General features: G+C 54.1%; 5 protein-coding genes across 11 annotated transcripts; 2 read left to right on the top strand and 3 right to left on the bottom strand.

Moving 5' to 3' along the window:
* Positions 1-688: 688 nt before the first annotated feature.
* Positions 689-1,814, top strand: LOC122171747 (dynein regulatory complex subunit 7-like; the record flags this gene model as incomplete). The annotated part of the gene is made up of 3 exons (XM_042839506.1): positions 689-883; positions 1,371-1,510; positions 1,663-1,814. Coding segments are annotated over 3 exons (426 nt in total), but the record flags the coding sequence as incomplete, so codon positions are not given.
* Positions 1,815-3,899: 2,085 nt separating this feature from the next.
* KATNB1 (katanin regulatory subunit B1) lies at positions 3,900-20,876 on the top strand. 2 transcript variants are annotated; one of them, XM_042839513.1, is made up of 19 exons: positions 3,900-3,981; positions 5,633-5,763; positions 7,339-7,456; positions 10,265-10,365; positions 10,936-10,977; positions 12,559-12,642; positions 13,048-13,163; positions 13,648-13,719; positions 13,945-14,095; positions 14,498-14,685; positions 14,811-14,944; positions 15,740-15,790; positions 15,965-16,041; positions 16,666-16,785; positions 17,367-17,516; positions 17,821-17,897; positions 18,297-18,371; positions 19,095-19,211; positions 19,804-20,876. In XM_042839513.1, exons 1-19 carry the CDS (start codon positions 3,942-3,944, stop codon positions 19,934-19,936), a joined length of 1,977 nt encoding a protein of 658 aa, XP_042695447.1. In that variant the 5' UTR covers positions 3,900-3,941; the 3' UTR covers positions 19,937-20,876. The 2 variants fall into 2 exon arrangements, with proteins under 2 accessions (XP_042695447.1, XP_042695448.1); XM_042839514.1 differs by lacking the exon at positions 12,559-12,642.
* Positions 20,877-21,212: 336 nt separating this feature from the next.
* Positions 21,213-33,182, bottom strand: KIFC3 (kinesin family member C3). Of its 6 annotated transcripts, none has more exons than XM_042839509.1 (19): positions 32,976-33,182; positions 29,269-29,395; positions 27,980-28,176; positions 26,696-26,821; positions 26,478-26,618; positions 26,162-26,401; positions 25,857-26,030; positions 25,617-25,764; positions 25,389-25,519; positions 25,202-25,313; positions 24,946-25,127; positions 24,751-24,855; positions 24,425-24,555; positions 23,888-24,011; positions 23,586-23,715; positions 23,286-23,515; positions 22,940-23,074; positions 22,754-22,853; positions 21,213-22,229 (listed from the first exon to the last, which is right to left on the bottom strand). In XM_042839509.1, the coding sequence occupies exons 1-19, from the start codon at positions 33,108-33,110 to the stop codon at positions 22,204-22,206; spliced, it is 2,694 nt and encodes an 897-aa protein (XP_042695443.1). In that variant the 5' UTR covers positions 33,111-33,182; the 3' UTR covers positions 21,213-22,203. The 6 variants fall into 6 exon arrangements, with proteins under 6 accessions (XP_042695443.1, XP_042695445.1, XP_042695442.1 ...); XM_042839511.1 differs by having other exon boundaries at positions 26,696-26,761; positions 32,976-33,181; XM_042839508.1 differs by lacking the exon at positions 32,976-33,182 and adding an exon at positions 22,409-22,439 and having other exon boundaries at positions 29,269-29,920.
* Positions 33,183-37,246: 4,064 nt separating this feature from the next.
* On the bottom strand, positions 37,247-50,715 carry CNGB1 (cyclic nucleotide gated channel subunit beta 1). Its single transcript, XM_042839516.1, has 32 exons — positions 50,629-50,715; positions 50,476-50,524; positions 50,286-50,367; positions 50,088-50,217; positions 49,878-49,920; positions 49,715-49,796; positions 49,085-49,166; positions 48,829-48,868; positions 48,605-48,743; positions 48,454-48,529; positions 48,202-48,238; positions 47,215-47,389; positions 46,832-46,939; positions 45,904-46,033; positions 45,746-45,794; positions 44,837-44,972; positions 43,961-44,026; positions 43,705-43,862; positions 43,116-43,292; positions 42,672-42,880; positions 42,125-42,175; positions 41,927-42,013; positions 41,551-41,615; positions 41,212-41,334; positions 40,367-40,508; positions 39,967-40,126; positions 39,552-39,649; positions 39,385-39,468; positions 39,196-39,314; positions 38,580-38,726; positions 38,273-38,468; positions 37,247-37,728 (listed from the first exon to the last, which is right to left on the bottom strand). Exons 1-32 carry the CDS (start codon positions 50,713-50,715, stop codon positions 37,492-37,494), a joined length of 3,564 nt encoding a protein of 1,187 aa, XP_042695450.1. The 3' UTR covers positions 37,247-37,491.
* Positions 50,716-52,570: 1,855 nt separating this feature from the next.
* Positions 52,571-57,048, bottom strand: ZNF319 (zinc finger protein 319). Its single transcript, XM_042839515.1, has one exon. It carries the CDS (start codon positions 55,473-55,475, stop codon positions 53,811-53,813), a length of 1,665 nt encoding a protein of 554 aa, XP_042695449.1. The 5' UTR covers positions 55,476-57,048; the 3' UTR covers positions 52,571-53,810.
* Positions 57,049-57,336: the final 288 nt, after the last annotated feature.

Genomic DNA, 57,336 nt, shown 5'->3' with positions numbered 1-57,336 from the left:
CAAAGCTGCATCTTTATTGCCCTTTCTCTTTTCATCAGGTGTAGGTGCACATCTTTGCACATTTCATCCCTCTATGAATCAGTTGGGTTTTTTGTTTTCATTATTTGCAAAGGCACTTTTGTTTCAGGGTCTCTCTCAGGGAATTATTACCTCATGAACATTGTGAGCAAATAAAAAAAAAAACCTTGAAGAATAATGACTTCCAGCTTTTTAAAACCTCTGCTATGTTTCTTGTGAATGATGTTTAGACTGAACTTTCCTGGTTGGAGAGGTTATAAGAGGTGATACTGGCTTTTATATGCCAGACATCTGGCGTGAAGCACAGAGGCAAAGGTCCAAGAATCAGCTATTTGCCAGCCTACAAATTAATAGCACTTAAAATATCCCATCCAAATACAAATGCCTTTTTTGGAGCCCTTCTTGCACATTTTATGTAAGATAAATCTCTGCAGTCAAGGAAATTAGGAAAGATATTAAAAAGGGTGATAAAAAATAAATGACAGAATGAAAAACACATTAGCACTGTGCATCTAATGAAAAGCTACAGATTTGGTCAAACTATAGCAAAAGGAAACATCATTTCCACCACTGGGTTGAGGGAGTTTAGGCCTTTGCTTTTATTTTGTCTTATTTCGGGTGTTTGGGAAACAAGCAGATGGACTGTGACTTTCTGTCCTTCCCCCTTCAGGTGAAGGCAAAGAAGGATGAGTTCCCAGGACAAAAGGAGCAGGATCTGGATTACCTGGCACCTTTTCTTATCCAAATTGGCAGCCCAGAGAAAATAACCAAAAAGCAGGCCCTCCGCCTCCGGGACGACTGCCTGAGTGATTTTAAGAATCGTCTGGTTTCTAAGGCCAACATCATCCAAGCTCATTTTGAAAAGGTATTCCCAGCCTTGCTCTGTGATGTGCATGTCACTGGAGTGGTTTTTTTGCACTGGCAGGGGGGCAACACACATCTCATCGTGACAGCAGGCAGGAAACAAAACTGCTTTACCTGTACGGGAGCCCTGGACACACCTGTGTCACTTTGTCATTAACATGTGAGATCAAAGAACAGAATAGCTCCAGAGTCAAATTTAGTCCTTGTTTCAAGCAGAGCTGATTTGGTTCTCCAGTGCTTCTTAACTATAGTGAAGCAACACGTTCTGGTCTTGCAGCCTCTCACTGGTCCGTGTGTTTTGATTCCCTTGTTTTCTTCTTCTTGTGAGACCTCATCTCAGACTCACTGCCTCTCATGAAAATAAAACAGCCCTTATTTGTGGTTTCCTTCATCTTGGCTCCCTGAACTCTGAGTTGCACTTCTGTGCATCTGCACTCCTCACTCTCCTTCCCATTAGCCTGACTTCTTGCCACTCTCTCTCTCAACAGGAGGTAGAAGAGCTGCAGAAGAAGAACCAGCAGTTTCAGGAAAATCAGAATCAGCTCAGCGAGAAGGAGGAGGCTGACTTCCTTGCTGGTTACTCTGAAACCATGTTCCGTATCCACATTCTGGCACTAAGACTCAACAGGTACTGGGAATGATTGCTAGAAAAATGTTCACGGGAACAAGGAGGTCTACCAGTCAGCGTTCCTAGTGACTGAGCAGTGAAGCTGTTCTGTGAGACATTCTACTCCATGTCCTGCTGCAGCTTCCCTCTGACAGTTCCCCTTCTTGTTCTAGGGAAAAGCAGACAGCACCACAGAAGTACCTTGCTCTTGAGGAGAAACTGTGCAAAGACCCTCGCCTAGCAGAGCACCTCGGTCATGCCTGATGGCTTCTTTTTCCTTCAGATCAGACACGGGAAATTAGTGCTGAAGTCTGTTAAAAGCAGCCTTAAAAACGGTGGAAAGGCTTTCCTACTTGCCTGTAAGAAATCTTGCATTCTCATCAGGTTCTGCTAAAAGTCTTTGTGCACCTGTGTCTGGAGCTCCAGGGGATTTTAATGAACCTGTACCATCTACTATTTTAGACAATCCACTGTCTTGCTAGTAATCATTCCCTGATACCAAAAAATAGAAGCCTGTTAGTGTGTTGCCACACAAGTCCCCGAACCTGCTAGGAATCAATTCCTGATGTCCTGGACGAGGCACGGCAGACACATCTGGTGGTTCTGCCCACAGCTCCCAATGATTGCTGTCTTCAAGGAACAATCTGTAATGATCATCTTCAACAAAGGCTACGCTGACCAGAGACAGAGGAAGGTAGAAATGTTTGGGTTTTGTTTTCCTGGTGATAGAATAAGGTGCATTACACATGAGATACAGCATGAGTCAGAGCAGATGAGACTTTCTTTATGCTCGCTGCCTATTTTAACTGATACTTTATTCAGCTTTTATAGAGAACCCCAATGACTGCCTTTTTTATTGCAACAGAATCATTTTCTCTTGCACTGTTCTCATTGTAGAAAGCCACCTAGCAGAAGAAACTCATTATGCTTAATCCAAATATCGCAGGTCATTAAAATCTACCACCTTGCCCTTGCACAAGGTGGCATCCAATTAGGTGTTGATGGAAGGATGATGCACTCCTTTTGTGTGCAGCGTCTGTGTCTCCCGGGGAGGTGGCTGACACCACAGCAATTCTCTGGGTGTGACTGAGCCTCCCAGCCCCTGGGTTTTGCAGCTCTGAGGGCTTTTGTGACAGCACCTGGCATCCTCAGGTGCCTGACAAGAGCAGCTCAGGGCTGCGTCCCTCCGTCAGTGCTTTGCTGGCGTGGTGACCTAACGCAGCTAGGTGACATAGAGAGAAAGCTCTTACCACAGAATCATAGAACTGCCTGGGTTGAAAAGGGCCACAATGCTCATTTGGTTCCAACCCCCTGCTGTGTGCAGGTCACCAACCAGCAGCCCAGGCTGCCCAGAGCCACATCCAGCCTGGCCTTGAATGCCTGCAGGGATGGGGCATCCACAGCCTCCTTGGGCAACCTGTTCCAGTGCCTCACCACCCCCTGTGTGAAAAACTTCCTCCTCCTCCGTGACAGATAAATACGTTACCTGGGTAAGAACACAGCATTGAAGTAATTAAAGGAATATAAGCAGTGAGCCAAAGCAATTCCTGAACCACAAAGAGTGAACTCCTGGAGAATGACGGACCCCAGAGAACCGAGGAGGAAAGAAATGCTGAGGGCTCAGGAAGCAGGAGAGGAGCAAGCCAGCCTGCGAGGATTAAATCAGCATTAACTCAATAACAGATGCCAGAACAAATTAACTTAGAAATCCTGTTACGGGCAGCCGCTGGGGACACAGCTGCCTGCCAAGAACCAGCCAATGCACACTGCAGAGAGCAGCACTGCACCACCCAGCTGCGGGTCCATTCCCACCTGACGGGAACCCGAGCGCAGCCACGTCACCCTTCTCAGCACCCACAAACCTACAAAAAAAATACAAATTAAAAATAAAAAAACCCACAACAACAACAAGAAAACCCCGCAGCGACCCTATCTCCGCCCCCTCTTTATTGGCTGGGCCGGAAAAGCTCCTCGAAGAAGCCGCGCTGCGAATGGTCAGCCGCTCTGTGGTTCCCATGGCAACCTGCCATCCCTCGTCTCCCATTGGTCGAGAGCCTGACAGAACCCCGGCAACCGCACGGCGCGGCTGTTCCGCGGGACAGAGCGGCACCGCGGATTGGCTTGGACGCCGGAGAGCAAGGGCGGCTCTGATTGGTGGAAGCCGGGCGGCGGCGGGGCGTGCCCGAGGTTGGCGGTGGGGGGCCGGTTGCCAGGGCCCGGTTGCCAGGCGCCGGGCAAGAAGGGGCAAAGGGGGGCGGGTCGGGGCATCCGAGCCTTGCGAGCGGACGGGTGCGGGTCCGTCGGCCTCCACGGGCCGCCCGCGGGGATCGGCGGCGAGGAGAAGCTCGAAGGGAGGCGGCGGAGCTGCGGATGGTGGCGGGGGAGCGGCCGTGCTAGGACGCGGCGGGGGTCGAGCCCCGAGCCGGGCGCGGAGCCTGGCGGCCGGCGGGAGATGGCAGCGGCCGTCGTCACCAAGACGGCCTGGAAGCTGCGTGAGTGGTGGAGGGACGCGGGGGGGAACCGGCTGTTGGGAGCGGGCCTGGGCCGGGAGGTGGCACTGCACCGAGGTGAGCCGCCCGTGCCCTGTGTGAGGGGCGGAAAAGCGGATTTCTGTGCCGTCCTGCTGAAATTGTAGCTGTGGGAACCGCCGGCAGCAGATCGACACGTCGCGGTGCTGGGCTCTGCCCTCCCTCGGCGTCCTCTTCAGAGTGCTGCTGGGGGGCTCGGTGGCGTTGTGACCCCGAGAAAAGGCCCTGGGGCTGAGGGGAGGGCCCACGTGTGGGCTGGGGTTGGGGCTTCAGCCGTGACACTGAAACATCCGCTCTACTGTGAAGAATGAAACCAGGAAGACGAAAAGCACGGGGTGCTGATGCATTCCTATTGGTAGCAGCAGCGCTCAGCATCTGTACTTAACTTTTTTACAAGTGAGTTGGTCTCTCAGTACTAATTGTACTGCTTGTTGCCTTTGATTCTTTGCACACGTACCTCCTTCAGCGTCGTCCAGAGGAAGATTGGTCTTTCATCACAGAGCACACGTACTTTCAGCTTGGCTCATCTCGTTTAAGTCCATTTACCTGTGTAATTTGAAAGGTGTTCCTCCAGCTGAAGTGAAAGTTGCGCAGTTTTGCTTTCAGAAAAACACTCAGAGCCTGAGATCAAAGCAGATGTAATTATTGCTGCAGCTGTCTGATGGCCCTTTGGATTAGTGATGTGCTTTGCACGGTCACATCGCCCTTCCCACCAGAGCAACCCCAGGCAGAGCTGAATTGATTACTGCCTGCCCCTTTTATAACAAATTTCATACCTATTAGGCCAGCAAATGCAGTAAACTCTCAAAGAAGAGAGGAGCCAGGGGAAGAAATTGGTAAATACATCTGCCAAAAGCTCCTGCCAAAAATTTGGGTGGATTTTAAAATCCATTATAAAAATTGATGTCTGTGCAAAAGCGCTCTTTTGGCTTTTTTTTTGCCGCATGCTTGCAAGGCTTTCTTTCCTAGAACTCTAGCATTTCCATCAGCCCTCCAGTCTTTCCATATCGGCCACGTTTGCTTCTTGGTGCCCCTTCAGATAAATGCCCATCCTTCCTCTGTCTGTGGCATTGCTGAGTTTCACTTTGGCACAGGGAGGCAGCTCCACCTCTCCCTCTGCTGAGTCTGGCATTTTGCTCTGTCAGGTAACAAACTGTGAGTCCCTCTGGGGTTGGATGCAGCTCTCCAGGTTAGAGTTCTTTTCTAGGAGTGTGTTTCTGCTGCTTATCATTGCAGCTTCTGAAGCAGCTCTGCTGACCCACCTCGGTGCGGAAGGAAAAGCTGCCTCAGTGAGCAGATTGCTGCAGTCTTTAAAAGCTGCTGCATTGCTGCTGGGGAGAGAAGATGCTTTTAGGAAGCCATGTGAGCACTGGAGTCGTGAAGCTTGGCCAGCAAACATCTTAAGTGCAGCAGACAGAGCCCAGAAGGACTGTTTGAAGCCAGATAATAGTGCGACTTCTTATCTGACTTGCAAGCTGCTGCAGCTCGTCTGGTGGAAACTGGAAATGCTTTCTGGAGCAAGATGATTTTTTTTTTTTTTTTAACCTTTTTAGAAGGGATGGGGTGGAAAATCTGTAATGCGGACCATCCTAACTGCTTGCTTCATCCTGTGCAGAAGAGATCGTGGCTCACAGCAGCAACGTGTCCTCATTAGTCCTGGGGAAGAAATCGGGCCGGCTGCTGGCGACCGGAGGAGATGACTGTCGGGTCAACGTGTGGTCAGTGAACAAGCCCAACTGTGTCATGGTGAGAGTGGGCCTGCTTCAGCTTCCTGGGGAGGGGAGCATTAATTCTGAGATAGGAAAGGTAGGGAATGAGGAAAGAGAGGGGTGTAGGCTGTGGGACTTGTGAATAGAATTTATCAATGCAAAGCCAGTTGGCCAGATGCTAGCAAAAGTTTGGGACAGAATTTGATTATCAGTGAGGCTGCTGTTCCAAGGATGATCAGGGATGGCTCTGTGCTCCAGCAGAACTTGTATTCTCTCAGATAATAAATACAGAGTCTTCTGTTACTGTGCTGCAGGTAATTACAGTTTTGCATGAGGACAGCTCATCTGGTAGTATGAGCTACAAGGGCCAAATTTGCATCTTGGAGTTTGCCCTCCTAGCAGGAAGCATTTCCACCTGTCCCACAGTCACTTATTGTCAGCAGAAAGTTAGAATACTGACTTGACCATAGGCTGGGAAAGCATAATCCTGGGCACAGCATGTTAGGAAGAGTAGGGTTACCACTACAGCACATTTAACAGCTGTCTGTGCTGTATCACTTTTCCTTCAAGTGGGTGTCGTGGAAAAGTATCTAGAGCAAGTGTCCCTCATCACTTTTTTAATTAACAACATAACGTTGCATTATGGAAGGATTTCTCTAGGCAAAGTAAGATAGTGTTGGAATTCAGGGTTGGGATTCACTTTGAGGAGAAGAGAAAGAAGAAACTTAGCAAGTAGCACTGCAGCTTGATTCCTGTTTGTCCCTTCCTGCACAGTGACAGTTGCAGCCCTGGAGTGCTGCAGACCTGCTTGAAATCCAGAGAAATCCCCATTAAAACAGGTGGCTTTCTGCTGCCATCCCCAGCTTCTGTACCTGAGTGGAGGCACAGAGCTAGCTTAACTGTTTCAAAAGACCTGTGTGAGGGTGAGGTAAAGCAGGGGATAATCATATTGCTTAATTGATGAGCAAAAAGCCTATAATAATAGTGTGTACACTGATATTAAATACTAGCCTTTTCAAAATTCTTAGATAATTGGTGAGCTTTCAGATGCTCAAGGATGAAAGAAAATGCATACATGCGAATTATAAGCTCCTGCTTCCAATTAATATTTCAATGATAGCACCATGTTATCATTGTGACATCCAGTGCTGGCAGCAACGTGTGGCTCCTTGCTTTTGGGAAGGTTTTGAATGGCCCTGCTTTTGTGCTTGCTTTGATTTTGTAACCTGTTTGTGAGACCTGTATGACCCACTTAGAATAAGCACAGTGCCATTGTGCTTGCCTAGCATAATTCCTTTAATATAAGCATGTGTCAGCCTCATCTGGGCATCTGCACTTAATGTTTAGCTGCACATGTTTCTGTTGATGCAGCCTTGAAAAAAAATCAGTGTTCCAGCAAGTGGGATAACATGGAAGATGGGTGCACAGTGCTAGCTGCAGAGATGGTCTTTGGGATGCTCTACCAGCTGCTGAGGAAAAAGGAGCAGTGGCACAACCAGCTGGTTCCAACTAAATAGCTTCCAGTTGAGCGTGAGCTGTGCCACTGGGGACTTAAACAGTGCCCAGATCTGTGTCAGTGACCACTGCTTGTCACCTGTGGTTTTTATTGCAGAGCTTGTCAGGCCACACAACACCCATTGAGAGCCTACAGATCAGTGCCAAGGAGGAACTTCTTGTTGCAGGGTCCCAGTCAGGGTCCATTCGAGTCTGGGACCTGGAAGCTGCCAAAAGTATGTTGCCATGAGTTTTCTCTCCTATTAATACATACATTTCTGCCATATCTTTATGCTCAGTGTTTATGCCAACTCACAATGTTCCTAATGTAAGAAGAAATGCCCAGTCTTGCTTTTGTTTTCAGTACTGTTAGAGGGCATTTGTGGAATTCCTGCTTGAAACAGCAGAGGTTTGTGTACATACTGAAGGAGAAATTTGTGCATTTATTGTGGAGATGGAGCTGAGGAAGTAGCTTCCAGGATTTTGACCTCATCTGAGATTGAAATCTGTGTTCCAGATAAGTTTTTCCTACACATCTGGAGTAACAGGGCATATATAAATGGTACTCGTAGCTTCAGCCTTAATGGAAGGATATACTTAACACTAAAATCAGAATGAAAATCTGTTAGGTTCTACACAAGTCCAGGCACCTCCTGCTTGCTGACCTCTTGCTCTCACTTTCAGGTGAGATCTTTCCTTTTTTCTTCAATGTATTTTTTGAGGAATTTTTTTCTTCAGTTTTTCTCCCTTTCTGCTCTTGCACAGCACAGAAGGAGACAAAGATCTAACTTCCATTAAATTGTAAAAGCTGTGAATCATCAGGCTCTGATCCTTTAGAGGACAGCTGCAACAAATTTGCTAAAGTGCTGTGAATCCCTTGAGTGGAATCCAGCAGAAATGCTGCATGGAATCACTCAGATTGGAAAAGACCTTAAAGATCATCAAGTCTAACTGCAACCTGACCATGCTACCCTAACTCTGACAACCCTCTGCTAAGTCACATCCCTGAGCACCACCTCCAGACAGTTTTTAAGCACACCCAGGGATGGTGACTCAACCACCTCCCTGTGGAGCCCATTCCAGTGCTTAACAACTCTTTCTGTAGAGAAGCTTTTCCTGATATCCAACCTAAACCAACCCTGGTGCAACTTGAAGCCATTTCCCCTCTTCCTGTCACCAGTGAGAAGAGATCAGCCCCTCTTTGCTGTAAGCACCTTTCAGCTATTAGAAGAGAACAAGAAGGTCTCCTCCCAGCCTCTTTTCCCCCAGACCAAACAGCCTCAGCTCCTTCAGCCTCTCCTCACAGGCCATATTCTCCAAGCCCTTCACCAGCCTTGTTGCCCTTCTTTACACCTGCTCCAGCACCTCTGTGCCCTTTCTGTACTGAGGTGCCCAAAACTGGACACAGAACTCAAAGTGAGGCCTCACCAATGCCAAGTACAGGGGCAGGGTGGCTTCCCTCATCCTTCTCACCACAGCATTCCTGATACAAGCCTGGATGCCTTTGTCTTCTTGGCCACCTGGGCACACTGCTGGCTCATATTCAACATCCATCACTACCTCAAGGTCCCTTTCTGTCAGGCAGCTTTCCAGGCACTGCTCCTGAAGCCTGTACGGTTGCCTGGGGTTGCTGTGACCAAAATGCAGGACCCGACACTTGGCCTTATTGAAACTCATACAGTTGACCTTGGCCCATCAGACCAATCTATCCAGATCCCCCCACAGTGCCTTTCTCCCCTCAAGCAGATTAATACTCCCTCCCAACTTGGTGTCATCTGCAAACTTTCTGAAGGTGCACTCAGTCCCCTCATCAAGATTATTCATAAAGATGTTAAATAGAAGCAGCCCCAGTACCAGGCCCTGGAAGACACCGCTCATGACTGGCTGCCAATTGGATTTAACTCTATTGACAGCAAATCTTTGGGCCCAGCCATCAGCCAGTGTTTCACCCAGCTCATCCAAACCATGGGCAGCCAGTTTTACCATGAGGATGTTGTAGTTTGATTCTTACTCATCATGAGTTGAAGAAACAAGGCAAACAGCTGTGTCACAGAAAACAAAGAGCACTTTTATCATTCAGTTAGAATCAGTTCATTTATAACTGAGTTTGACTCTACCAGTGCAGAGTAACTGATCTAGCTGGAGTTAGTAGTAGGCCTGTGGACCAGCATCTGTGCTAATGAGCATTCCAAATCTGGCTCAAGCTAATTGGTACCAGGGGAACCATGACGTTATCCCAGATGATTGGTGGTAGAGAGATATTGTCCCTGTCATTATATGAGCAATTTTTGCTTCTCAACATTGACTTCTGCTCTCAGAGATAGATGTACCTGTTCAACGGGTCCCTTCTGGTTTCCAGAATTACAAGAGCTTAACTTTGTTGATGGCTTGCTCAAATAGTGGGTCATTTTCTTCACCTCCTGCTTTCTGAGTGCCCATTCCCACTCTGTAAGCAGGAAGGAGCAGTTGAAGGAGCCTGATGCAAATACTGCAACATAAGAGGTGGAAGTCAGGCTTGTGCAGAGCACTCAAAAAGGGCCCATCTGATATCCACAGGGTGAATGGTGTCCCTTCCACTTCCTGGCTGGAACTAGCCCACCTACTGTTTTGCTCTTTACAATGAGTGGAAAGATAACACTGTCAGACAGCTGCCTCTAAGCATACCTTTTTAGTTTTATTTTCAGATTGGTCACAGCTGAATTCTATTCATGGTTTCCATACCTGAGGACAGGGATTTCATTAGGAGTGTTGAATATTCCCTGTTCATTGCAGAGGAGTTGAATTAAATGACCTTTAAAGATCCCCTGAAACTCAGCTGGTTTTAAGACTGTATGAACATGGGCCCCTATTGCTGTTTCTGTGCATTGTGAGGGTAGAGTTGGAGGCATTTTGGTAGAATAATACGTAGAGGTGAATAAACCATATGTAGCATTTGTTTAGCAGTGAGGACAGTCTTACTAAACTCCTGCATGTTGTTGAGGTGAGATGAGGTACTAAATACTTGCTTCTAATTCTTTCTCCCTGCTTTGCTTCTCCTTTCCCAGTTCTTCGTACACTACTTGGTCACAAAGCAAACATCTGCAGCCTTGACTTCCATCCTTATGGCAGTTTCGTGGCATCTGGCTCTCTGGATACAGACATTAAGGTAAAGCTTGCCTTCCTCTAGAGATTACTCTCTTTACTTGCAGCCCTTTTGTTATGAAGAGAACCAGAGCACGTGTTGTGCTGAGCTGCTGGTAGATGCTGTACATCTTCATTAGTGTTTGTGTGGGGGCAGGGCATTTGTGAGTGCTTGTGAAATTCATGCATGTGTCTTCACAGTGGTAACTCATGAGGGTGACTCCTCAGCTGTGGAATGTGGCTTGTTCCACAGGGCTCAGGGTAGGTGCCTGCTGTGAGCTGGAGTCAGCAAGCACAGAACAGATGTACTCATCACTGTGGAGTGCACCTGCTTAAGCAGGCTGGTATTTGTCTGCAGCAGCAGAGCTTCTGTAGTAGGAAATACCTTGCAGAAGTGATTCTCACTTGGGAAATTAGGCTAGGAAGTGTAGCTGGAGTGAGCAGGGCTTTAGCAGCCCCTCCAGCAATTTCTATCTATTCTACTATCAGCTGTCTGCTATCAATAGTAGATTGATAGTATGCTTTGGCAGGGCTCTTGCACCCCCAGCCATGTACCTTTCTAAGCATATTTTGTTTGCTTTTTTTCCCCCCATAGCTGTGGGACGTACGAAGAAAAGGCTGCATCTTCAAGTATAAGGTAAAACATTATCAGGAGAAAGATTTCTTCCTTCTCTAGGGCTTATGGGCAAATCTTGGAGGGATGATGTGCAATTAACTTTCTAGTTTCCTGATAAAAAACAAGGTCTGCATGTGATGTGGTCTAATAAAGCTCTGTAGACCTTTGAACTGTATGGGAACACAAAATGGGTATCATAGGAGTTAATGTACTTCAGTCTGGCTGGCTTCCATGAGTAAGAGTTTCTTCATGCTCTGACTGCTATCACCATGAAGTCCCCACTGCACTGATGTAACAGGGTTATAATGCAGAGTGGCAAAGTCCTTGGCTTCAGCAAATAAGAACAAGCCCAAAATGCAACAGATATAGAAATGAAGGAAAAGAGCTTCTTACCTTTGGAAGGCTTCAAGTATGCAGGGGGGTCTCCAACAAGAGATGCCCTCACCTCCACTGCCAACCCTTAAATGAGGTCTGGGAAGGGATGGATGCTGGTTCCACCCCTTCCAGTCACTCAGGTTCATTGCTTGCACCTGAGCTCCCCTGAGTTGGCCCTGCCTTCCCACCAGGTGCTCAATCACTGTTTCAGGGTTTGACTTGACATTTCCACTACAGCTGACATGATTCTATTCATGGAGCTTTCTTCTACCCAAAGAACGATATGTTAATTATATATTATTATATATACATCTCATCTAGAAGCCAGTGTATTAACATCTCATGTGTCTTAACAAAGAAATCTGTTTAGCTTAAATTTGACTCTCATTGGCCACAACAGCCCCATGCAGCGTTACAGGCTTGGGGCTGAGTGGCTGGATGACTGTGAAGAGGAAAGGGACCTGGGGGTGTTGGTTGATGCTCGGCTGAACATGAGCCCACAGTGTGCCCAGGTGCACTCAACAGCATCCTGGCCTGCATTAGAAGTAGTGTGGCCAGCAGGAGCAGGGAGGTGATCATCCCCCTTTACTCAGCACTGGTGAGGCCGAACCTCAAGTACTGTGTTCAGTTTTAGGCCCTTCACTACAAGAAAGACATTGAGGCCCTGGAATGTGTCCACAGAAGGGCAGCAAAACTGGTGAGGGGTCTGGAGCACAAGTCTGATGAGGAACGGCTGAGGGAGCTGGGATTGTTCAGTGTGGAGAAGAGGAGGCTCAAGGAGACCTCATTGCACTGCACAACTTCCTGAAGGGAGGCTGTGATGAGGAGGGGTTCGACCTCTTCTCCCAGAGACAACAAACAGGACCCAAGGAAATGGCCACAAGTTGCACCAGAGAAAATTTAGATTATGTATAAGGAAAAACTTTTTTTCTCAGAGAGCAATCAGGTGCTGGAATGGTCACCCAGGGAGGTGGTGGAGTCTCCATCCTGGCAGTGTTCAAGAGGCATCTGGATGAGGTGCTAAACTAAGCTATGGATTAGTAGCTTAGTGGTAGTAATGGTGAGAGAAGGACAACTGGATTACTATCTTGTAGGTCCTTTCTAACCTTGTGATTCTATGATTCTGTATCAAAAGACAAAAGCCAGAATTCCCTCCAAAGGAAGGAAAAAGAAAAAGAAAAAAAAAAAAAAACCACAGGAAAATTCTTTTTGTTTTTCTGGTGGCAGAGTCACACACAGGCAGTGAGATGCCTCCGATTTAGTCCTGATGGCAAGTGGTTAGCCTCTGCTGCCGATGATCACACTGTCAAGGTAATTCATTATGACATCTCCCTCATCTTATGTGAATACTGGACTTGCTGGTTGGTTGGCTGGCTGAACAAGGCATTACCAACAGTCCCTCATAGCCCCCTTTTGTTTGTTAGGCAGCTGGCTGGGCTCTGTGACTTTGCCAGGACAAGTGTTTATTGGGGATCGTGTCCAGTGGCCCGCAGCATCCCCACATGAGTTACGTGTGATGAAGTGCCCTTGTCCAGCAGATATGTTGGCACTATGCTCATGAAAATTCAGGTTTTTATGATGGTAGAATTGTGATCCCTAAACGTGGCAAGAGTCATCTTAGTAAAAGTTGCTAAATAAATGTACTTCTTCGTTAGTAATGTTGACTAAGTTGGATATACCATATCAATTTCTGGCCCTCTCCTTACTTTCTTCCAGCTGTGGGATCTGACTGCTGGAAAGGTAATGTTCGAGTTCACAGGACATTCTGGCCCAGTCAATGTTGTTGAATTCCATCCCAGTGAATACCTTTTGGCTTCTGGCAGCTCTGACAGGTAAAGACAGAGGAAAGAGAAGAAAGGGAATTGTTGATAACACTTCCCTTTCCTGATGCCCTTCCTTTTAGGAACACGGCAAGCAGGAACGTCACACAACTCAAACCATTGCAAGAGCGTGTCACCTAGCCAACAGCATGACATATTGTGATGTACAGAATATAGAGCTCTTACCTTCTCATCCAAAACTGCTCATGCTCCCTGCCATGCCAGAAAACAATGCAGTGGGCTCGAGTGGCTCACTAATCCTGTGTGTACAGCAGGCAGTCCTCTGCTTCTGCTCTAAAAGCCTATACATTTCTAGAGCCTGTAAGCATCTTGGGCTGGACTTACAGATCTTAGCTACACTGGTCCTCTGTGCAAGTTCATAATGCATGCACAACAGTGGAATTTGTTGTGGTTTTGGGTGGGTTACTGTAATACTTGATCCCAAGGCAGATTTCCAGACAGATGAGCAATGATTTTTATTCTGTCCTGTGCACAGGACCATTCGTTTCTGGGACTTGGAGAAGTTTCATGTTGTGAGCTGTATTGAAGAGGAGGCTACTCCTGTCAGGTATATTAAATTCCTACCACAGTAAAATTCCTACCAGGCAGAGACCAAAACTGGGGCTGGACTGGAGGTTTCATGAGAGGGAAAGCTGTGGAGAGAAATTTGAACCGGTTCACCGGATGCTTACTGAGAATAGTGCTGGAGGTGTTCAGAGAAGTCAGGATACAGCCCTGGGGAGTGCTTGGGATTGGAAAGCTGTGTCTAATTTCTCCATCTGCCTTCTCCCAGGTGTGTTCTTTTCAACCCAGATGGCTGCTGTTTGTATGGTGGCTACCAGGATTCTCTGCGTGTATACGGCTGGGAGCCGGAGCGCTGCTTTGATGTGGTCTTAGTGAACTGGGGAAAAGTGGCTGACCTAGCTATCTGCAACAACCAGCTGGTAAGACACCGTTTGTGAGGAGCTGGGGAGGGGGGGGTTGCAAAACATGAGATAAATCCTCCTGCTTGCAGGCCTCCTGACCTGTAAGGCTGTGTCAGACTGCAAGCGGCCATGCAGTGTGTCCAGTGCTTAGACAAAGCTTCTGGGCTTGTTTTTTTTTTTTCAGGAGCTTTGTGCTCCACTTCACCTTTGTTTTCTGGAGGAAAGAAGGGGGACTTAGCTTGACCACTACCAGATGAAACTGTATGTTTTGTCAGAGCGTTTTATGAAACACTGGCTGTTTGCAACTGAAGAAGCCAAAGTACTGACTTGGCACGTTCTCAAGCACTGTCACTCTGATCTCAGGAGGGCTGACGTGGTCCGTGCTGTTCAGTGAACTACCTTGATCTTTTGCCTCTGCAGATAGGAGTTTCCTGTGCACAGAGCACAGTCTCTTCCTTTGTTGTGGATCTCAGCAGAGTCACAAAATCAGGTTCAGTTCCTCATGGGCTGCTCAGGAACGATGAGCCTCTGGCTCAGCCCACCCCCACAGGGTCCTCCCTTCGTCGCAGCTATGACAGACCCTCAACTAGCTGCAGCAAGCCTCAGAGGTAAGGGAAATCTGCTTTGTTGTAACTTCAACATTGTAAGGAAACGTAGAAGGAGCTCAGTGCTTCTGTTCTGTCTCACAGGGGCCGTGTGGGACGTGCCCTAATAGCATCTCTTCCTTTCACAGCAGAGTGAAGCACAGTTCAGAGAGCGAGAGACGCAGTCCCAGCAGTGAAGAGGAGCGGGATGAGAAGGAATCCAAGGCTGAGATCCAGAACCCAGAGGATTACAAAGAGATCTTCCAGCCCAAGAATGCCATCTGTTAGTACTATGGCTTATTGTGCTTTTGAGTGATGTGGCTAGTTCAGAGCAGTAGGCACTAAACTGATTCAGCAGCAGTGAACTTGGGTGCACTGTAATAACGGCTGCATCTGTGACCTGAGGGAGTTTAGAAGGCTTCAGTGTTCTGTGCTTGGACTGTGAACCACAAAGCACATTGGCAAACTTCTGAAAGGTTACCCCTTTACTAGCATGCAGTGATGTCTGATTGAAATCTGTCCCAGAATCCAGAGCTCCATTGTAAGCATGGAGCCTTCCTGTCCTGGTTAGGTAGCATTGCTGTATTACAGGATCTTCTCTTTGCTTAGAATTCTGGTATGTGTAAAATCAGCAGCCCCTGTTAAAGAAGGAAAGGTAAAATGTTTTTTGAAAGCGATGGTTGTTGTTTAGGAGGCACAGAGCAATGCCTGTATCTCATTTTCTGTTAATGAAGAAAATGAGATACTCTTTATAAGGAAATCACTATTTCTATTTACTTTGGTAAATGAGTTTATTTGGAGGTGAATGTATTTTCCGATGTGATTTGCTGTGACAGTGCCTTGTGCTTCATCATTCTACAGCAGTGAGCCACACGAGTCAGTTTTGTCCCATCCATGAAGGCTAAAAGCCTTTGGCTAAATTCAACAATAGCGTCAAGGTCTGCAGAAGATAACTGCTTGCTGTATCTCTGATTGCCCTAATCAGTGGAGCTGCTGGAGATCTCCCAGCTCCAAGGCTGACCTATTACTAATCTGTAGCCTTGGATGACTCTGTCATTTATTTTCTCTTTCTCCGTAGCTCGAACTCCTCCTCGAACGAATGAGCCCTTTCCAGCCCCCCCAGAGGATGGTGAGTTTGAAAATAACAGCTTGGTGGGGATGAGGTTAATGGTTCTTTAAACGGGGAGAGTTGCACGTCTGCAGTGATCACTAATTGTAGACTAGCTTTGCAATGCCTGCACTCTAAGCTTGTCTTGTGAGGAACAGTCAATTTCTCCTTTCCCTCTTCTTTCTGTCTTGATAGAGCCTGTTACTGCAAAGGAAGCAGCAAAGCCTGACCAACCTGTGGAAGTCCAGACCCCGTTGCCAAAGCAAGAGCTTGTACGTACAGTATAATCTGCTAATGGCTGTTCACACCCCTGCTGTGAGAGATTGGTGAATTCTAGAAGCTGTGCTAATTTTAATCAGGCTCATTCCTCTTTTTAAAAATAGTAAAAGTGCAGCTTCATTCTTAGTCCATGCACGTGTCTCACCTGAGCAGCAGACTTGAAGGCTGGGCCTTCAGCAGATGATGGCTGTACTGCATTTGTTTCCTTCTCATATGATGATATTTCTTCCTTCAACTCAAGTAGGGGCACTCTGAAGTGAACTCAGGTGCTACATTTCTGCAGGCACTCAAGCTGAGGCTGTGATAGCCAGAATCTCAAGCAGCTCCTGGGAGCCAGACAGGATGTTCTGGCTTCTTTAGAATTCTCTCTGCCTTCAGGCTGGCCGCGGCCCATTGCCCTCATTTTTTAGCCAGTAACAATGACAGCATTCAGCACTTCTGCTGGAGTGTCTGCCTGTACTTTGCAAACCTCCATTGAAGCCTGATGTGTACTTGAGGGATATTTTATTGCCTTCTAACCCATACCAGCAAATGGGAAATTGTTTTGAGGGGAAAGAAGGCATGAGGCTACGGCCATGTTCCTGCTGCTAGAACTTCTGTCCCAATTTCTCCTGCAGCCTGAGCCAATTCAGAGGCCACCAATTGCTTCATCAACTCCTCTGCCCAGGGCAGAGCCATCAGTTATTCCTGCAGCCAGGAACGAGCCCATTGGCCTGAAAGCCTCTGACTTCCTACCAGTAAGTACCTTTGGTCAGACGTTTCTCTTGGTGTTGGTGGCATCAGAAAGTGGCTATTCTTGGAGGTGCAGAAGGGTTTTTAGTGCTTTCTGCAGCCTGCAGTCATTGGCACTGAACACAGCAGGCAAAGAACATGTCCCCTTCTGCTTTCCTCCTGCTCACATGGTGCTTCCCTTGCCAGCTTCTCTCCTGCCTCCCAGCTGCTTCAACTTGCAGTTCCTGTGGGGTTAGCACCTCAGGGCTGCTGGACCAGCTGGCCTTTTGTGTCAGTGATGGCAGGCTGATGCAAACACAGCAGTGTTGGTCCATGCTCCTGAGGAATGTGTTATTAAACCAGGGGACAGGGGATGGGACAAAGACACCGAATGAGTCTGCATACTAGACAGTGATTCATGTAGAAAATTGTTGTGTGCCATTACACATACAGCATTATTTCACGACAGTCATTACCTCTTATATCTCGGAGGCCTCTTGGCCCTCTGTACACCAAAACCAACTCTCATCAAGGACAGAGAAAGCTCTTCCCCTTTCTGTACCATCCTGTTCTGTTATTGCTCCTCTACTGGTGTCTGTATTTTCAGGCTCTGAAAAACCAAAGCCAGACTGAGCTCGTGGATGAAGAAATCATGTCCCAGATCAGGAAAGGCCACAAGACTGTGTGCATGGTGCTCACCAGCCGTCACAAGAATCTGGACACTGTGCGGGCTGTATGGAGCACCAGTGACTTCAAGGCAAGGAGTGGAGAAGCCTGAGGTTCATGAGGGGAGCAGCTGAGCAGCTCCATGGGCTGCTGTGGGACTGCCCCATGGAAAAGATGGGCTCTTACAGTGTCTGTGCCCAGGGGTGTGTTGCAAAGTGCTGCCATGGCCCAGCTGGGCTTGAAAGGTCACAATGAAACACAGACAGGGTTATCCTCTCTTACCTACAATCTCTTCATTTCTTTTGCTGTGCTTTTTGAAACGTGGCATGTGGTATTTATTACCCTAGTCTAGCCAATTCAGACTTTGCAATAGATTTCTTCTCCTTCTCTCTCAGAGCTCTGTGGACTCTGCTGTAGCAACCAACGACCTGTCTGTTGTTGTGGACCTCTTGAACATTGTCAACCAGACAGCGTGAGTGCTGGATTGCCGGGATACCAAAGAGCTTTCTGGCTGTGTCAGGAGTGCTGTGCTGCACCTGCCTCGTGTCCAGCTGGCCATGGCAGCATGAAATGTGTGTGCTCATGGTCTCATCTCCAGCTCTGCAGTGCCGCTGACTGCTGGAGTTGTGCAGAGCCTTTTCTGTTGGTAAATGATGGAAAATCAAAGTCTTACGGCTTCATGAAGTGATTCTGCAGGGAGAAAATTAAATGTCAGAACCTGCTGCTTTCTGTCACAAGGGGGAGTTAGTGAACTTGCTCAGTAAACTTGGGCTCAGCTACCTGGACATTTCTGCCAGAAAACTTCGTTTGTGTCAGCTCAACTTTGGAAAGCCTCACGCTCCGACCTTGCAACACATGCTTTTCTTTTCAGGTCTCTCTGGAAGTTGGATTTATGCACTGTCGTTCTGCCTCAGATAGAAAAACTTCTCCAAAGTAAATACGAAAGGTGAGGCCATGAGAACATGGCGTGTTCAGTGGGAGAAGTGTGGGTGCTGATAGGAGGGCTCCACGGGGCTTTTTGTGGCTGAAAGAAAACTGGAAATTCAGAGCAGATACACCATGGTGCTGGTACAACACCTGGAAGATAACAGTGGAGTGGCCAAGTGAGTGTTAGGAAATGATATGGGAAGAATGTGTGGGCAGGAAGTCCTCATTAGGAGCAGGATGTTTAGGTTTGGTGTGTGTTGGTGTAGGTGAAGGTAGCTGTGAGCCAGGAAGGGTCTGATAGATACAGACCCAGTGGGCTCTGTGCACTGATGAGAATGAAACTGTCAGCTTGGGACAAGGGAAATGAAATCCCACGGCAGTCTTTGTTGCACTTAGAAGACTGCTTTGAATTTCATCTTTAGGTGGGAAGGCAGAATGTTGCTTAAGATGGGGTTTTCTATCCTTTCCTGCTAGGAGAGAGGATCCTGCCAGGTACCCTCAGCAGGACATGTCTACTCTTGAGCAGGAAAGTCCCACTTAGCAGGGTGTATGCCTTGGGAAAAGGCTCACTTCTCAGTCTCAGCTCCAACTAAGACTGTATTGGCACTTGCTGTTCTCCTTATCTGATTGCAAGTGCTGGAGGGAAGGGGTTGAGTATGTTGTGTGTCCCCCCCCCCGAACTGGATGTGTGTGGGAAAGGAATGAAGTTCAGGTGGGGTCTGATTCTCTGTTTGCTTTTCAGTTATGTGCAAACGGGCTGCACCTCCTTGAAACTCATTCTGCAGAGATTCCTGCCGCTGATCACCGACATACTTGCTGCACCACCTTCTGTAGGAGTGGACATCACCAGAGAGGAGAGGTAAGCTCTTACCGCCTCCACTTGCTCCCTTTTAAACCAGCCTCTCTCTAGTTGAGCTTTGCTCCTTTTCCTCGAGGTTTTGATACTAGACCAGGCATGCCTTTCCCTTTGTCTGCAAATACCAACCTCTCCTGCTCAGAGGAAAAGGCCAAAGACTGCTTTTCTCTCTTTCTCTGTAATGAGTCATACCTAAACAAAGCTCGGGTATGTCAGAAGTAAAACCAGCCAGTGGCTGCACCCTTCACCTCACAAAGCGCAGGAGTTGTCAGCTAGGCCTTGGGCTTCCAGTTCATTCACAGGGTAACCCTGCTCTGAGAACCAGCTCTCCGGAAACAGCACCTCTTTCTTCCTCAGACTTCACTGCCAAAGGGCAAAATAGGCGTGAAAGAGCCCTTGTGAGGATGCCATTCTCCTGCTTCATCAGGATGCGGGCTGGAGACCTGCTGTTCCTGCAGAGTCATGCTCTCATTCCAGTCAGGCCATTTGCAGGGCTTGCATTTTCTCTCCTGCTTGAGATGAATCTCGAGCACTTAGGGAACAGGCACATCTCCCATGCAGCTAAGCATTCATGCTGCGTCTGCTGTTTTCACAGGCTCCATAAATGCAGGCTGTGCTATAAGCAGCTGAAGAACATCAGCAACATTGTAAAGAACAAGTCCGGGCTCAGCGGCCGCCATGGCAGCGCCTTCAGAGAACTGCATCTCCTCATGGCTGCGCTGGAGTGACTGCTGCCACCTCCGCAAGTGCAAACACAGGTGGCCAGGCTCCCCTCTGTGCTCAGGCTGGCAGGGTTGCACCTCTCTGCGTGTTCATCCTTCCCCACGGCACAGCAGGGAACACAGCTCTGCCTGGCCGGCCGCCTGTCCAGAAGCAGTGCCTGGAGGGGCAGGTGGAAGACTGGAGCGGGGCGATGCGAGGGGACCTGGCCGCACAAAGTCCCTGTTGTGGAGCAGCTTCATTTCAGCTCTTCACCTCACCATCAAGCGCTGTGTCTGTGTGCTGACCTTGCCCTGAGTGGAGGGCTCCATGCCTGCTGCCACTTCTCCTTCACCCACGTGTGCTGTTGCTTTTTTGCCACTTGGCTCTGGCGGCCAGAGCTGCACACTGAGGACTGCAGCTTCTTCCCCACTGAAGCCTGCTGTGGGGAGAAGGGCTCTGTCCCTGCAGAAAGGGAAATCCTCTCTGCAGGCAGGTGGGACCAGCCGCTTTAGCTTGCTGCAAAAAACATCAGCCAGGACACTGTGCCGCTGCATGTGGTGTGGTTACAAGGGCCAATAATACTGAGGGCAAGTTGTCCTCCAGCTTCTCTGCATCCCTGCAAGTAACCCTGCACCCCAGAAGATGGATTTGTGGTCCGCCTGGATCTGTTAACATACATGACTTTGTTGGGACTTGTCATATGCGTTTGCCTTTGGGGGTGGAGGAATGGAGGGACATGGACTGATGTCTTTCTGCATCCACTGGTAGGGACATTTTTTTCCCCAATAAATGTCTGTCAGAACTTTCTGCCCCTCTTTCTTCTTTCCCGTGGGCAGAGAGGCTCCTGCTGGTGCTTCCCCTGCTCCTCCAGCTCTGTCTCCTCATTTTGTACACTGGAGCCTGTTCTCTAGGAAACTGTAACTTATAACGAATTTTATTAAAGCATTTGTAACATTTTTTTCTAAAGTGGTGTTATATGCCTCAATCCCCTGCTCTCCTCAGCTTCTGTCTCACAGGGCAGCCGGCCACGTTCTCACCCTTCCTGCCACCAGGCTGCTGTGACTAAGTGGCTGCCATGAGTAAGAGTGACCACGCTCCCTGAGCGCCTTGCAGAAAGCTGTGGGAGGTTTTGCTGTGCCAGGCAGGTCCTGGCCCTGAGAGCAACTTAGGGCTTGTCCTTCTTCCTGACAGATCTCTGCTCCACACCTGAGTTCTGGCAGCTCTCAAGGCAGGGGGCTCCAGCCTGTTACGACCAGAGCAAGACACGGAGCCCTGGGGGAAGCAACAGCAGCACAGGAGGAGTGGCTTTAATGCTTTATTTAAAATAAGTTTTGTTATAAAACAGGATATATATATATATTATTAAAATACATAGAAACATCTAATCTTAACAAAAGACTAGATTATTTTTCCCTTTTTTTTTTTTTTTTTTTTCCTTCCTCCCTTTCTTTTTTCCTTTAATACGGTATGGCGTGGAAGGGCCAGGAGCTGGAAGGTGCAGTGCATACCTTGCGTGGTTGCAGCTGCCCCAGGAGCTGCACTGGGGCTCCCACTGCTCCTCCATGCCCCCGTCAGCTCCCACTACCACACATACTCCAACAGCACTGGGCTGGAGAGTTTTTTGTTTTCATTCCAAGACCATGTAAACAGCTTATAAATATTTCAAACACATTCGTCTTGACCACACTGTGATCTCTCTTGAGAAGACAACTGTTCACTTTACAATAGCTTCCTTCAAGACTGCAAAGCCCCTGCTGGTGCCAGGGGGGCAAGCCCTGCGGCTGCTCTCCCTTTGGGCAGGGTGCATGCAGCAGCACCGGGGCGCCTTCGTGCAATTGGGCAGGAGAATCCAACAGGGAAAGGAGCTGCTGGGGTTATTCTGGCTTCAAATCTGGGCTGTGCTGCTCCAAAAGAGGCTGGAGTGGGGGGCAAGGGGTGGAGCAGGACCTCGTGGCAGGGAGCTGGGTGCAGTCACGCCAAACCAAACCTCATCCTGCACTTCACCCAGGTGCTCGCTGCTCCATGCCAAGCTCCTGCAGCAGTGGTGTCCCCAGCACAGCGAGGCAGAGGTGCTCAGCCCCAATCCTTCCAGCCAGATACCCCAACTGCCCTAAAAACGAAGTTGAAGAGGTGGCGAAGCTCCTTGCTCTGGCTAAAGCCATCTGTCCAGCAAGAATTAGAAGTCACAGAGCTGCGTGTCTCACGGTGAGGGGTGCCATGGCAGGAGGGGATGCCACCACAGCTCTGAACATGGCCGGGGCCAAGGTGGGTGAGGGGCCAGGTCCTGCACGTGTCACACGGGGACCGGCCTCAGCTTCCCTGTGGGGACACAGACACGTGCATCAGGCTGAGCAGGGGGCACAGCCACCACAGCTTGAGCCCCCAAGCAATGCGACCCCAGCAGCACCCCTGCGAGCAGCACAGCCCTGCACACCTCCCTGCCTGGGGAGCAGGGCTGAAGCAGAGCCCATCACCGGCTCCCAGCTGCACACACTCACCTGGCAGCCACGGCTGCCCCTAAAATTCAGGCTGAAATCAAAGAGAAGAGAGGTTCAGCTGCGGGCGCTGACCCGCAGCATCACTCCCTGGCTGCTCCATGTGCAGCCCCAGCTGCTTTGCCCCACACGGCCCCACACTGCCCTGTGCTGGGACGGGGCACTTCAGGGGAAGCCCTAACTAGGCTCCTGACAGCCAATTAGCCGGTGGCTAATGAGCCGATTACAGCACAGCTCGCTCCACACGCAGCTTTGCTTGTGAGCAGTGGGCCGGGAGCTTCCTCTGGTGGAAGGCCACGGGTTGGGCATTTCGGGAGCACGGAGAGGGGCCCGCATGCCCTCACCCACCTGAAGTCTGCAGCTTCCTGCGGATGGAGGTGGTGCGGCCGCTGGGCAGCCCAGGGCTGGGAGACGCGTGGCCCCGGCTGGAGGATCCCGGCAAGTCACCCTGGGGAGAGATGGAGCACGGCCCCGGGTCAGCTCATGCCTCCGGGAATGGCACATAATGAAAGATGCTGGCTGAGCTGCAGGTACCTCCAGCTGCTCCTGGCTGGGCCAGGACACCAGCTCGGCCTTGCGGGACACAGGGCCCAGCTCCACGGAGCGGACACGCTCGGCAAACTTCAGGGAGCACAGCGTCTCACTGCTGTTCTTCTCAGCGGGGGAGACCTGTGGGTGGGAGCAGCAGCAGCACATCACCCAACTGTCACCCACACCCCCCCTTCCCCGCTGCTCAACGGGGTCAGAGAGCTGCTATTATTAACCCACCGCCCCCAGGATAGCCCCCGGCCGCACCAGGCACAGCCCTGTCACCAGCAGAGAGAAGCCACAGCAGGTGGCACAGAGCATAAAGGAGGGGGGGGGGACAGAGAACCCAGACCTGCACCATCATGAGGGTCTTGCTGTCCCCGCTGAGCGAGTCCTGCAGCAGGTAGGTCAGCTTGGAGTTGCGGAAGGGTACGTGGCCCTGGCGGGAGCGCAGCGCATAGATGACGTCCCCCAGCGCCGACAGCGACCTGTTGATGTACTGAGCCTCACGCAGCCGGCTGCCTTCCGCGCCCGAGCGCCCGACGCGCTCCGAACCCGCCAGGTCCACCAGGTTCAGCTTCCCTGGGGGCACAGATAAAGGTCAGCACCGCCAGCGTCGCCCTGCAGCCCCGCCGGGGGGCACGGCCCCCACCTGTGGTGCGCAGCCCCGTGCTGCGGTCCAAGCCGCGGACGGTGACGATGAGCAGCGCGTGGGAGCGGGAGCTGTGCTCGTTCAGGTTGGTGCACTCCGTCACGCGGTTGACGTGGCCGAACTCGAAGACCTGAGGGTGAGGAGGGGGTGAGGCTGCGATCCTCTCACCCGCCATCCATCCTGGCCCCGTGCTTTTATTTCTAACCCCCTGCAGCACACCCAGGCTCTGTTGCCTCCCATCCTGGGACGATGCCGCAGAGCCACCAACGCACCGCGGGATGACCGCCGGCTCTCTGCCTCACCTTATTGATGTCCTCCACGCTCTGCACGCTGAACTCAGTCAACCCAGGCACGTAGAGCTGCCCGCTGCCATCAGGGCACAGTTTGATCTCCAGCTTCTCCTGGGGTTCCTTCCCCAATAGGTCCCTGCGAGGGGGAACCCATCAGCATTCAGCTCCCATCTGGTCAGAGCCTGCTGCTTCCAGAGGTGCAGAACGATGCAGATGTGCATTCAGGGCCTGTGCCGGTCCCTGCAGTGCTGCAGAGCCCCTGCGGCTGCTGCCGTCACTCCCCCAGCCCCCAGCGTCCGGGCAGGGCAGGAAAATGTTTCTCATTCCCTTGGCTCCCAGAGTGCAGTTTCTAAATATAACGGCCGAGGCCGGGGAGCCGGGCCAAGGGGAAGGAGTTTGGAGCCCAGTGGAGGAAGCGGGGGGAGCCCAAATAAGCAGAAACGGCTCAAAGGGAGACGGGGCCCAGCTTGGCGCTTCCTTACACGGCCAACGCTGAGCTCTGAGGGCTCCACGTGATGCTGTGTCCTGGCTAAGGGCTCACATCCATACCTGAGTGCCTCGTTGTAGATCTCGGCTACGCTGACGCTGATGGCATAGTCCCAGTCGGCCGCCTTGCTCCGCACCTCAGAGAAGAGCAGCTGCAGGGCACGCTGGTTGATGCCCGGGTTTGTGGAGGTTCCCTGGTGAATGGGGAGAGAAATGATCCATTCTGCTATTTTTCTGATGCAGCTGAGCAGAAGCAAAGCTCAGGGATTGCAGCAACAGTCAGGATTAGTGCCCAGCCTGGGTTAGCGATGGCACTGAGACACAGGGCACAGAGGGGAACACAGCTGCAAGGCAAGGAAGAAGAGGGAGGCAAAGCCAGGCAAATTCACCTCCATTGTGTACGTCTTCCCTGCTCCAGTCTGTCCGTAGGCAAAAATGCAGACATTGTACCCATCGATGCAAGAAGTGACCAGGGCCTGAACCTCTTGAAACACCTGCAGGGGACCAGAGGGCATCAGGGGACGGTGCAGCCCTCCCCTGCCTGTCATACCACCCCGCTGCGAGCTGTGTGAGGCAGCACCCACCTCTTCCTGGGACGCCTGTGGAGGAAACACCTTGTCCAGCTCAAAGGACACCTGTTTCCCCTTGTGCAGGAGGTGCAGGACGGCGTCATCATCCGCATCGAACGTCACCGCGCTGACCGCCTCCGGACCCTCTCCATCCTCCTTAGTGATGGGGCGCACTCTCCCAAAGACACGGATGTTCCCTTGGTGGGGGAGCAGAGGCAGCATCAGCCCCGCTGCGGCACCCAGCTGTCCCGGCAGCCCGGCCCCGCCGCACCTTTCAGCCGCACCAGCTCATTGTGGCACTTCTTGCGGAGCTGCAGCTCCCGGCGGTATTTGCGCAGCAGCTCCCGGTTGGTGCTGTTCACTTCCTCGATGGCTTGCCCGATCTGGGTGAAGGACAGCGCTCAGCCACTTGCCCACACCGCGCAGGGAGAGGGGCTGTGTGCTGACCCCGGGCTCACCTCGGCCCTGGCGCTCCGCAGGGTCTCCTGGAGGAGCAGGGGAAAGTCCCGCACCTGCCGCTTCAGGCTATTGTAGTCGTGGGTGAGGGTGCGCAGCGCCGGCTGCAGCGTCAGCAGGTTGGTCCGCACGCCTGTGGGCAGCGCAGGGTGAGGATGAGTGGCTCCAGCACAGGGTGAGGACACGCAGCCCTGACCCTGTGAGCCCCACGAGCCCTGAGCCCTCCTCACCCGCCAGGTTCTCATGCACCGCCTTCATCTCCACTTGGGCGCGGGAAAACGCCTCTTCAATGGCACGGTTCTTCTCGTCCTCCATCACCTGCATTTCCTCCAGCATCTGCCCATGGGCCCGCTCCAGCTCCGACTCGTACATGGCAATCTGGGGGTGAGGCAGCACCAACAATGCATGCACATCCGTCCCAGGTGCTGCCTGGTTCACACTGCTGCACTGCTGCGCCTGCGGACCCGTACCTGTGCCCTGAGCTGAGCTGCTGTCTTCTGGGAGCTCTGCAGCTGCTGCTCCATCTCCTTCAGCACCTGCCTCTGCATCCCCACCTGCTCCTGCAGGTACTGGTTTCGGGACTGGCTCTCACACAGGGCCTGCTTCGCCTTGGCTGACTCCACCTCCACCGTCTTGATGATGTACTGCACAAAGCACCCACAGATGATGGTGTATTACAGACAGAGGTCACCCAGAGGGGGACGATTTACAGAGCAGCAGAGTGGCACCGCAGGACTGACGCAGGGCACTGTTATGCAGCCAGCAGGAGGCTCACCTTTATCTGCTGGGGCTGAGCCCTGAGGCTGGCGATGGTCTCCTGGCTGTCCCGCAGCCGCCGGCTCAGCCGCTCCTCCTCCTGCGCTCTCTCGGCCAGCGAATCTTTGAGCCGCAGCTCCACCTCGGCCAGGCGGTTCGTCTTCTGCTGCACCTCCAGCTCCAGCTCCGCCAGCTTGGCTCGGGCCTCCTCCGCCTCTCTCTGCAGCTGGCACAGCCGCTCCTGCAGCCCGGCGTTCTCCTGGCCCCAAAGCAGGCTCAGCCGAGGTTGTGGCACCCACAGCCCTTCCAGCAGCCACCGGTCCCCAGCAGCTCACCTGGAGGTGGGTGCAGTCCCGGCACGCCGCCTGCTGCCGCCGCAGCTCCCTCAGCTCCCCTTCACGTGCCTTCATCTCCTGCCGCAGCCGCTCGTTCTCAGCCACCAGCAGGTCCCGGTGCTTCTCCGCATCCGTGCCGCCCTGCAGAGGGTCAGCGTGTGATGGGAGCCCCACCAGCAGCCTCCCGAGCCCGCTCACCCCCACACCAGGGAGCTCACCATCTCCGAGCGCAGCCTGCCGATCTCCTGCGCCTGCTCCCGGAGATTTGCCTTCAGGTTCTCAATCTGCACACATGGGGAAGCTCCGCTGGAAGCGCAAAGCTGTGCCTCCCAACGCTCTGCTCCCTAGAAAGGGTTTCCCCTCCGAACGCTCTGCCTGGTGATAAGGCACTGCGCCAACCCCCAACCCAGGGAGCGTGAGGCTGTCGCCCCATGCAAACAACAGCAGCCTTTTCTGAACCTCCACAGATCATCATCTAGGAGCTGCTGATTTATAACAAACACGAACGCGCTCACATTGTGCTGTAATTAATTATGATAAGTTATAAGCCACTCCTTTGCAGCGACGGCGGCGCGGCAAGCTGCCCGAGCGCACCTCCTGCGTGTGCCGGCAGCAGAGGCTGCTCCCAGAGCCAGGACCTCAACTCAACCCTTCCTCCTCTGTCCCTCAGCCCTTTCTCAGCACAGCCCGTTGATGCTCCAGATGGGAGGAGGGGGACACAGAGCCACGGCTAAGCCACCACCCTCTTGCTCAGACAAACAGCACACCGCAGGGCTGCGCTCCCCACGTGCTTCCAGCCCCAGCCACGTCCCCGCACCTTTCAGAACCTCAAGGATAAACCTCACGGAAAAGCACACAGCCCCACATGCAGAGCTGAAAGGCCCCAGCCACATGTCCAGCAGAAGCTCAATGGAGAAAGGAGCTGCTTCCTCTGCTTCCCAGTGCGGTGCCCTGCTACGCCAGCACAGCCCCATGCCCTACCTCCTCAGGCAGCTCCGGCTGCAGCCTGCTCTCCAGGCCGTTCAGGGATTCCTTGGCAGTGGGCTGGGGGCTGAGGCACGGCCCGGCCATTGCTGAGCTCCCGGAGCCCAGGTTTACCCCGTGCCGTACAGCCCAGCACGCCAGCTGCCTGTCCTGCTTGTGTCATGCAGACTATGCCAACCAGATCCAGGACAATTACATCCACCTTTTTGACACCAGTGGAACAAGCCAAACCTGACTGTAATAGCTTCCACAACATCCACATGCAAATCCCTTTATTAGCAGCCTGGGTTTCAATCTCCCTGTAATGAGGAAGGTCCTCACATCCACAGCTGCGTCTGCACCGGCACGAGAAACATCAGGGGGTCAACACCGAGGCCAGCCCCCCCCCACAGCAGCACAGCAAGCACCGACACAGCCCTGATTGCTCCTCACTCGAGACGGCTCGAGCACCCCAAGCCCTCATGCTACAGATCACAACCCACATCTGGAAGCCCAGAGCGTGCCCAAAGCCCCCCTACCTGCCCTCGCAGCTGGACGGAGACGGCCATCTCCTCGCTCTCGCGGGCGGCCAGTTTCTCCTGCAGAGCCAGCAGCTCCTCCTGCAGCCGCAGCTTCTCCTCCTGCAGGTGAGCCATGGATGCCACCACCTTCTGGATGACAGGGAAGGGCCGCTGGGCCGGCAGACCGACACGCTTCCCGCTGCACAACCGACCCCCTGCGGCAAGAGAGAGCACAGCGGGGTCGGGATCAGCCAGCCCTAGGGGGACACAGGCACTCAGCGGGGACAGAAACCCGAGGGAGACAGCAACAGGAGCACAGCAGTGCCGGGGGTCCCTGTGGGAGGGCAGCGACACCAATGCCTGCCTGTGGTACAGACAGAGGGATGCCGGCATCCCACGGCACACCCCAGGGTGCCCTGTGTGGACGTGCCACCACCCAGCCCCGCTGCTGCCTCTGATTCACCCCCCCAGCACCTCATCCTTTTTTTCCCCGAATGAGCAGGTGCTGGTGGAAAAACAGCATGGGATGGTGTTATTAAAGGCTGCGTCACTGAACACGGCAGCGTAATGGAAGCCAAATTCAAATTACACGGGCGACCCAAATGGTGGCACTGCTTGTTGAGCGCGACTTTCTGACCTTCACGGCATGAGTTTAAACACAGCTTTCTGCAAACGAAGCCCTAAATTGCTCCGTGGTTCCAGCAGGAGACAAGCTGGCCTGACTCACTGCCATGCAGTGCCGGTGGAACCAGCAGCATGGATCCGGGCTGCTCCCTGCCTTGCCTGGAAAGAGCAGGTTGGAAGGCAAAAGGTGATGCTGGGAGCTGCTTAGCTGCCTGCAGGCAGGCTGATGCCGTGTGCCAGTTGTGTTTCACACACATGCTGCAAGGCTTCAGCTGTCCTGAGTACTGACAGCTGTGGGGACTTGTGCTTTCTTTGAGCAAAGAGGCAGCAAAGAGGGACAGCCAGGAATCTGTGCTCCTGGCACTACCTCCAGAAGGATTGCTGCTTTTTGTTCTCCTGCCCAAGGCTGCGTGCACAGCCTCACTCAGCACCCGCTCCCTCCCCATAGACAGGAAACCCAAACCTGAAGGCAGCAGACCCTCCTGCCTTCCCCCTGGTGAGCACTGCCTCCACCCAGCTGGGCTAAGCACGACTCAGGGAGGCACTGATGCTCCGGTTGGCGACACCACGTGCATCACCTGCATGGACACCAGGCCCCTTTTGGAGGATGTGAAGGTGTGTGCGCCCCTGGCTGCTCCCCAGCTCCCACCCCTCAGTCCTGGCCATGCCCACGCTCCCCTCACCGGCTTTCTCCAGGCTCATGGTGCAGGCTGCTTGCCCTGGCACTGCAGGCTCACGTGGGGATGCTGGTGGTTCCTCCGTGGTGCGTGGCAGGGCCGGCTGCTGGCCGTCCTCCAGCAAGACCTGTGCCTGCAGGGTGAAACGTGCTGCTGGGCTCCCGGCCTCTCTGTGCCATCCCACTGGGTGTGCTCCTCCAGCCCCACGTCCCCAGGTCACCCCCACATCGTCCGGGCACTGCAAGGACGGTCCCACGTCCCCACCCTCTATTGTCAAGAGGAACTCAGCGGGCTGCCTTCGGGTCTGCCCGTTACACATTGGTGCCTGTGTGCTGGGTGGGCTTCAGCAAGGCCCCAGTGTCTCAAGATTGAATGTAAAGTGCCGGGGCTTTTCCAGCTGCTACACCAAAGGAAAATCCAGAAGGAGGGAGGAGAGGAATATGGCAAAGGTCAAAAAAGTCCGGGCTGTTGTGTAATTCCGCATTCGCCAGCTTGCAAGGAAAAAAAAAAAATAATCTATTTTTAATGCCACCAGTAAAAAAAAAAAAAAAAAAAAAAAAAAGTGCTGGCGAGGTGATTCTGCAAGGGAACGGCACGGATCAGCTGCCCGCCCTGGTCAAAAGTTCCCCTCCTTTCGCAGCGCTGAGCGGGGACGGCCGGCCCCGCAGATCGACGGCGGCGGCAGCGCGGAGCCCGCAGCCAGCCCGAGCCCACGGAACGGGCGGACCCTTCCTGCACCGCCCCAAACGTCGCTTTGCGGAGCGCCTGAGACCCGAAGCAGACCGGCAGGAGGACACGCAACCCGCAGGGCACCCCACGCCCCTGCAGCTCGCTCCCGCTCCCCGGCCGTGCAGCAATGCGAAGAATGCGGGCTTGCCGGTTCCTCCCCCCGCCCCTCCGCCGAGCCGTGCGGTACTCACGCTGCGGGGGCAGCTCCCGGCCCGGGCGGGCCGCCGGCATGGCACGGAGTTCCCCGGCTCCGCGACCCCTCTGCGTCCGCGGGGAGAGCGGCTCGGCGCCTCGCAAAGCTCCGCCGTCCCCGCTCCGCACCCCGGTCCCGCCCACCGCCGTCCCGCAGACAAAGGGAAGCCCGGCCCGGCCCGGCCCCGCCCGCTCCCGGTGCCCTCCCGGTGCCGCTCACCGGCCGCCCGCAGCCGCTCCGTTCCCCGCCCCGATCCCGCCCATCCGAGCGTCGGCACCGGACTGCTCCGCCCCGGTTCGTTGCCCTGGCAACGCCCGGGACCCCCCGACGGACGGCGGTGCCTGGCGGATGCACGGCCCTACGCTGCCCCTCTCGACCCCACAAAGCCCAACTCTGCCTCTCTCAGCCCCTTACAGCCCCTCATAGCCTCGCACAGCCCCTCTCAGCCCCATAAAGCCCAACTCTGGTAGTCTCAGCCCCCTACAGCCCCTCTTAGCCCCACACAGCCCTACGCAGCCTCTCTCATTCCCACAGAGCTCCATGTAGCCCCTTTCAGCCCTACATAGCCCTACATAGCCCCACTCAGCCCCTCATAGCTGTACGTAGCCCAACTCTGCCCCTCTCAGCCCCTTACAGCCCCTCATAGCCCCAAACAGCCCCTACACAGCCACGTAACCTCTTTCAGCCCCTCCTAGCCCTACGCAGCCCCACATAGCCCCACATAACCTCTTTCAGCCTCACACAGCCCCTAATAGCCCTACACAGCCTAACACAGCCTCTCTCAGCCCCACACAGCCCTAAACAGCCCCTCTCAGCCCCACACAGCCCCTCATAGCCCTACACAGCCCCTCTCAGCCCCACTGTGGATGCTGTCGGGGTTCACCACGCAGGGCTCCCCATGTCCGTGCAGCTGCTGCTGTTGATTCAGCGATGATGAGGACGGACGAGAGGTGACTGTAAGCATTCCAGCAGAGACTCTAATGTCGTACTGTCACTGACTTACTTAATTTACGAGCTGTGAGGGCAAAATAATGTTTATGCAAATGGTTCTGGGCGTTAAGTCATTTCCTGTCCTTTCAATGCTTCAGGTTTTTGATGGCACTGCGATTATGCAGCATAATTACATCAAAAGGGACTTGAATGGACGAGGGGAGAGGGAGATGGATGGCTCCCAAAGCATGACCCCAATGCACCAGGAGATTTGGGTGCCCACCTTGTCGGTGGGGCTCAGCCTGAGAATGGTATTCGGGGATGAGGGCGGAAATCCCCACCCTCAGGGCTCTTCCCCATTGAAACAAGCCCCTCTGTCACCCCGCGGCGGGCGCTGTGAGTAATAGGGCTGCCCCCCTCCACCCCCCCTCCATCCCCAGCTCACTGAGTGCTGCCTTTGCTTTCTCTCCACGTTCCAACGCGGCGCCGCGGGCTCTGCCCTTCCTTTTAGAGCAGCTTTTTCCCTGTCTGCAAAGTCTCCCTCTTCGCTGCCAGCCTGAGAGCAGACATCCGAGTGCCGGCCCGGAATCAATGAGCGCTGGGAGAGCAGCAGGAGGGCGGCCAGCCCCGCTGCCACCTCCTGTGTGTGTTGTGCAATGAGAGATCTGCTCAGTCAGGCGGCTTCATTCCCATTTCCCCCCATTTGCCCATGAGTGTGGATGGAGGGAAGCCCCATTGATTGCTCCGCTGCGCTGATGGGGGCCCTTTGCATTCGCCCCAAGCAAATATTTAACCTACATCTGCAACACCTCCGGGGAGATGGGGGGAAAATATGATATCCTAGCAAAAGTTTAACCTCCCCCCTCCATTCCCTCCCAGCAAGCTGATGGCAGGAATGCAGGTGGGGGCATACCTGGGTGCTCTCTGCAGCGAACTGCCACCAGGAGGATCAGATGGAGAATGCATCCCCAGAGAGCAATTAATGATAACACAGCTCAATGCTGTAACTCTGCTCCTCCCCGAGAGCCCCAGCGAGGGGATCTCCATGCTGAGCCCACAGGAGCGACTAAAGAAACCCCACACTCCCTTGTCGCCATTTAAGCTCTTTAGCGAGTTTTAATTAAGTCTTAGTGAGAAATTTGTATTCGTTTCCAAGCTCACAGTGGGAATTAACCCAACCCGCAGGCAGCGATGCTGAGATAGGGCAGTGCTCAGGTGGCCCGGAGCCGCCCTCACTCACCCACCCAACATCAGCAGCCGTGTCTTTTTCTCCTGCTGTGCAGTTCGAGGGTCCCTGCAGGGCCTGGCCCCATCCCTGCCCTTCTTATCCCCAAGAGCAGAGCCTGCAGCTGCCTGGGCAGGAGGTGCGAGCACCAGCAGAAGGGATGGCAGCAGTCTCCTTTAAAAAATGCATCCCGTCCTCAGCGAAGCCGTCTATTTTTAGTGCCCTCAGAAGCATGCTTGGTTTTGGAGGAGATGCTCAAGCAGTAATTGTGAATAATTTAGGGAACTGAGTTTGGAGGCTGATGTCAGCGGCCGTGCCACTAAGGGACACTGAGCACACGGCTTGGCTGCTCAGCGCTGAATCCCACAGCGACACGCAGCCATAGGAGCCTCTGTGGGAAGAGCAGTGCTGTCGTGGTCACCCTGTGCCCGGCTGGAGGGGGATCCTTGGAGAGCTATGGCACAGCTCTGCCACCCCCCGACTGCTCGGACTGCAAACTTACCCTGCCATGCATTATTCACACCTCTCATATATAATGCACAGCCCTACACCCACACCTGGCGCACGGCTCGGAGCTGCATGGCAACAGATGGACGTGGCTGCTCACCTCCATCGCTCCCATCCCACACCTCTCACCTGGAGGCCGGGCCCTGCTGCCCACCGCCTCTCTCCTGGAAGTCCTCCGGTGTTCTGCAGAGCCACACTCCGCCGTTTGCTGCCCTTGGTCCAGCCCAGCAGTGAGAGAGCAGCCAGAGCACCCAGCGCATGCATGGCACCGCCTGCTCCCCTAAAGGTCCCCAGGGCAGCTGCTGCAGAGCGCTCCGTTTGCAAAGGAGGAGAAAGCAACGTCCCCTCTGCTCCTGTCTGCCTTAAGAGCAGATTAAAGCCCAGCCCTGCAAATTGCTGACATAACCTATTTCTTAGATGGGTGGACAGGTGGACTTTTCTCCCTCTGCAGATAACTGCGCTCAGATGGGAGACGGTTTGCTCCCTGAGTGCCACCCCACTTGAATGCATAGCAATGGGGACAATGGTGGTCCCAGCACCCACCGACCCCTCGCCTTGACCCCAGGGCCTCAGGAACACCCAAACCTTTCCTGTTCCTGCAGGAGAAATGACACAGAGCCCCATTTCCCTCCCATCTACCTGCACGTGCAGGCTGTCTGAAGGCAGCCAGGAACGGTGAGAGCAGGGAGATTTGCAAAGCAAACAGCAATCAAACAAAAAGGCTTTGGTTGCTGTTCTCGAGGCTGTTTGCCAAGACACACAGATCATATCGGGCTCATTTACAGAAGGAAAACCAACGTAATTAGCGCTCAGTAAAACACTTTAATGAAAAAAGCGTTCATGTAGAAAGTGATGGGACACTGCCCAGTGCTGCAGGAGGACCCAGAGCCATGCTGCTGCTGCACTTCCCAGCTCAGCATGGTCACACCGCTGTGCTGCATGCACTGCAGCAGGCAGTAACCATGGCAGCAGAAAGAGCTGCACGTGATATCGGCATTTCTGCAGTACAAAGGAACCTCTTATCTGGGCTGAGCCAATCGTCAGGCTGCTCCTCATTCCTCCACCTTGTGCTAGGACAGAGCCATGCCATGCCATGCCATCCTATGCCATCCCATGTTGTGCTATGCCGTGCTGTGCCATGCTGTGCCTTGCCATCCTGTGCCATTCCATATCATGCATGCTGTGCCATCGTATGTCATCCCATGCCAGGCCATCCCATGCCATGCCATCTTACGCTATGCCATCTTATGTCATTCCACATCATGCCATCCCACCTCATGCTATGCCATGCCATGCCATGCCATCCCATCTCATGTCACTCCATGCCATGCCATCCTATGCCATGCCATTCCACGCCATGCCATCCCATCCCATGCTATGCCAAGCCATGCCATGTCATGCTATGCTGTGCCATGTGATCCCAGCAGTCCCAGCCAGGGCTGGCAATATGTTCCTGTGCAACAGCCCCTCTACTTCATCTATCACTCTTTTCTGGTTGTTTTTGCCCTACCTGACATTGAACCATAGTGGTTGGAAAAGACCTCTAAGCCCCCCAGGTCTGATTTCCCCTCTCCCCCCATGCCCACTGACCACATCCCTTTGACTTCCAGCTCTTCACATGCATCCAGCAACCTCCACAAGGGGGAAATGGAATGAAATAATAACACAGATATGTAATTCTTCCAATGACTCAAAGCCAACTCGCTGGATGTTGCTCAGATCTCCCCGAGGGATTGGAAATGAACACTTGGAAAGTTTCATCCCAAAAGGAGAACAAGTAGATGAAGGAACGGTGAGAAAAGGGATGTGGTTTAGCAGGCAGTATTGGTAGGCCAACTGGATGGACTCAGAGGTCTTTTCCAACCTTAATGATTCTCCGATCCTATCAAAGGAAGAACGTCACTCCTTATTTCAGGGTGTTAATTCCAAATGACTGCAGCTGAGATGCAGTCTGAGATGCTGCCCTTTCCAGCAGAGCAAAGCAGGCATCGCTCAGCTCCGCTTCGCACCAAGCTGGATTCAGAGGCAGGACTGCAGCCTTGACTCTAAGCAGATCCATGCAACAGAAAAAAATGTATAGACAGAAACAGCATTCATTTTAGGAGCATGTTGTGCTGGCTGAGATCTCCAAGTTTCGAGATTGAAACGCTTCATTTCATTTCAAGCTTTATAATTAAATGCCACTTAGAGGGACTTTCCATTTATCTTGCAATTTCTTTTAGGCCCAGATCTAATCCCCAAACCTGCTTATTTGTTTTTACTTTCGTTATAACCTTATCGGCGATTAACCTGCAATTGCACTTAATCTTTTTATAAGATTGCTCTCACTATAAATAGAGAAGATACCTGCCCAGGCTCTGGCTGTAGGAAAAGGGAAGCAGGCAAGTGTTTGCAATTATAAACCTCAGCTAAATGGGTGAAATGAGGGAAATAGCAGTGAGAGAGAAGTCTGCAATGCAGAATTTCCGGCGCAGCTATCAGTGCTGGGCTGGCAGTGATGGCTGCGTGGACAGATCCCCATATACTGCATTAATATTATCAGAGCATCTCATTGTGGATCGATAAAATGCTCAGCCAACATCAAAATGGAGCTGAAAGCTGAAAGGAAACGCAGTGACAATATGTTCAATGGGAGCCAGCACAAAGAGTGCCCATTGCAAGAGTAGCAACAGAGCTGTGGGTTGCAGCAGAGGGATGACTGTTGGCCAGCCCCCAGCCAGCAGGATGAACATGGAGCTGCCCTATCCCAACAGCCTTGCATGGCAAAGGGAGACGGGCTGGCAGCCCAACCCCACCTCGACCTTAATTATTACCTGGGAATAATCTCCAAAGCGCTAAAGCCGTAAACAGGTCCAGTGGGGGATGGCTTTAAGCCTTCGTGTGCTTCCAGAATTACCAGTTATGTTTCCATTATCTCCTAATGCCGAGTGTTGAAAACTCAAATCCTCGTGCGAGCGTTTGTCACTTCAGAAAGCTTTTTGTTCTTTCTTTCATCCTTCTGGGAACTGAAGAAGGTTGGGTATCAAGAAAAAGGATGGATATCAGGGAAAGGGATGGATATTAGGAAAAATGAAATGAAAGAGTGGTCAGGCACTGGAAGGGGCTGCCCAGGAAATTGGTTGAGTCACCACCCCTGGAGGTGCTCTAGAAAGGTTGAGATGCTGTTCTGAGGGACGTGGATTAGTGGGGAAATAGTGGTGGTAGGTGGATGGTTGGACTGGATGACCTTGGAGGTCTTTTCCAACCAAGGGGATTCTATGACAAAAAGGTATGAACATTCTACTAGCAGTGTTACACGGCCTCTGAAACACACTGGGAAAGGTGTGAGTCGGTGTGGGTTGGCTTTTTCCCCCCTCCATGGAATCACAGGATGGCTTGGGTTGAAGGGGCCTTAAAGATCATCTCGTTCCACCTGTGTGCCATCTACCTGTCTGAGTCCTGCAGGAAGCTGGGAGGCTGTTTTCTCATTCCAGCACAGCGTAGACCTTTCCCAAAGCATTTCTGTGTTGCTTTTAACAGAGCATTGCACTGCCTTCCCAAGCTGCTCTGCTTCCAGGCACAGGAAACCTGGAATTCTGAAATAAATCCACAGAAAATGAGCGGTAATCTAAGTGGTGTTTATTGTAGATAGGGTGGATTATGAAAGCTGTTACAGAGCACCACCAATGTAAACTGTTCCACTAAGCCGTATCAAAATCACAGCAGCACATCAGCCTGACTTTGCCACATTTCCTGGTTTGTTTATAGAGGTATTTCTGTACTGCCAAGCACTTTGCTTCTACCCAGCAGGGAGCCACGTGCAAATAGCTGAGGACACAAACTACAGAGGGAGGCGGGCAGGAGGTTGGGGTTTCCTATGCGATGTTAAGGGCAGTGGCTGCCCATGGGGCATGCTGGAGTTCCTTGACGTTCGGGTTTCTTCCCCCTCCCCAGGAGCTGTTGGCTGGCAGTGTGAGGCCAGGGGGTCCCCCTGTGCACTCACTATGGTGATTTGAGTCTGTGCTTGGCTCCGGATCGCAGCCCAGATCCTTTCCAGATGAGTCACGCTCCCGCTGCTTGTGACGACCTTGGGTCCAACACAGAAGTCTTGTTGTTTTCCCTCCGGTGACTCAGCTTTGGAGGTGAAAAACTCTTCATGCTTTATCTGAGCAGGCACTCATTAACCATTCAGAGACATAAAAAGCTGATTCTTCTGGGCTGTCCCTCTGTAAGATCTCAGGCCTGATATTTAGAGGTAAAGTGCACACAGATGCTCTATAGAACAGGTTTCCAGAGCACAGAACTTCGAATCATAGCATCATGAAGGCTGGAAAGACCACTGAGACCATCTAGTCTGACTATCACAACGCTTGGCCAATCTAAACCATGTCCCTCAGGGCCACATCCCCACAACTCTGGGACACCTCCCAGGGATGGTGACCCCCACCCCATACAGCTGTGCCCACCCCTCACCACTTCATACAGCTCCGGGTTCCCTTGGCAGTGGATGAAGGCCTAAGCAGAGAAGAAAGGCAGAGCCCACCTGCAGCACCTATTTAGCAATGCCTACTTCCAATTTGTAGGAATAATTAACGACTGAAAGCTTCTACCCAAGGCATGCGCCCAATTCCTACTCGCGCCACCAGCACCCACAGCAGCTTGGTTCTCATTTCTCTTCTTTCTCGTCTTCTTTCTCTTCTTCTTTCTCATCTTCTTTCTCCGAGATCTCAGCAGCAAGTATCTCCTCATCCTCTTGGGCTGCTGGAATCACACGAATAGCGACTAAATTATCAGCGGATTTTGAGGATATCTCTTCTCCTGGAGGGGGCCTTGCTTTGGGGGAGGCAGTGGGTGACCTCCGGTGCACCGGTGACTTTGGTGGTATTGGACTGAAACTGGGATCCTGAAATACAAAGATTAAAAAGGGCAAAATCAGCCTAGGGAGACCCTTGTTCACAGCAGGACCCCACATCCCCGGACTTCGGCATCCACGCTGCACAAAGGCAGCAGGGTGTTTTGGGGAGCTTTACCGCTCACCATGCTCTCTGAGGTGAGCCACGTGAGACTGATCGAATGGCTCAGGTTGGAAGGGACCTCAAAGATCTGCAGCTGGATTGCAACCAGCACGCTTTGAGGTGAGGGAAGGTAGGACGGGCACAACAAAGCTTCCTTGCACCCAAAGCACCAACTCTTGCTTTGCTCCCCTGAGGGCTCTATCATTGGAAAAGCTTTGCAGAGGTTCCCAATGGGCCCATACTCATGCCTTGGCTCCACCAGAAAAGGGGGTAGCTCCATCAGTATAGCAATGTGCTCTGGAGAGGGACCTGCATGAAGCCTCACCGTGCCTTCACGAAGCACTGTGCTCAGCACCCCTCTGGGCATATTACCTCGAGGCTGCATTGCATTCCTTCCCAACTGTTTGCCCATCTCACTCTCCCCATTCTGACCTGTGCCTCCTGCATCGCCTTCAGCTGCCTCAGCTTCCAGCGCAGCTGTGCCAGGTGCCCTCTGCCTCCTGTCTTCCCTACAGCAGCCAGAGCAGCCTGGAAGAGCTTGGGGGTGTCGGCTTTGGGGGGAATGATCAGCGGGTCTCCAGGCCCTCCTTTCTCATCTTTGGGTTTATTATTGTTTTTCAGCATTTTCCTGCAGCAAAGACAACAAGAGATGATGTCAGTATAGGGTTAGATCAGCTGGGACCGAGAAACCTCCCCGGTGGCTTTCAGACCAGCACTCCATGCTGCAGTCCATACTCACCTGGCCTTTTTACGCAGCAGCTTCTGAGACTCAGGGTAGTGCACCAGAATCTCATTCAAATCCTTCTTGTCCAAAATGAAAAGATTGGCAAATCCATGAGCCACGACGTTAGCAGTTCGGCGATTCCCTCCTCCAGCTGCCAGCAAGCTGAGTGGAACACCAAGAGACTCAAGCACTGCTCCTGTGTCACCTTCAGCTGCTGCAGCCAAAGCCCACAGAGCTGTGGGTGCCCATTCCTGGAGGTGCCCCATGGATGCCCATGGATGGGCCCTGGGCAGTGTGAGCTGGGCTTGGAGCTGGGTGGGCTCCTCCAACCTAAGCCATTCTAACGGGCTCAGCACAGCACCCTTACTATAAAATCTTCCTCTTCCCATCATATGCCTCCAGCTCTCTCTTTTAGAGGACTCAGGGTCTAATTATTATTACCCACAATGAAACTTTCCAAGCCTCATTTTTAAAGAGCGAAACACTAACATAAAATCCCACCTGCCCTCTGAAGTTTTAATATTGCAGTCTGAACCAGCCTTGAGTATGATGGGCTGTGGGTAGGCAAGCAGGATGCTACATGCCCATGGCCCCTCAGAGGGCTGTGTCCTCCCAGCAGTGCTTTGCTGACCTTATTTCTCCAAATACCGATCCGGCTTTCAGTGTCACCAGCACAGTTTTGCCATCAGGTCCCCCCAGCACCTGCACTTGTCCTGCCTGGATGATGTACATCTCACGGCCGATTTCCCCCTGTAGCAGAGATGGACGCAGTGCGGGGTGCCCAGAAATGGGACACCCATCCCACACAGCAGCTCGGTACCTTCTTGCAGACAAAGTCATTGGGCAGGTAGACCACCGAGCGGAGCCTCTTCAGCATGTCAAAGATCATCTGTCTGTCACAGCCCTGAGCACAAATGGAGCCAACAGCAGTCAGCCCGTGCCGATGGAGCCGGGCACCACAGGACAGAGCCCGCCCTGTAGGCATACCTGAAAGAGGGCCACTTTGCTGACGATGCTGTAGTTCACATCGATGGCGATGTCCAATCGCATCTTGTCCGGCAGCTGCACCAGCAGCTCAGACTCATCTGTGAGATGCAGAATAGAAAACTGTGTTTCCAGCACTTTCCCAATGAGCTCAGCACCCAGCACTGCAGTGGGGATGGGTGACACCTCAGCTCTGCGTCCCATCAGCAGCCCATGCACAAGCCCGTATCCAATGCCATACACACCATATATGTCTAGGGAAAAGGAGTTAAATAACCCTCTCCTGCCCCAAACCCATAGTGCTGTTTGTTTGGCTGCTCTTTGACAACTAGATTCCAGCAAAGCAAGTGTAGTAAAATGCACATGGAGCATGATGATGGCCCTCTGAGCACAACGTGGCCCTCCAAGAGGCTCTCACCTAGCATGCCTTGTGAATGCCACGTGTACTCGTACCACGTTTTGACTCGGTTCTGGACTGTCCTGGGGATTTTGTAGAAGTTCATGTACTTGATGGTGCTGTCCATGCAGCTCCGGTAGTACGTCTGCCCGGCAGTGGCAGCACCCACCACATCCCTCATCTGCAGGTCAGGAAGAGTAGGAAGAGATGGATTTAGTCGCTGTTGTCACCTCTCATATGGGTGAAGCAGCTCAGGGAGCGTTAGCTGTGTGCTAACAGGGGGCTCGCGGCATCCACCACATCCTTTGTGCTGAGCAGATAAGGAGCCCCTGCACGGGGAACACAGACATGCAGGTAACACTGTGGACCGACCCCAGCTCAGAGCCTACCTCCCATCCGAGATGGGCCCCCCTCCACTCACCTGCCCAATCATGACAGAGAAAGCAAAGACGCCCGTGAAGTAGTTGAGCAGCTGGAAGACGATCTCAAACAGCGTCTTGGGATCTGGCAGGCCCCCAATGGTGATGAGGGTTTTGACTGCCCAATAATAGCAGCGGATGTAGCTGGGAGGGGTAGAGGATGCAGTTGTGGTTACGTTTCAGGCATGAAACCCCCCAAACCAAGGTCACCATCCATGCACCATGCTCATAATACAGCCCATAGTACAGCAGGAAACACCGACAGTCACTGTCCCACCTACACGGCGTGGTAAGCCTTTAACACACTTGCACAAGCCTTTATTTTTTCAGCCAGCTCTCATTTATTGCACAGGAGAATGGTGCTGAATTAATTAAACATTATTTGATATCTCATTTTGCCCATGTTGTACAACACACAGCTGTGGGCATTACTCACCAGGCAGCATTCAGCTCATGAGCCAAGTGCTGTATGTGCAGTGCTCTCTTCTCCTATGGCATCCTTGTCCCCAGCACTGGGCTCCCAGTTTGCAGCCCCTTTGACCCATCATTGCTGTAGGTCTCAGCTCAGCCACAGCCCTTTCACCTGCTCTGCTCACACCTCTCAGCATTCAGCATCTCACCCTCAGCCTTCCCCACATCTTCTCCTGGGTCCCCCCCCAGTGGACAAGGTGATGGGCTGATGGCTGGATTGGATGATCTCAGTGGTCTTTTCCAGTCTTAATGGTTCTATGATTCTACAACCCTTGCCTCAGAGATTTGTACGAACCCAGCCACAACCAAACACATTTCTTGCTCCCATCCATCAGAGCATGCTGTGCTACATGAGGACCCAAGCCCTGGCTCATACCTGTTTCCTTCCCCATCGTAGACCCAGGTGGTGGAGCCCAGTCCTTCGTAGGCTGATGCCCAGTAGTAGAGGCAGGAGTTCACGTGCAAACTGTACAGCAAGTAGGCAGTGGTCCGAATCACTCTGCACAACAAAAAGTACAAGGAGTGAATGGGAGGGAAGAAGAGATGGTGTCTGCTGGGACAAACATGTGGCATTGGCTTTGGGATCACAAGGGACAGCAAGCTGTAGCCTTAGGGCAAGACAGAAAGACAGGACTGGTGTGTGCCAAAACGAACCACTTTCCCCAGTAACAAACAGTGATAGATATCACCACCCTCCACAAATGATCCCCCTCACCTGTAGATGTATGCCTTGCTCAGAATGGCCTCCAGGCGGTTGTTGAACTCAAAGAAGGCCAGGTACTGGGAGGAGAAGGAGAGCAGTGCTCTGGCATGCCATGGCTTCCTGAGAAGCCACCAGCCAGGGGACACATCCCCACAGCGACATCTTGTGAGCCCAGCTGCCCAGGATCCCAGTATGAACAGCCACGGGCACAATTTGTTCCATCTGTCCCCACCCTTCTTTGGAAATGTGAGAGTGATAAGATGGAAATATTGACCTGTAACAGCCCCCGAAGGCCTTTGGAACAAAACTTCCCATCCATTGTACAGCATCCTCTCATTGAGCAGTATGGCTGTGGCCACCCAAATCAGCATGGGGCTTTTCCACTCACCTTCAGGCAGCGGGGAAAACGCAGGAGAGGGTTGACACCGACTTTGAAGTAGAAGAAATCCAAGGGAAGGAGGCACACCACATCCATCTGAAACCCACACATAGACAAGGACACCGATGGGGACCCGCAGGCCCAGTGGGGTGGAACTACAGGCAATGTCACAGACTGGAGGCACAGAGTGATTAAGTCACACCAAACCTTAAAGCGTTGCGATCGCAGGTAGTTCTCTTTCATGGCCTTTTTGTCACTCTGGTTGGGAATAGCAGGAAACAGAGGGAAAGAGAGGTAGGTTATCTTAGATGTCTTTTCCAACCTTAAGGATTCTACAACTGTGTGATCGAATGCTGTTTGCAGAGAGCAAGGTCACCACCAATGTGGTCGTGCTTGGCTTTGCCCTTCTTTACCACAATGGGGAACCCGCTCCTGTTGTGCATGGAAGGGGAGCAGAGGAGGAGGAGCACAAGACCTGGCTGCAGGCTTTCATCTCACCCTTTTTCAGGACAGGCCTTGTTCATTTTTCACCCCAGAGGAACTGCTCTGCAGTCCAAGCACCACAGAAATCAGAGCTTACAGGAGAAACATCAACATCTGGGTCTTCCCTGAGCAGACCAAGCTCCAGTGGGAAGGTGAAGGTCAACTCCACCGTGGTGGGAGACACCAACAGCCAGACCACTGGTGCTACTGCGGGTCATAGGTAGGATTTCCCCACATCCCTCTGTGGGATGCAGTGCATGCTGCCACTCACTATGATGTCTCCTCCTCGGACAAACTGCAGGCGAGTCTGAAAGACGACGATGTCCAGCAGGTAGATGAGGTCACACAGGTAGTCCATGAGCAGCCAGTAGTGGATGTTGGTCGGCGTCTGGTAGGGGAAGGCCCAGCGGACGGGGATCAGCCAGCAGTTCCAGTTCCAGGCCAGGACAACAAAGAACAGCCATAGCACGTACACCAGGTCTGAACACAGGGAAACGCGTTGGCTGCGCATCCCTCTGCCATGCAAGCCCACACCTCCCATAGACCAGGCTGCCCAGTGCCCCATTCAGCCTTGTCCTGGGCACCTCAAAGGATGGGGCACCCACAGCTCTGGGCAGATGTGCCAGGGCATCACTGCCCTCTGAGTAAATCCTGCTGCCCCCTCTGCCCCTCCATGACCCAGCCTCCTCCCAGCCTGACCACCTCCATCTCTTACTGGTGAGTGGGTCGATGCTGCTGGGGAACTGGTAGTTTTTCAGGCGGTGCATCCAGGGCTGGCACTTGAAGGTGCAGCACAGCATCTCACAGTAGTGCTCATCCTCCGCTGGCTTTTCCCCCACCTGTGCATCCCCCGGGGGTGGGGGTGGTGCTGTGGGTGCTGGCTTGGAGGGTGCTGGGAGAAAATCACAGAAAAGCTCAGGTTGGAGGGGTTCCAAACACCTCCTGCCACCAGCTTAGGCTGTCCAGGATCCGATCCATGGCCTCAGGCACCACTGCCCACTTCTTGGGCAGAAGTTTCAGTGCCTTGCCACCCTCTGAGTAGAGTTGTAGAACCACAGAACATCCTGAACTGGAGGGGACCCAAAGGAGAACAGAGGCCTGCCCCTGGCTCCACGCAAACACAGACCTGATGTGTGAGTGTGGTACCCCAATGCTCCTCGGGCTCCAGCAGCTCAGGGCCATGCCCACTGCTCTATGGAGCTGTTCCATGCCTCTCCTCCCCCACCCTGCACGTAGAGCCAGGGCTGCCCCATCCCAGGTGCCAAATCTGGCATTCCCAGCCTCCCAACCCAACCTGAACTCACATGCTGTAGGGCTCTCCTCATCAGAGGTGACATCGGGGTCAGTCAGCTTCTCCTTCACCTTCTCTGTTCGCTCCTTGAAGAGCCTCACCAGCTCCTGCAGGCGGTCATGGATGACAGTGCTGCTCTGGCTGGTGGCCGAGCCGATGCGTTCAGGCAGGCTGTGGGGTGGGAAAGCACAGGACATATCCAGAACTGCTCCCTCTCCCTCTGGTGTCCCAGTGTGTCCAAGACCTGCACTATTTCTGCCACCATGTACCTGTCCTGCTGCTCCTCGTCCCAATTCCCTTCTCCCAGGCCATCTGCAGAGGCTGGCACCTTCCTCCTGCAGACACAAACCAGAGTTGTGCTGAGTTGCAAGCCTACACACCCCCAGCCTGCATCTCCTGTGATGGGAAGCAAAGCCAGTGTCACACAGTGTGAGTGGTGCAAGGGCAGCACAGAGCTCTGCCCCATAACTTTCCCATTTTGGGGCAGAGAGTCTGTTTCCTTGCCATGGGAGATGCTCGGGGCTGAATATCGCAAAGCCATGGCTGTGGGTTGCTGGGACCCTGGCTCTGAGTGTGCCTGAGACGTGGGGCGTGCATGAGGTGGGATCAGCCTGAGTTGCTATTTCCTACTTCTGATGACGGCCTGAAAGGACGCCCGGCTCCTGGATGCTGATTCAAAGGCGGTTAAACGGCGCTTCTCAGCCCTCTGCTGGCAGCAGCTGGCAGCGCCACCGAGAATCACACAACAGTCGCAAAACGGTTGGGTTGGAAGGGACCACACAGCCCACCCATCCCCAACCCCTGCCAGGACTGCCTGCCCCACACCTCAGGCTGCCCAGTGCCCATCCACGGCCTGGGGCAGCTCCACGATGGGGCACACACAGCTCTGGGCAGCAGTGCCAGCGCCTCACTGTCCTCCGAGGGAAGGATTTCCTCCTGACATCTATCCTACATCTCCATCTTTCTCCAATTTGGAGATAAGGATATGCTGTAGGACCGTGTTGAAAGCCTTGCACCAGTCCAGGAAGACAGCATCAGCTGCCTTCCTTTTTTCAACATCATGCCGTGCAAACACAACCACACAGCCATCCTTCATTCCCCACTCCAGCACTGAGGCAGCACACACTGGGGTCGGGGGTCCCTACCTGGGAGAGGCTCCAGGCACCACCAGCATGTGTGGGGAGCCGGGGGTGGGCAGTGGCAAGCGGGTGCCATAGTCTTCCACGGGGTCACCTCCACCATCCACATCCTCGATGCCCACAGCGGGGCAGCACCTCAGCCCTGGGGGAGACAAGGACAGAGTGAGGGGTGTCCCATAGCTCAGTGCCCTGCCAGACACCCGTCTTCCTGTCTGCTCAGCACGAGTGGTTTTGTGGGAATGCTGGAGGGAGAAAGTGTGCGTGCAGTGGGCTCAGCAGGACGTCTGGGGACAGCCAAGTGGGAGCCGCCATTCGTGGCTGGTTGTTAGGGGCTGAGCCAGCAAGGCACATCGTGGTGAAGCAGAAAAAGAGGAATGTCATTCCCCAGCCTCTGTGCTGCAACATGAAGCGTGCTTTTATTTTGTGCTTCTACACAGGAAGCAGCTAGGAACAGCGCCCACCCCCAAGCCACGCAAGCCCATCGCCTAATACCTAAGGGGCAGGCAGGGGATTGCTCCTCATTGCAAAAATTGGGGTTGACCACTCCAGCCTTCCACCTGCCGGCAGCGAGGACGGGGATGCGGTAGCTGGGGACATTGGGGAGCTGCTCTAGCATGGGGTGGGACCCGTCCCCGCGGTCGGGCGGCGTGTCGTGCACCAGCTGGTCTAGCTCAACGTCTCGGGAGCGCTCGGCCATGCTGCTAGGTGCCTAGGTGCTTCAAGCAGGGGCAGGGCTGCAATGAGAGACAGAAGGGTCGGAGACAGGACGGTTACGTCAGCACAGAGACGCGGGGCTGGTGGTGGTTTGTTGGCATTGGCAGCACGGTGAGCTGCGTGCACCCATGGGCACAGCACTGCGGCGCCTCTGCATGCTCAGCCCACCCTGACCCAACGCCGCGCTGCTCTGCGCTGTACCTGCAGTGTCTGCTCCTGCAGTTTCTTCCTGCACCACCTGCTCTTGCACCTTCAGAATGGAAAAGGAAACAGAAAGCCATGTGAAGGAGAAAAACAGCCTTTGTGGTGTGGTGCTGCGGAACCAAAGCTGAGCCCAGGGTGCACCTGGAGCTCCGTACCTGTATGAAAGCGCCTTCCAGATCGCTTATCTCAGCTTCTTCCTGTCGTGCAAAGCTGAGGGCCTCTTCTGCATAGAAGGTGTCCTCTGGCCCCTCATCTGTGGAGGGGCACAGGGAATGAAGCAGGGCCCTGCGGGACAGACGGAGCACAGTTGGAGCTGAGCTGGGCACGGTGAGGCAGCCCCCGGGGTCCAGCCACAGGGCACCAAGCCATCCATTGCTCCAACAGCAACGCACACATCTTGGTGTAGCACACCTTTCAGGTTGGGAGGCATTTCAGGACCTTGCCACCCTGACCTGGGAACCTGTTGACATCTGTGCTTTCCCATAAGCAAGCAGAGAAGAGGATGGAGAGTGCCTCCTTCACTCAACTGCTATAGCACAGGGGACTGACAGCAGCGTGCAAAGCACACCCACAGTGCTGGGCTGGAAATCTCACCATGTGAAATCACAGCAAACCACAAACCGAGCAGGAAGATCCCTTTAAATACCCCCAGCTCTGAAGTCGCTGCCTGCAGTGGCTCTTTTCTGCAGCAGGAAAAGAAGCAAAAACGCACCTACTGTTCCTCGGCAGCACTTGCTGTCCTTGCATCCAGCTCCGACCTGCTCCCAGCGATCCCAAATGGACGCAGCCATGGAGCTGGCGGCAGCGCCGTGCCCCGGGATCAGGCACAGCCCAGGGCTGCGGGCGCTGTTGCTACGGTGGCTGCGGAGCCGGAGCTGCCGTCTCCAGGAGATGCGCGCAGCACCGGGAGTGCGTCAGCAGCAAACCCAGCAACCAGACGGATTGCGAAAGCATCCCCATGGCCGCGTGCCCTGAGAGCATCCTCCCAAAGCATCCCCAAATCACCCTCCCCCAAAGCACCACACATGCATCTGAGCCAAACGCTGCTTGCGCGCTGGTCTCCTTCCCCTGTGCAGCACTCACCCTGCGCTCTCCTCCACCTCCTCCTCCTCCTCCTCTTCCTCCTTCTTCTCCTCCTCTTCTCCCACCTCCTCCTGATCTTCAGCTGCACTCGGGGCGCAGGGCCACAGCCTGCAGCCAAAGGAGCAGCTCATCAGGCGAAATGCATAAAATGGGGGCTGAGCTGTGCCCTCCTGCTCAGGCTGCCTAGGGCCCCATCCATGGCCTTGGGCATCTCCAGGGATGGGGCACCCACAGCTTTGAGCTGCAGTGCCACGACCTCCCCAGAACCCCATGACAAATGGATGGCAGTGAGGTCTAAACCCTTCAGCCATACTGGGAAGACACATTCTTGGCCATCCCGTAGATCCTGAGAGCGCCGGGAGAAAAGCAGCCCCCTGTCCTACCTGGTCTCCTCCTCTTGCAGCTCCTCCTCGATGGGGGGAAGGGGACAGCCCTGTGTCCCCAGCTCAGCCATGTCATCCCAGCCCGTTGTTTCATGCATGCCTTCAGCGCTCCAGCCATCATCAAGCTCCTCCAGAGCAAGGTCCATCTCTTGGGGCTCCACAGGGACAATATGAACTGAAAAGGGATTGGGGAAAGCTCTGCAGCGCTCAGCCCCACGCTTGGCTCCAGTGGGCAGTGCCACAGGTACTGCTGGAGCTCCCCTGGCACCCCACTATGCCCCAGCATTGCCTGTATGGGGCTGCAAAGTGCACGGCCCCACACGTGTACCCAACCAACAGTCAGGAAGGATAAGGACATCAGTGTGTGTAAAACCAATTTATTGTGGGGCACTGGGGAGAATTCATACATCCACCGTGAAACCAAGAGGAGACATACAAATTGCAATACAGAAGGGCAGAAAACCCAGTTGTGCCATCTGCCCTTCACTATATTAAACTGGGGCTCGGTTGGGTCTCTTCATCATTGTCCTAAGGGGATGTGGGGATGGGGTGTGTGCCTAATGCTTGGCAGCTGGGGCTCCTGCCCACCCCAAATCCTGAGCCCCAAGCCCTGTTTCCGCTGTGCCCGGTGCTGCTGCCTTTCCTCCCCAGTTGCCCTCTCTCCATGGCTTGATCCCATGTGCTGGGAGCACTCCACTGTCTTCGTTTTCCATTTGTTTCAGAGGTGCTAAGCCCCTTTGCCCCCTGAAACAAAAGGAGAAGGAAAACATTAGGGAGCTGTGGGTTTGTGCTGGCAGAGCAGCTGGCACAGAGCATCTCGGGGTGCCCTACAGGAGCAGCAGCACAAACCCCACTGCTCTTCCTTAAGAGAGCACACACTCACATGCCATATATATAAACCCCCCAGCAGCAGGAGCTTGCTTTCCTCAGGTACCCTCTCCCAAAATCTGACAACAGAAGGGCAGGGTGTCAGAGGTGAGTACTTACTTTCCTCCACAGGGCTGAAGGCTGTGGTGGCTGCTCCCTGCCAGGAGGAAAGGGCAGTGTCAGGCATGATTCCTGCCCTCCCTTCCCACCCCAGGGCCTGCTTTGCCCTTCCACTGCAGCAACACCGCAGACCCAGCAGCAGGATCGCACTGGGAGAGGCCCCACTGATGCCCCAGCACACCCAACCAGCCCCACGGCCCTGCACCCAGCACAACTCCCTTGCTTCCCAGCATCTCCCTGCAGACCCCATACCTGCACATCCTGCTTCTCCCTGGGCACGGGCTGCGGCATCACCTTCTCCAGCCCCTGGACGAACCAGCCGAACATGCTGCCAAGCAGAAACCCCTCATCAGACCCCACATCGCTCCCACCACATCCCCACCAGAATTGTCACAGCCCATACCTGCTGCTGTCCCCAGCCAGGGACCGAGGGAGGAGGGTGGTGTTCCCTGGCTCTGGCTGCCCTTCTGCCACCGCCGGCTCCACCATTCCTGGGATGTTGTCTTTGGGCTTCACCCGAGTTTTAGTCCCTTTTGTGCCTGCTCAGGTTTGGTCCCAGAGAGCAAGGGGTCAGGCAGTTGCAGGCATCACCTTAGGGGGCACTGCACGTCCCTGCAAAGCGCTCACCTCCTGCTGTGGCACTGCTCTGCTCCTTCTTCAGCTCCGGCTGCAGACAGAGGGATGGACGTGGCCATGTGCTGCTGTCCCAGTGCGCTCTGTGTGTTGCATCTGCCCTCCCCCCCACCTCTCAAGACCATGTCTGGCCCCAATGGGTTGCTTGAGTGTTGGAGTGGGCAGAGAATGCCCAGGAAAACCCCTCATTGCCTTGGGAGAGGAGGCTGCAGCACCGCAATGCCACAGCAGCACCCACAGCTGTGCTCACCTCGGGCCTTTTTGGCACCTCTGGCTGCGGCACCATCCTCTCAAAGCCCTGCACCAGCCAGCTCAGCACACGTGCTCCTGCCCTGCAGGGAGAGCAGGTGTGGTCAGAGCTCACCCCGTATCCTGCACCCCACGTCCTGCATCCCTCCATCCCACATCTCACACCCTGCGTCCCTCCAATCCTACAACTGTCCATCCCACATCGTGTCAGACAATCCCAAATCCTGCATCTCACATCCCATGCCTACCTCAAATCCTGCGTCCCACAGCTCGCATCCCTCATCCCACAATCCCTTATCCCAAATCCCTCATCCTACAATCCCTTATCCCACATCCTTTATCTCCTATCTCACATCACTCCATCCTAAATCCAATATCCCACATTCCACATCCCTCCATCCTATATCCTACATCACAAATAACGCATCCTACATCCTGTATCCCTACTCCCCATATCTCACATCTCTCCATGCCATGTCTGTCCATCCTAAATCCCACACCTCACATCCCTCTATCCCATATCCTGCATCCTGCATCTCACATCCTATGTCTGCCCGTCCCATATTCCACATCCCTCCACCCCATGCCACCCCTCTGCCTGCTGATGGGGTGCTGCACACAGGGAACCCACCAGCTCTCCATGCCCGTGCCCAAGCCATCCTCCAGCTCACAGCCATCCAGCTCATCCTCCTCGGGGTCAAAGGGTGTTATCTCTGCAGGGAGAGCAGGATCACATGTGCAGGAGCTGGCAACCAGGAGGGAAGCTCAAACCATGGTCTCACTGCTCCCCTTACCCAGAGCATCCTCATCCTCATCCTTGAGGACCTGCACCTCTGTCTGGAAAGGCAGAAAGTATTACCTGGTGGGGCATGGGGAGAAATCTGCCCTTTGCCCAGAGTTGGGTGAAGGCAGGATGCCACGTGGGGCAGAGGGATGTCCCCCTGGTTTGGGGATCTTCTAAAAGAACCCAGAAGCCAGGATGTGGGGACAGGCTCACGGCCCACCTGGTCGGGGACATCAACACTGGTCTCGAAGCTCTTCCCAAGCGCTTGCAGTGACCCTGGGGCCGGTGCTGGCTGTGGGACCACCTTCTCCAGCCCCTGAGAGATCCAGGACAGCACGCTGCTCCCCACGCTGCAGGACAGGGCTGCGTCAGGCGGGCACAGGGCAGCAGTGTCCCCATCCCCACTGTGCCCCAGTACCTCTCAAACACCGATGCTGATGCAGGGGCCGAGTCCTCAGCGACTGTGAATTCCACCTTCTTCTCTGTTTCTTTGATAACAGCTGGAAAAAAGCAGCTCCTGTCACTGCTCCACATGCAGGTTGAGGGTTAGGGTTAGGGTTAGGGTTAGGGTTAGGGTTAGGGTTAGGGTTAGGGTTAGCAGAGCTTACCCTGCGTGCGGTCCACAGCATCCCCTGTGCTGGCCTTCCCTGCTGGCACCTGGGGTGAAAGACAGCCTCAGACCAGAGGTGTTGGCTGGTAAAGTCCCCAAAGCCTCCACCAAAGGGATGCTGTGGGCTCTGGCTGTCTGCCTCCCTGCTCACCTTGGCAGGCTGTGGGGCTGCAGGGCTCTCCTCAGGCAGGTTCTGTGCTGGGGGCTGTGGGACCACCCGCTCAATCCAGCCCAGCATTGCCGTGCAGTGGGGACAGCCGTCCCTAGGACAGTCCTCTTGCACAGGTCCTGGGCTTCCTTCCTCCTTGTTCCTGCTTGGGCACAGCTAGAATGAGGCCGACTCAGTCCCACACCTTATCCCTGCCACGAGCCACCCTCCCTGCTTTATTTAAGCTCCTGTGCTCAGCACACACTGTAATTCTCTGTCCTTTTCTCACCCCGCTTGCTGTGGCACAGTGACCTGGTGGCAGCTGAGTGAGGACATCTGAGGGCTCATACTGAGGGTATCTCCTGATGTTCCCTCTCCAAAGAGCCTCACTCTGCCCCAAATTCCCATCCCATTCAGGCCTCTAGCTTCTTGCCTGAGTGTTGGTAAAGCCCACACCAGGGGCCTGACGACCAGAAACCAACTAAGAAATTGCCTTTCACCCCCCATGGATATAAGGGATTAAGGAGCTGCGAATAGAGACATTATCCAGGGGACAACAGGGACACAGTGCAGCACACTGCCATTCCCACCACGCTTTGGAACACTTGCAGCTCCTGCAAGCAGCCCAGGGACAACGCCTGCAGCTCATTCACCCCATGACCCCATGCCCCCGGACACCCCATGACAGCTCCTGCTGACCCCAAGCCCACCCCAGCTCCCCAAGGATCAGCACCGCACTGCCTGCAAATGGGATTACCAACACCAGCTGTCCCCTACTGCCCACCTCCTGGCTGCCACCCCGACTTCAGAGCTAAAAGACCCCAAAACAGAGCAGCTGAGAGCAGCCTAGGAAGCCCAGCAGCCAGCAGGTCAATCCCAGGCACTTACTGTGGGGCCACGAGCAGCACTGCTGGGTCCTGGCCGCCTCCGGCTGTGGTGTAAGGAGGAACCCCAAGTGTGAGGTACCCGTCCGGCTGCGCTCAGTGCTGGCCTGAAGGATCTGGGGCAGGAGGCAACAAATCTGCGCTGGGCTGGGTTAAGCCTTCCCTTGCTGAGCCTGCCAATTGCTGCTTGATCCGTTTAGCTCCTGCCCAGCGGCACCAGCGGCATTTCCCAGCGCCCCTAATCCCTGTGTGAGCGCGGGGACCCGGCGTGTTTTTGTTTAAAAGATGTGCTGTGACATCAAGTTAAACTATACAGTACTTCTTTAATGAATATTAACAAACTGCTTTAAAAAAAAAAAAAAAAAAAAAAAGGAAACAAAACAAAATAAAACAACAACAACAAAAAAAAGAAACGCGGACAGAAAACTCGGTAGGAAGTTCTACATCTCTGATGCAGCATGAAGTTAGGATGAGCGAAGGTCCCTCTTCCCTGGGCAGCAGAGAGGAAGGTCTGTTTGCAGCTCTGGGAAGCTGTGTGTGGAGACAGCCCCGAGGCCACTGAGTGCCCCAGCCCCGTGGCCGTGCACGCTGCTCCTCCTCTGCGCTGGAGATGGAACTGGAAGCTTCTCTCCACCTTTTAGTGTCCACCATCTGCAAAGCAGGCACGGCCCAGCTCTGTGCAAGGTCCACCTGCCTAGACTTTAAACTCGTCCTAATCACCAGCTCAGCATGCAGGCAATCTGCGGGCTGCTGTTTGATAACTCGAGCTGGTCGGAACACCTCTGGCTCACCCAATGGACAACCCAGGGCACAGGAGGGCTGAGACTGGACCTGCACTGAAGCTGGAGCAATATGGCAGGTAGTCCAGGACCACATCCAGCTGGGCTAGAGCACAGAGGGTTGTAACATTCTGGTATCTCCAAACACGGAGAGGGGAAGGCTGGTAGCAAGGCGGCAGGCACACCTTCAACCCTGAGGGCATCCAGCTGGCACCTCATGGGGCTCTTGGCCATAGGAAGCCAGCAAAATCCTGCAGAGGAAAACACCTGAGGCTGCACCAACCTTGCTAGGGGAGATTTATTTTTAAGTGACGTTTACAAGAACTGTGCAAAACCTGAAAAACGGAAGAGGTAAAGAAAGAGTAAAGGGGTAAATCAGGACGCCTGCAAGAGGGGGAAAATAACCCCTCCTTTATCCACTGCTAACCTTCCCCTTTCCCTGGAGCCGACCCCACGGGGCAGGAAGGGTCCTCCCAAACTTCTTCTGGACAGAACTGATTCCCCCCAGCAAATCAGACACCCCAGAGCACCACGTGGGTCACCACCGGAGATGGCCGAGACCATTCCTGCAAAGAGGCTGCAGGCTCTTTGTAGTGTTCACCTCACCCCTTAGTGTTCAAGCTGCGGGGACGTCCCTGTGCCCGACCCCGGAGGTGTGCTCATGGCCCAAGCAGAGCAGGGAGGGAAGGAGCCTGGGAATGGAGGTAAGTCTTCACGGGAGAGCAAGGTCCCTCCGGAGGCAGCTGGTCAATGCCATGCTCACAACCAGGAGCGGAGACTCTCCTTACCGCACTCTGCAGCATGTGATGCTCGGTACCCTTCCCTCACTGCCAGCAGGGATGGGGATGGGCAGGCTTACTCAAAACTATTCCCAAGTGTGACAGCCACCAACTGCAGGAGCAGCAATGCCAAAATGTATTTTGGAGGTGTGCACCCCACAACTCTTCCCTTTCTGTGCTCTAGAAAGGAAAGCAGGAGAGGTCGGGGCAGTCGATAAATGCTAATGGTCTGAAACGGTCCCCTCGAGTCACTCGTTTGAGTTTGGATTAACAACACTGGGAGAGCCCAGCACGGAAACCTGCCACAACCCCAGCGAGCAGCACACCCAGAAGGAGCGCTCCGCTTTGCTCCCAAGCACTCTCTGCAAGAGGAGTCACCGGGTGGGACGGGGAAAAGAGGCTGCATGCAGAGGGCAGCCGAGCAGAGCCCTGCCAGCTCCCGGCACTGCAACATGGGTACAGTGGGAAGCGCAGTCCAGGGGACACCAGGCAGCTCCAGGCATCGCTTCCTCTCATCACCTCCCTCCTCTCCTCTCCACTCTCTCTGAGCCTTTGACACCGTCCTTCAACCCCTGTGCTACAGTGGGTACAGACCACGGAGGCCAGAGGAAAGCTTCCCCGCCCGTCGGACCTCCCCTTTCCCCCAGCACTCCCTGGAGGCCGCCTCCAGCTGAGGAGAGGGAAGGGGAGGCCGAGGCTCGGGAGCATCACATGCAAGCTGAAAGCCACCAGGGGCAGGAGGCTCACGGCAAGCAGGCGGCCACCTGGTAGGCGCCCTCGGCCGTGTGCTGGACGCTGTGCTCCTGCAGCAGGCCCAAGTCCAGGAAGCGCTCCCCGCACCACATGCACTTGTACTGCTGCTCGCGGGCGTGCACGCTGTGGTGCTTGTTGAGGTGCTCGCGCTGCTTGAAGGCCTTCTCGCAGGAGGGGCACTTGTAGGGCTTCTCGCCCGTGTGCACGCGCCGATGGCGCTGCAGGTCCGAGGCGTACTTGAAGCGCTTTTCACAGTCGGGGCACTTGAGGGGCTTCTCGCGGGCCGGGTCGCAGCGGTGCTGCACGAACTCGGAGGAGGAGAAGAAACGTCTCTCGCAGAGCGTGCACTTGAGGGGCTTCTCGGCGCAGTGGGCCAGCTGGTGCTTCTGCAGCGCCGAGGCCCGCTTGTAGGACTTGTTGCACACCGCGCACTTGAAGGGCCGCTCGGCGTTCTGCACGCACTTGTGCCGCAGCAGCTCCGAGGACTGGTTGAAGCCCTTCTGGCACACGTTGCACTTGAAGAGGTTCTCTATGCCGTGCACGTGCTGGTGGTACACCAGGTGCGAGGGCTGCACGAAGCCCTTCTCGCACAGGTTGCACTTGAAGGGCTCCTCGGCCTTGTGCGTGCGGCGGTGGCGCATGAGCGCGTACTGCTGCTTGAAGCTCATCTGGCACAGGTCACACTTGAAGGGCCGCTCCTCGCTGTGCGTGCGCTCGTGCTGCCGCAGGTCCGAGGGCCGCTTGAAGGCCTTCTGGCACTCCCCGCAGCGGAAGGGCCGCTCGCCGCTGGGCGTGCAGGGGTGCTGCAGCAGCTCGGACGACTCCTTGAAGTGCAGCTCGCAGACGTTGCACTTGAAGAGGTGCTCCCCCGAGTGCGCGTACATGTGGCGCACCAGGTGCGAGCGGTGCTTGAAGGTCTTCTCGCACACCGTGCACTTGTAGGGCCGCTCCGAGCTGTGCGTCCGTTTGTGGTGCACCAGGTGGGACGACTGGCTGAAGCTCTTGTCGCACAGCGTGCACTTGTACGGCTTCTCGCCCGTGTGGATGCGCTCGTGCCGGGACAGCTCCGAGAGGTGCTTGAAGGTTTTCTGACAGATGGAGCAGCTGTAGGGCTTCTCCGAGGGATCGAGGGGCTGCGGGTGCTCGGCCTCGGGCGGCTTGTAGGTCTTCTCGCAGATGGAGCACTTCATGGCGTTGCCGTTGTGGACGTTGTGGTGCTGCGCCAGCGAGGTTAGGAGGGAGAAGCCCATCTTGCACACACCGCACACGAAGGGCTTCTGCTCCACCTGGATGCACTGGTGTTCCAGCAGGTCGGTGGCTTGGTGGAAGATCTTCAGACACTGCGTACACTGGAAAGAGCGGTCATGGCCCGGCAAGCACTGGTGCTCATGGGGGTTGGAGAGGTGAGTGAGGTCGTGGCCGCACACCCCGCATTTGTGGGACGGCTCCCCAGCCTGCAGAGGGGCGTGCTGGTGGTGCTGCAGGCCCGGGTCCGGCTGCAGCAGGATGCCGTAGACGGCACAGCCCAGGGGGTTTTCGGCGGTGCTGGGTGGGATGGAGTGCTCCGGGAGGGCGGTGGTCCCAGCGTGGTGCTGCTGCGGAGGTGGCGGCGGCTGCTGCGGTTGCTGCTGTTGCTGCTGCCAGCTTTCTGACATGCTTGGGAAAAAAAAACAGGGTTTTAGGAGTGACAGCTTCAGCTTCTCGGTCAGAAAGGTTCAAGTAAAAATAAAAATCAAAAGCATCCAAGACTCTGATTCCCTGTACCGATCCTGAAATTGAGGACAGGAAACCCAGCCCACAGCCAGGATCCTGGGGAGCGAGGAGGCCGAGATGCCACGGGCTCCTCCTTGGATCTGCAGAAGTTCTTTGTGGACTGCGTGTTCCGGTTTTCTGCTTGGCTTTTTCTCTTTCCTCCTCTTGGACAAAAAAAAAAAAGTCAGGCAGGTAGAAGCAAGTGCCTTGAAGACAAGAGGAGGCCCTTCTCTGTGCTGGCTGTGATGTGCACACACAGGCAGGGCGAGCGATGCAGCACAGGGAGCAGCTCTGCCTGCAAGAAGAAGACAGTTCATGTCAGATCTCAGATGACAGACAGGCAGCTCTCCAGTCAGGTGAGCTCATGGCTCACTTTGCAAATTCTCTTGCACCCCTGCAAAGCACCTGGGAGCCCGGGGAGGGGAGCCGACCGGAGCTGGAGCACTGCATGCTGCCAGGACTCAGTGTAGAAAGAGACAGACCCTGCCTGGCCAACACAGCCATGGGTTTGCCTGGCAAGCTCTCACACGAAGCAGTAGAGGCTGCCTCAGTCCCCATTGGGCCCAGGATGCAATGTGGGGTCTGAGCAAAACGCTCCCCTGCAAGCTCACCCATTTCTACCAGAGCAGCTCTAGCAGGGTGAACACATCTGTCTGTTACTCTGTGCGAGCTGCGGTGTGCTAAATGCTGTGCAAAAAAGCTACCGAGTGAAATGTCACAAATACCAGGGCAGATTCCCACCCTAGAAAGGCAATTCTGCCAGTCCCAACCTCCTTCTGAAGCCCCAGCATCGAGCACATTAACCTCTGACAGAGCCAAGGGAGGGAGGTACTCATGAAGTTTCCCCTCTGCCTGTAGGAAGAGCCAGAGAAGATAGAGAAGGGTTTGCCCTCGGTGTTACCCTGCCTGCAGACAAAACAGAACCTGCAGGCATCAAGCAAAGCACGGTCAGAGGCACTGCAGCAATGGCTTGGCAGAGCCTTCCTCCAAAGTTCAGGATAACAGCACGCTGGGGCCCAGCACCTTGCCACAGAGGTACTGCTTGCCCTTGCTGTATGGTTCTTCTCACAGATAAAATCCAGTATTGACCAAGAGAAGAGTTAACTCCACCGGTGAGCAGCGGGTATGAACAAGTGACAAGACACTTCAACAGCACAGAAGCATCTATCCTTGGGCAAGAGGCAGCAGCAGGCACTGCTGGGCCACAATCCACAACCCCTCAGTGCCTCTGTGCTATAGGGCAGGGCATCGCTTCGTCCTGCAGCACCAATCTGAGCAATACAGCACCCAGAGGCCCACGTGCCAGGCTGGTTTTCTTCAGGACCTCAGTCCTTTTGTGCTGACACCTGGAGCAGATGCTGCAGGCAGGATACAGCCCCTGCCCCCTCGATGCCCCGCAGAACATGGCATCGCTTTGTCCCCCAGACAAATCTGGGCAGCACGACACCCAGAGGCTCCTGGTGGGCCGGGCCAGGGTCCTGCCAGGACCTGGGAGCTCAGCGCTTTCGCTCTGACACCCGGAGGAGAAGCTGAGGGCACGATATGGTCCCCCTCGGAGCGGCGGCAGCACGGCTTTGCCCTGCAGACCAGGCCGGCTCCCAGCGGAACCTCCAGCAGCAGCCCGGGGCTCACCGTGTGCTGAGCCTGCAGCACGGGCCGGGGTCGTGGCGCTGGGGAGCCGTCCCACCGCACGGCGTGCAGTGCCATCCCTGCGGGCTGCGGCAGCACCTCATCCCGGCATCACCTCCCCATCCCGGCATCACC

Source organism: Centrocercus urophasianus, unplaced genomic scaffold (assembly GCF_019232065.1).
Source record: "Centrocercus urophasianus isolate 14NV4802_14NV808 unplaced genomic scaffold, USGS_Curo_1.0 seq_95, whole genome shotgun sequence".
Classification (NCBI taxonomy): Eukaryota; Metazoa; Chordata; class Aves; order Galliformes; family Phasianidae; genus Centrocercus; species Centrocercus urophasianus.
Note: the sequence above shows the minus strand (reverse complement) of the source record. Positions and strands in the feature narration are given on the sequence as shown.

Bases quoted from the DNA above. Each gene is read 5' to 3' on its own strand.
- ZNF319 (XM_042839515.1), bottom strand. From the start codon at position 55,475: ATGTCAGAAAGCTGGCAGCAGCAACAGCAGCAACCGCAGCAGCCGCCG.
- KATNB1 (XM_042839513.1), top strand. From the start codon at position 3,942: ATGGCAGCGGCCGTCGTCACCAAGACGGCCTGGAAGCTGC. The intron at 14,686-14,810 runs GTAAGGGAAATC...TTCCTTTCACAG, and splicing joins AGCTGCAGCAAGCCTCAGAG to CAGAGTGAAGCACAGTTCAG. The intron at 17,898-18,296 runs GTGAGTGCTGGA...TTTTCTTTTCAG, and splicing joins AACATTGTCAACCAGACAGC to GTCTCTCTGGAAGTTGGATT.
- CNGB1 (XM_042839516.1), bottom strand. From the start codon at position 50,715: ATGCTGGGCTGGATTGAGCGGGTGGTCCCACAGCCCCCAGCACAGAAC. The intron at 49,921-50,087 runs GTGGGCCGTGAG...CTGCCTTTCCAG, and splicing joins GTGTTGATGTCCCCGACCAG to ACAGAGGTGCAGGTCCTCAA. The intron at 42,014-42,124 runs GTTTGGTGTGAC...TGTGGGTTTCAG, and splicing joins TGCGATCGCAACGCTTTAAG to ATGGATGTGGTGTGCCTCCT.
- KIFC3 (XM_042839507.1), bottom strand. From the start codon at position 29,581: ATGTGTAACGGGCAGACCCGAAGGCAGCCCGCTGAGTTCCTCTTGACA. The intron at 26,031-26,161 runs GTGAGCCTCCTG...TGCTTTGTGCAG, and splicing joins CTCAGCCCCAGCAGATAAAG to TACATCATCAAGACGGTGGA. The intron at 24,012-24,424 runs GTATGGATGTGA...TCCCCCTCGCAG, and splicing joins ATCTACAACGAGGCACTCAG to GGACCTATTGGGGAAGGAAC.